General features: G+C 38.2%; 9 protein-coding genes across 11 annotated transcripts in view; 4 read left to right on the forward strand and 5 right to left on the reverse strand.

The window, feature by feature from the left end:
* Positions 1 to 2,367: 2,367 nt before the first annotated feature.
* LOC103412128 (calcium-dependent protein kinase 26) lies at positions 2,368 to 6,936 on the forward strand. The gene is made up of 9 exons (XM_029109838.2): positions 2,368 to 2,740; positions 3,186 to 4,030; positions 4,484 to 4,627; positions 4,717 to 4,869; positions 5,407 to 5,522; positions 5,682 to 5,849; positions 5,981 to 6,205; positions 6,408 to 6,575; positions 6,710 to 6,936. Exons 2-8 carry the CDS (start codon positions 3,259 to 3,261, stop codon positions 6,540 to 6,542), a joined length of 1,713 nt encoding a protein of 570 aa, XP_028965671.2. The 5' UTR covers positions 2,368 to 2,740; positions 3,186 to 3,258; the 3' UTR covers positions 6,543 to 6,575; positions 6,710 to 6,936.
* A 958-nt stretch (positions 6,937 to 7,894) lies between these two features.
* LOC103412129 (uncharacterized) lies at positions 7,895 to 10,781 on the reverse strand. Its single transcript, XM_008350726.4, has 4 exons — positions 10,373 to 10,781; positions 9,175 to 9,815; positions 8,597 to 8,797; positions 7,895 to 8,211 (listed from the first exon to the last, which is right to left on the reverse strand). The coding sequence occupies exons 1-4, from the start codon at positions 10,614 to 10,616 to the stop codon at positions 8,179 to 8,181; spliced, it is 1,119 nt and encodes a 372-aa protein (XP_008348948.3). The 5' UTR covers positions 10,617 to 10,781; the 3' UTR covers positions 7,895 to 8,178.
* Positions 10,782 to 20,249: 9,468 nt separating this feature from the next.
* LOC103445293 (uncharacterized) lies at positions 20,250 to 22,132 on the reverse strand. Of its 2 annotated transcripts, none has more exons than XM_070807288.1 (2): positions 21,565 to 22,132; positions 20,250 to 20,660 (listed from the first exon to the last, which is right to left on the reverse strand). In XM_070807288.1, exon 1 carries the CDS (start codon positions 22,001 to 22,003, stop codon positions 21,575 to 21,577), a length of 429 nt encoding a protein of 142 aa, XP_070663389.1. In that variant the 5' UTR covers positions 22,004 to 22,132; the 3' UTR covers positions 20,250 to 20,660; positions 21,565 to 21,574. The 2 variants fall into 2 exon arrangements, with proteins under 2 accessions (XP_070663389.1, XP_017190796.1); XM_017335307.3 differs by lacking the exon at positions 20,250 to 20,660 and adding an exon at positions 21,046 to 21,338.
* A 3,249-nt stretch (positions 22,133 to 25,381) lies between these two features.
* Positions 25,382 to 28,961, forward strand: LOC103445292 (CMP-sialic acid transporter 2-like). The gene is made up of 14 exons (XM_008384282.4): positions 25,382 to 25,609; positions 25,695 to 25,774; positions 25,866 to 25,977; positions 26,086 to 26,165; positions 26,336 to 26,411; positions 26,508 to 26,608; positions 26,716 to 26,787; positions 27,165 to 27,213; positions 27,307 to 27,348; positions 27,516 to 27,637; positions 27,753 to 27,812; positions 27,921 to 27,969; positions 28,296 to 28,390; positions 28,703 to 28,961. The coding sequence occupies exons 1-14, from the start codon at positions 25,397 to 25,399 to the stop codon at positions 28,749 to 28,751; spliced, it is 1,200 nt and encodes a 399-aa protein (XP_008382504.2). The 5' UTR covers positions 25,382 to 25,396; the 3' UTR covers positions 28,752 to 28,961.
* Positions 28,962 to 31,177: 2,216 nt separating this feature from the next.
* On the forward strand, positions 31,178 to 32,792 carry LOC103445291 (cysteine protease XCP1-like). The gene is made up of 4 exons (XM_008384281.4): positions 31,178 to 31,738; positions 31,908 to 32,143; positions 32,229 to 32,369; positions 32,456 to 32,792. Exons 1-4 carry the CDS (start codon positions 31,273 to 31,275, stop codon positions 32,669 to 32,671), a joined length of 1,059 nt encoding a protein of 352 aa, XP_008382503.3. The 5' UTR covers positions 31,178 to 31,272; the 3' UTR covers positions 32,672 to 32,792.
* A 221-nt stretch (positions 32,793 to 33,013) lies between these two features.
* On the reverse strand, positions 33,014 to 35,974 carry LOC103445290 (damage-control phosphatase At2g17340-like). Its single transcript, XM_008384280.4, has 12 exons — positions 35,702 to 35,974; positions 35,549 to 35,614; positions 35,398 to 35,464; positions 35,215 to 35,283; positions 34,976 to 35,116; positions 34,638 to 34,766; positions 34,444 to 34,530; positions 34,102 to 34,176; positions 33,909 to 33,986; positions 33,713 to 33,790; positions 33,458 to 33,520; positions 33,014 to 33,345 (listed from the first exon to the last, which is right to left on the reverse strand). Exons 1-12 carry the CDS (start codon positions 35,869 to 35,871, stop codon positions 33,262 to 33,264), a joined length of 1,107 nt encoding a protein of 368 aa, XP_008382502.1. The 5' UTR covers positions 35,872 to 35,974; the 3' UTR covers positions 33,014 to 33,261.
* A 3,731-nt stretch (positions 35,975 to 39,705) lies between these two features.
* On the reverse strand, positions 39,706 to 41,199 carry LOC103445289 (beta-mannosyltransferase 1). The gene is made up of 2 exons (XM_008384279.4): positions 40,751 to 41,199; positions 39,706 to 40,299 (listed from the first exon to the last, which is right to left on the reverse strand). Exons 1-2 carry the CDS (start codon positions 40,928 to 40,930, stop codon positions 40,126 to 40,128), a joined length of 354 nt encoding a protein of 117 aa, XP_008382501.1. The 5' UTR covers positions 40,931 to 41,199; the 3' UTR covers positions 39,706 to 40,125.
* Positions 41,200 to 42,123: 924 nt separating this feature from the next.
* Positions 42,124 to 46,027, reverse strand: LOC103445495 (uncharacterized). 2 transcript variants are annotated; one of them, XM_008384522.4, is made up of 5 exons: positions 45,243 to 46,027; positions 44,222 to 44,484; positions 43,327 to 43,464; positions 42,512 to 42,751; positions 42,124 to 42,374 (listed from the first exon to the last, which is right to left on the reverse strand). In XM_008384522.4, exons 1-5 carry the CDS (start codon positions 45,814 to 45,816, stop codon positions 42,261 to 42,263), a joined length of 1,329 nt encoding a protein of 442 aa, XP_008382744.4. In that variant the 5' UTR covers positions 45,817 to 46,027; the 3' UTR covers positions 42,124 to 42,260. The 2 variants fall into 2 exon arrangements, with proteins under 2 accessions (XP_008382744.4, XP_070663390.1); XM_070807289.1 differs by having other exon boundaries at positions 42,512 to 42,760; positions 45,243 to 45,943.
* Positions 46,028 to 67,770: 21,743 nt separating this feature from the next.
* LOC114827653 (uncharacterized) overlaps positions 67,771 to 69,440 on the forward strand; it is a 1,925-nt gene continuing 255 nt past the window's right edge. The window contains exons 1-2 of the mRNA XM_029109839.2: positions 67,771 to 68,252; positions 69,323 to 69,440. The exon at positions 69,323 to 69,440 is cut by the window's right edge and continues 255 nt beyond it. Of these exons, the coding sequence (XP_028965672.2) occupies positions 67,909 to 68,252; positions 69,323 to 69,440 (462 nt within the window). The 5' untranslated portion in view covers positions 67,771 to 67,908. The remainder of the gene's footprint in view (positions 68,253 to 69,322) is intronic.

Genomic DNA, 69,440 nt, shown 5'->3' on the forward strand with positions numbered 1-69,440 from the left:
AACTCTCAACAATAACAATTCGTGTCAATATATAACGCTTGTGTATTAAAAAAAAAATTCCTATATTGACACATAAATCACAACAGTATATATTCAAGCCATAAAGTCCATGCGTCTCAGAAGAATTTTATGTCATTGGATTTGGACCTTATCTATTAAGTCAAGTCAAGGGGTCATGTGGCTGCTAAGCTTTAATCGACACAGTGTCCCATTTGCCCTTTTCATATTTTTAGTTTTAGGATGTAGTGGGTTGACTGCAAACTTCTTCTAGAATTTTAGGTCAAGTATTTCAGCTTTGCACTGTTTTTTTCCTTCTCTTCATTGTTAAAGCTCACAATAAGCTTGTTATAATAATGTGGTTCAACTTTGCATTCAGTGAAAATTAAACCTAAAACCTTCCACTTACAAATGAAGAAGAATATCACTAAATCGGAATACTAGAAGTCCAACTTTGCACTATTTAACCATTTGGCTGGATTATTGTGGGCCTTACCCGCTGGTTTTAGATTTCCTCACTTACGACCTAGCCAACAGAAAATAAATAAAAATGATTAGAAAATAATAAAATTATTCCATTTATAAAATTGACTTGGTGATATGCATGTTTGCCCTTTTAGGGTTAGAAAATTGACCATTGATGAATGATCCATTTAAATTTTTATTGTTTCTTATCATATTTAGCTAACCACCCCTTCATATATAGAACTTCATCCTATTTTCAATGTGTGTGTGTGTATATATTCGTGACATTATTTTCTTAATTTTAAACACATATTTTTGTGGATTTACTCTGTAATGTATTTTAACGATTCGAACCGTCTATTTTTTAAGTCTTGCCTCAAAATTATGTCTACCAAAAAACATCTAAATCTGAAAATCATATGACCGTTAAATTAGATCATCTCTACTCATCACCCGATTGCAAGGGCAATTGGGTTGAGTTGCTCTTCACCCCAAAAAAAACTCCTCCACCGGTGTACAAAATGGGAGGCAATTGGGTTGGAGGCAGCCTCTTCAACAATCGCAAGGGCTTGTGCCCGAGTGAGTTTTCCATAAATCATGAAGAGAGTTTGTGGTTTAGCACAGTTTACAAATTTTGGCACGAAAATTAGTATTAATTAATGAGGTGACATAGAGTTCAAGAAGAGTTCCGTTTTGACAGATCTTGTTAGCATTTTTTTGGGGTTATATTCTTTTTTTTTTCTTTAAATAATGAAAATTTTGAAATGTCAATAATAATTTTCTAGTTTAAGCATTTTTGATCGCATGATGCATGATGAACAAACGTAATTGAAAGATCTCAGAATACCTAAAATAGGATCCGGAGATGATCCTCATTCAAATTTATCATCCCAGAAAAACCAGCTCGAACATTTTGACCAACACAAAAACCTCTCCTCACACCTACCGCGTGTTCCGCACGCACCAATCACACTCGCTTTCTCGGAACCAATCCCCACGCATCCCCTGGGAACTCACCGTTTCCACCGTGGATCCACCTGCAAGTCAACATGGCTACTTTTCCTTTTTTAACCCTCCCTCTCCCTGTTCGTGGAAACCGCCTACTTAGTATTCAGACAAAAATAAATGAATAAATATATTTTTGAAATCAAATGAATAAATAGTTAATGAAAAATAAAAGGATAATACTAAGAAGATTAAAAAATTTAAATTAAATTTATAAATTAAATGACGTGATTGTTAATAATTAGATTATTATTTAAGCGTTGATTAATTTGTTTATTTCTATTGCACTATGTTTGATGAGGGAAATAAACTTGAAATTTAGATAAAAGTCAGAATTTATGAATTGATATGCACCAATTTCCTTGTTTGAATTCATAAACATAGGAATTTAGAATTTTCATGTGGAAAAAAACTTGAAGTTTTTTACCACTAATTCCCAAGTTTAAATTCCATGTAAATAAGTGTCATTTTCCAATTTCTATGATTGAGATATTAAAAACAACAAATTTCGTATTCAATTACATTGTTCTTTTAGGCTAATCAAACAAGAAAATTGACAAATTCTAAAAAATAAAATCCCGTCAATTCAATTTTCGTCATTTTAAAATTCTTTAGTAATCTGAAATTTGTTCATCCAAACATAATGTTAGTAACATATAATTTGATTTAAAATTTTGATCTGCTTAACATTAGCCAATAAAGAGAAACTTATTAAAGAGATCTCAATAAATATTATGAGCATTAGATAATTTGAATTAATAAGAGATAGTTTATATATAAAAGTCAACATCCTAAAGACCAAAACGTCTCTCGAATTAGAATGGAATAATCTAACTCAATTCAGATTATTTAATGCTTGTAGCAATTTTATTTATTTATAAAAAAGCTATTTATTTTTTATTTAATTAATTAATTACAAAAATAAAAAAGAGAAGATAGAGAGGGAAGAGTGAGAGGGGAGGTTAGAAACTTAAATAGCTGGTCAGTACTGACCTCCGATCCGATGTTTCCCAGCAGCACCATCCTAAAATAACCGAAAATATATACAAATTTGGAAAACCACATATTTATTTTATCAAAATCATTAGCTGTAAAGATTATTATTCCCAAAAGCTTTTGGCTTTTTGATTGATTTTTTTAGATCATCAAATCCCAATCTTCCTAATCACCGTATTTCATCGTTTTGGAGAGTTGTTTACTTCATTTTCTTCCTCTTCTCCTCCCCTTGCGCTTTGATTCATTCAACCCTCCATTCCTTTCGTCTTTTCAACTGGTAAAGTCCCCATCTTTCTCTTTCTCTCTCTAAAAATGTATCTGCTTTCTTGCTTTAATCTGACTTTTTGTATCTGAATCTTGGTTTTTTTTTTCCTTTTCTGGTTAATGGGTTGTTTTGTTTGTGCATAAAGATTTGATCTGTGTGGTTAGTTTGTAATATCTTGTTGATTGATTTGGATAATCTTGTGTTATTGATTTGTATGATGGAAAAGGTGAAGAAAATGAAAAGGTTTTTTCTTGGGTGCAAGAAAATTTCAATTTCTATACTTTTGCTGGCTTTCTTGGTTAGTGATTATAGATTCATATGAACCTGTGGGGCCCATGTTTCTGATCTGCATATTATGAAGATGTGATTTTCTTGGATTTTGTTTTTTGGTTCAGCCATGATTGTTCATTGTTTTAGCTTTGGCTGAATGTTTTATGCACTTCTTGTATGGTGGCAGTGTGAATTGATGAGAAATCAATTCGGTAGGGGAAAGTCTGTGAAAAAGTCCTGTGGGGATTTGTAATTGTTTCATGGGCAACACATGCCGTGGATCTTTCAGGGGGAAATATTTTCAGGGCTACAACCAGCCCGAAGAGCAATCTGCTTCCAATTCCAAGCTCAACACCGCGTCTGACCATTCGAATTCTGACCACTCCCAGTCCAGCTTGAAATCGCAGCACCACGGTCACCAAGAATCCCAAGACAGCCCCAACACCAAAACCAACAATAGTCATCCACCCCTCATTAGTCCCAGGAAAGATAACACCATGAGGAGAAGTGCTGATAACCAAAGTTATTATGTTTTGGGTCACAAGACCGCCAACATTCGTGATCTCTACACGTTGGGTCATAAATTAGGACAGGGACAATTTGGGACTACGTATTTATGCACTGAGATTGCTACTGGGGGTCAGTATGCATGTAAGTCTATCTCCAAAAGGAAGTTGATCTCAAAGGAGGATGTGGACGATGTTAGGAGGGAGATTCAGATAATGCACCATTTGGCTGGTCACAAGAATATTGTGACAATCAAGGGTGCTTACGAGGATTCACTGTATGTTCACATTGTAATGGAGCTTTGTTCTGGGGGTGAGTTGTTTGACCGCATCATCCAGAGAGGACATTACAGTGAGAGAAAGGCAGCTGAGCTAACAAGGATTATTGTTGGGGTTGTTGAAGCTTGCCATTCACTTGGTGTCATGCATAGGGATCTAAAACCTGAAAACTTCTTGTTGGTTAACAAGGACGATGATTTCTCTCTCAAGGCCATTGATTTTGGACTCTCAGTTTTCTTCAAACCAGGTAAACAAACAAAAATAATTTCATTTTGTTTGTTAATATTAGCTACAATGTGAGTTTACTTCACTTAATATTGAACAAAAAGTAGTATGGCATATCTTATATCGTGTTCACGTGGATTTGAGTAGCTAGACTTGCGTTGCGCGTATAAAAGGTCGTACCCAGTGCACAAGGCTCCCGCTTTACGCAGGGTCTGGGAGAGGTGAATGTCGGCTAGCCTTACCCCCATTTATGGAGAGGCTACTCTCAAGTCTCGAACCCGAGACCTACCGCTCATGGGCGAAGGCACTTGCGCGTATATAGTAATAAATTTGAATAATTCCTGTTCTGAATTGATTGGCACTGCCTCTAGATAATTATTGAAGAACTGGAATGCATGCATTGTCCTTATTGTCATTTAGAAACAAATGTTATCTTTAATTGCAAGCCTGTTTAACTCTATTAAGTCCTTTCCAGGTCAAGTTTTCACTGATGTGGTCGGAAGCCCATATTATGTTGCTCCGGAGGTACTCCTCAAGCATTATGGACCTGAAGCAGATGTGTGGACTGCTGGAGTTATACTGTATATTCTGCTCAGTGGCGTGCCACCATTTTGGGCAGGTAATGGTGGCTTCATATTTTCAAGAAGCAGAGATTAGTCCATGTTTTCTTTTATTGAAAAGTTTACCTGTTTTGTGTTTGTTACACAGAAACCCAGCAGGGGATCTTTGATGCGGTCTTGAAGGGATATATTGACTTCGAATCAGAGCCATGGCCCGTAATATCTGACAGTGCAAAAGACCTAATCCGGAATATGCTATGTTCTAGGCCTTCAGACCGTTTGACTGCTCATGAAGTGCTATGTATGTTTAACCTTTTCTTAGCATTTTAAGTTATTTTTAGTGAATTAATGCAACAAAATATTAGGTAGTTTTTAGTTAATGGTTGTACTCCATTTCTTTTCTATGGATGGATCATGTCATTATTACTACATGCACAAACATGTTATGATAGGTCATGCGGAAATTTTTTTAGCGGCTAAGACTCCAAACCGTGGTTTTCTAAGCTCGGGGCCTTTTAAGTTTAGTTTTTAATTTGAACTCGGTCCATTCAATTTTTAAAGAGAAAGGGCTACTTTTTTTTGTTGCGGTTTTGACAAAAAGGAATAAACTTTCAAAGTCTGCTCTGAATTATCAATTTGAAGCATATGACGTGGGAAATTTTGCTTCCATTTCAACTCACACCAATTGCTTAGCCTTCCTTTTTAATGTGAGGGTTTTCAAATTTTAGGAAATGGACAACCAGAAAGATTCTGTTGAAGTGGAATTAATCATGATTGTCTGTTACATATTGCATACTTTTGCTAATCAAGGTTTTAACTGATGGATTTCCATTTTTAGGCCACCCTTGGATTTGCGAAAATGGGGTTGCTCCTGACAGAGCCCTAGATCCAGCCGTACTTTCTCGTCTCAAAACATTTTCTGCTATGAACAAGTTAAAGAAGATGGCTTTACGGGTAAGTGCATGAGAGACTGGAACACTTTGTTTAGAGTTTTCTGTCAATCTTAGTATTTCTTGTAAAGAGAATTTATACTTAATGTTGACTTTTGGCATGACACTTTACTAGAATCCTAGAACTTGTTCTGAAGGTATTTTTGGCTTTACGTTTTACCAGGTGATAGCTGAAAGCCTATCTGAGGAGGAGATTGCTGGGCTCAGAGAGATGTTCCAGGCAATGGATACTGATAATAGTGGTGCAATCACATTTGACGAACTTAAAGCTGGTTTGCGGAGATACGGCTCTACCATGAAGGATACAGAGATACGTGATCTTATGGATGCGGTAAGATGCTTGTTTCCAAACAGAATCATTTGTAGTTGGCTTGTTTACTTGTCTAATTCTCAATATTGTGGTTATTTATGTTCAACTTTGTTTATGTTTCACAAAGCTAAGCATTTTTCGTTCTTTCCCAGGCTGATGTGGACAACAGTGGAACAATTGATTATGGTGAATTTATAGCTGCTACAGTTCATCTTAACAAACTAGAACGTGAAGAACATCTGATTGCAGCCTTCCAATACTTTGATAAGGATGGAAGTGGTTATATTACAGTTGATGAGCTCCAGCAAGCTTGTACAGAACATAACATGACTGACGTCCTTCTTGATGATATTATAAAAGAAGTTGATCAGGATAATGTAAGTCAATAAAATTTCATGAGCAACCAAATATATTTACGACTCTTATGGCCATGCATTAGATGCAGAGGGTTTGATTTGCATCTGAATATCTTCCCGGAAACAGTTTGGTGGAGAATCATATATTGTACTATCTTTCGTCTTTGTAGATTTAGGCTTGTTATTAGTTTTACTCAAAAATTTAATTCTGCCCTGTGTGTAGGATGGAAGGATTGACTACGGTGAGTTTGTGGCCATGATGCAAAAGGGCAATGTGAAAGGAAACATGCCAGTTGGAAGACGGACTATGAGGAATAGTCTAAATGTGAGCATGAGAGATGCACCGGGAGCTCATTAGCTTCCAACTGAAGCACGCCAGCGTCATGTAAAGGTATCCTTCTCCGCATTTCAATATATCCAGATAACTCCATTTGTACGCGGAATATTAATCGAAACAGATGCTATGCCTCCCCCCATCACCCTTAATGCTAGCATCCGTGATTAATCGCGCGATCCTATTGGCAGGTTGTACAGCAAAGTCGGAAGAAGAGGAGCTTTGGTGGTGGAAGTTTGAGAAGCAAATCTTAATTCCGCAACTCTAAATTGAGGAGATCTGAATAGGGTGACAGCATATTTCGAGTTGTGGGAGATTTCTGTTGTTTTTGTTTTTGTCTAGTGATGCCTTTTGTACTGCTGTATCACCACACAATATTTTGAGGGTGGGAAGTATTATTTCAAGACTCTTAACCTTTTGTGCTTTTGTGTGTGGGTGTTTTCCTTTAAATATTAATTTCTTGCTCTCATATAATTATAGCGATGAAGGTAACCAGATTACCACATTGAAAAGAAAGATAAAGAAATTTGGAGCAAGGATAAAGTTCCTCTGATTGATTGATTTCGAGTGTTGTAGATTTTCCGTGTCTGCAGGTTCAAAGACGGTTTCAATTTGTTCACTATGATACGTCTTGAGTGTCGGTAGTTTAAATAGTGGGGCCTGTATAAAGAAAAAAATGAGTATTATCGTTATTGTGATAGTCTCTATTTATAGTATATCAGTTTGTTTAAAGTTGCTAATCTTTTTGATACAGTGAGTTTATTATCTAGAAGATTTTCTTTTGGTCAATGGATTTGGTATCTAGATAATGATGTTTAGAGAAAATTAACAGGCGGAGTGGGACGCTTGTTTTAGTCAATGGCACCTGTCTCTGGAATTTGTCTCTCCCTTCAATTAACAAATGATGCTAACTGGTTTTTCTCTACTACTCCAAAATAAGAGATAATTTCAGTCATTTAACCGTTAGATTTTTATTAAAAAATATATAAATTATTATTTAACTATTAAAAAGTCAAGTATATTCTACCCTGCAGAGTACCATAAATTTTTTATACTAAACTTGTTGAGAGGTAGCATGGTTCAAAAAGTCAAGTATATTCTACGCTGTGGAGTATCATAAAATTTTTATACTAAACTTGTTGAGAGTGTAGCATGGTTTAAATTCATCTTTTGCGAAAGTCGAACTTAAAACTTCTCGCTTACCAATGAAGAGGGAAAAAAATAAAAAATTTATAACATTTGTAAAAAGTGGGTCACATGTAAGGATACACGTTTTCGATTAGAATGATCCGGAAAATAACCCTGCATTTTGGTGAATCTTCTGTTTACCTTATATCTTGGAAAATGAAAGCTAAGTGAAGAAAGGAGATAAAAAGTTTGAATAAATAACCTTGGAAACCATTTGGATCCAAATTCCAGGGCATGTGGTATAATAATACTATGAATTTGAAGAAAATGACACAATTTTTCTACATACATTATTGGCTGCTTGATGCGGATGGCTTATTGCTATACATTTAATCAAATATATCACCAAAAAAAAAAAAAAAAAAAAGACAGGAAGAGAAAAACTTGAGATGCATTTCATGAGTCCTAGATTTGTGTTTGCGTCAGCTTGCGTATTGAGCGTCGGAGTTAATCCGAAATGTCTATGTACCCTTCAAACTGCAGTTTCATTTGCTACCGAGATTTCCTGTGAAAAGAAGATAAAAAATGATGTCAAATTAAGCGTATACACTGCTTTATTAATGTCCATGAGACACTGAGTGATCTGAATTGCAAATTGATTTACGTGACTAGACTAAAAACAAAAGGGATTATACAGACTGAAACTTATTTGGAGAATAATAATTCGATTGACACAGATGAATTTCAATTTTCACCACAGAAGCTATGAATATGGAAGCAGTATCCAAAGATGAATAGACGAAACCATCTTTCAAAACCTGTATACGATGATCAATTTATATGTCGGGACTGAATCCTTAGCTGGTTTGTCCTCGTCATTGGATGCTTGCTGACATGCTACACTAAAAATTCAAAACCAATGGTAAACTAGTCTATACATGCTAACTTGCCTTTGGCGTTGCTGTGCTTGAGAAGGTGCATCTTGATGTGATGGCACGTCCATGATCTAACAGCCATCCTACCTCGCTGTATGTATCACCTTCTTTAGTTTCTTTCACTGAACACCACAGCTGCTTGGGAAGCAATACGAGACCACTTTCATCTCTTACGGAGCTCTGCTCGCTGTTGTCTAAAAGTTCTTGAAGAACATTCTGTTTATCAAGTTCACATTATATACTAATTAGACCATGGAATTACAAGAAATCCAACAAATAAATACTTATTTACCAAATGGATGGATAGGAGGCCATAACTTCAGAAGATATCAAAGAAAGATATTAAAAAGTGACACAAAAAGATCAATCAAGATTGAATGAGAGAATATGTAGATGTTTTGTGATTCCCACGGTGACAAAAACAAAGAATGAAGTGAACCTCCCGAGCGACCAAATTGCCTAACTTTTAACCAAACAAAAGAATTATTTGAACATATGAAGCAGACTTAATGATATTCAAGGACTTGAGCTTCGGTTAAGCATATCACGCAAAATATACACACCAAACCGAAAAGAGGAGGACCATAACTCACAATCTGAGTACCACTGAAACTGGCAACAGCACTGGGACCTCGCCAAGTTCCAACAACTTCTGAAGCTTCCAATGCAGCCGTAGAAGCAAAGGCAGAATCACGGATAGCACATCCACCTAACTGATCCCCATCTCTGAATGGCCCATACCAATTCTCACAGTAAACTCTAATATTCTCCAGCAGCATTTTCTGATTCTCTATGCGGATGACCTGAATCATTCTCACACGAGACTCTTTATCTTGAGGATTGATCAAGCAATACTCTAACTCCAGTAACTTATACGTACCCTTATCCTGAATTGGCAAGACAGACACATAACATCCACTAGACTGATATGCAAAGGCAGAAACTTCGTTACTCTGACCACCAATATTCTTCTCAATGATTCTATATCGAGTGGCGGCATCAGCTTCACATCCAACTGTAGGAAGTAGCTCTATATTCTTGTATAAAAGAATGTGCTCATCTGGGTTAGCAAGAGTGGGGCATTGAGTCTGCCAATCAAAAACCTTAACCTCCCACTCCCTGTATGCTGCAGGTACAACATTCTCGGGAAGTTCTATTGGGAACCCTTCCCTTGTGAAGTCTGCTCCATGGCCATCCCATTCACCGGACACATTCCTGGCAAATTCGGACCACGCTCGAACACATAAAAGAGAAATTGAATTATAGCAGCACGTCAAATATATTAACTTATAGATTCTAGACTTCAAATAGTTAACATAACAAATACAAATTTAACCATCATCTCTCTTATCCATTGCCTTTTCTACCATAAATGAAACCGGATATTAAATAACTGACCCTTTTAGATTGGCAGATTGCAATTTCTTTGGAAATTAGTCATAAAAGTTATTACATTTCTTCACTCAATTTCAGACTTATACTCTTATCAACTGTGGTGCACCCTAATCCAAAGAATGGAAATTCACCCGCCAAATATCAAACTGGATATCTAATAACTGGAAATTTTCCATTGGAAGCCCGAAAATTCTTTGGAAATTGATCATAGAAATTATAAATTTCAATTACTCAATTTCTATACAACCCCAAATCCAAATACCGTCTGTTGCTCCAAATATCAATGCAAAGATGCAAACTTTTTGACGCTACAACAACGATCATACGATTTTAATAAAACCCACAAAACCAAGTAAATAACCAGATTTTTGGCAAAAGCGCTTAAAATACACTCACCAGAAGCAAAAGTGGAAATGGGATTGAAGCCATTGCTGGGGTCCTCCTCCTGGAGCTGCAGCTTAACATCTGACACAGCGGTGTTGGAGGAGGAAGAGGCAGCGCTCTGGACAATCTGACCTCTCTGACGGCGGTTGTGATGCAGTTGGAATTGAGGGCTCGAGGGCTTTCTGGGAGAGGGCAGAGAAGTGCTTAGGCTTAAAGCTGTGGTGAGGGGGATTATGCTGTTTAGAGCCAATGCCATGTGAGTTGTTTCTTTCGGATATATGGGGTGGGTTGTGGTGGCCGTCCGTTTCTCTGCTTTTATTACTCAGCCGCGGGAATGAGGTGGGAAAGGACACAGATGCAGTTGTTGCCTTGTTCTTGGTGCATAAACAAGATGACGGAATATTCTTTCGAATCGCTTGGCAGCAAGTGGGCCCATGGGAATAACTAGTTAATTACTTAGACTGGCCTTCAGAAAAACGATGTCGTAGTGGCTTAATGTGTTTCTCCAATTTTGGGTTATAATTTTCGATGTGCTGGAAATACGGTCTTGTACAACAAATTTCATCAAAAACCATGTCAACAATTGGTTTAGTTTACTAGAGAAGTGATTTAATTCCATAAAAATAAATAAATAAAAGAGATATGATTTAAGAGAATTTTCTTAAAAGAAATTTATTATTGGCATTCCAAAAATTATATATTTAAAAAAAATGTACTTGTAAGGAGTGTCCAATGAAATTTTTAAAGTGTTATAACTTATAACAGTTTCCTTTCTAAATGATAAACAAATTGCGCAAAAAATATTTTTGGTTTATTATTAACGTAGGAAATTTTTATTAACATTCTAAAAATTTAATTGTGTTCTTCAAATTTTTTCTATTTAGATGGAAAAATATTTTTATAAAAAGCGTACTAACTAAATTTATAGAGTGCTAATAATAATTATTTTACTTTACTACTTGTATTATGTAGTGCATACTGAAGTGCATGCATTTTTTGTTTTGTTCAGGTGGAGATGGATCAAATCTTTTGCACTTAAAATGGATGTGACCTCTTTGTAGTCTTAATCATTGATTGACACGTGTTTATAAACTTAAACTTAATTTTTTTTAACTTTATTATCATAAATTTAATATATGTCAAACAATAATTGAGGACAATGAGAGGCCGCACTAATTATTGGATAAGATCTGATCTCGATGGTGTACATGCCTAACGTGGAAAACCCCATCTCCTCGTGAGACACATCAAATGCCACTGTACACTACAAAATTTACACTATGTTTGGATGAAGAAATTTAAGATTACTAAGGAATTTTAAAATGACGAAAATTGAAATGACGGGATTTTATTTTATAGAATTTGTGAATTTTGTTGTTTGGTTAACCTAAAAGAACAATGGAATTGAAAACAGAATTTGTTAATTTTAAACTCCCAATAATAGAAATTGGTAAATGACACCTATTTACATAGAATTTAAACTTGGAAATTGGAGGCCCCAAATTCCAAGTTTTTTTTCTATGCGGAAATTCTAAATTTCTATGTTACAAATCCAAACAAGGGAATTTGTGCATGTCAATTTACAAATTCTGATTTTTATCCAAATTCCAAGTTTATTTTCCTCATCCAAACATAGTGTTAATGAACTGTTTGCCTATCAACTATCTTTTTGTCTCCGCTGATTTAGTAATTTTGTTTTTCTCAAGTTCTTCTTTCCCATTATTTGCACCTTCTAATAGAAGTGCTCACCTTATTCGGTCATTCACAATCGAGTTTGTGGAAGCAGAAATACTCTCTTGGGTCGGTTTGGAATTGCTTCAATAAAAAGCGCTTTTACTACATGTATCTTCACAATAATTAAGTAGAAACTTTTAGGTAAAATTTTAAGAGAGTTACAGTTGGAAGTGCTTTGCTTTCTACATAACAAGTGTTTTTAAAAAGGAAAACTAATGAAAAGGGTTTGAAAACTTTGAGTTTTAACGATAAGGACAAAATAAAGGGTAAAGTGAATAGTACCAAGATTCACTTTTAGTGTTAAAATGTGGTTTTTCGTTAAAGTGAACAGTACCGGGAGATTTTCGTTAAAGTTCCCTTTTTAAAACTCATTAGCAATTTTATGGTGTAAAAAGAAGTGTTTTATTGTCAAAAATTATTCATTCTAAAATTTGTTAAAAGCACACCCTTACCTACCTTTACTTATCTTGTGGCTCTATTACCCTGGTTTATTAGTATTTTTGGTATATATGACATAGCCCGACCTGGAAAGGTTGAAGCATGTTGGCCATCACCGTGAGGTGACGTAACCATAAGGGTAAGTGATGCAAAAAGTGAATAAAATTAAAACTAATTAGAACTAAACAGTGAAAGAGTGCGCAATCGTGAGTTGAACCTACTACAATTATTCAGAGTGTAATAGACAGTGAGACTACATAAGAGTAGTCAAAACAACCAAAGTACACTTATTACATAATAGTTATAAGTTCGTATGTCTAAACAGAAGGAAATGTCAGAACTGCCGCGATTCCTCGAGTGCCACAAAGAGTACAGCTATCTAGGTCCTAGAGGGGCGAAAAACAAAGTTGAGTGGGTCAGCAAAACAATGCTTATAAGAAAACCCTTAACTTTGAAAATACTAACTCCTTATCGTAAAACAAGTATAGTTTTCTTAAAACATACTACTCAGGTATATAAACAATAATTCGATAATATTATAGCAGTAATGTAACCAGGAATATGCCAAGTAATGTATCAAATGCCACAGTAATAATAGTGTGATAATCAAGTATAACCAAGTGCTCATCCATCTAAGCTGACATACAAGTTCGAACAGATAGTTTTTGACACGAACATGACTGGGTGTAATCAATATGCTCTAGTACTACAATCACGTGAAGACTGGTGCAGAAGCACATCACATACAAGTCGGATTGCCTAATGCAATCTACCCGACAAGACTGGCACCTAACTTGGATCCATTGTGAGCGAACAGTGCGATGTGAACATACACGTGAAGGACTGGCCCTGGCCCTGGGGCGAGTACTAATACTGGGGTGTAGCAAGATGAGCATGTACACAAGTATGTATGAATGTCATGACAATAATATCTTAGCCATATAGCAGCATTTATCACAATATATATCACAATAACGATACTTGACAAAATAAGCATAAAAGTGAAGTAAATACGCATTTATGGAAACTATAAATATGTATAGGTATAAAACAACTGCCCACTCACAAGTACGTTGATGGGTCGTAGCCCCCGAGCCTAGCTTGGCCTCGTAAATCCTCGGGATAAGTTTCCCCTATATGCGAAATAACTAAAATAACATTTATTAAAGCACATAACGGAAACCTAAATAAAACCCCCATAGTTTGCTCAAACCTAGGGTTTAAATATATGAAATCGATCTACTCGACGGCACGAACACACACTTGTTGAACACACGCTGGCCGAATGTGCCGTCACGCGCCACCCAAAGTGGCTGCACAAAATGGTCACGCGCGCCCACGCGCCCGCGATTACAGGTGTACTCGCCTTCCTCGTGATTTTCTACAATTTTTGCAGATTTTTGGCCAACTTCTAGAGCTCATAACGAGCTCAATTCTCAACCAAATTCACTTCTACAAAAATCAAATTAAAGCTAGGAATGTGATGTATCGATCCTAATTCATAGAAAGTTCGAATATGGTCCGTGTTATTCAGAAATTTGGCCTGAAAGTGGCCAAATGACCACGGTTGCAAATTTTCCAAAAACTGAAATTTTCTTCCCAACTTCTAGAGTTGATTTCTAACTCGTTACTTATCCAAACTCAGTGATTCAAAAGCCATTTTGAAGTTAGGAATGTAGAGAATAAGTTTGTACCTAGTAGGAGCCCATATGTGGTCGAGGTTGATTGGAAAAAATGGGTTGAAAGTGACCAAATGGTCATGGTCCTTGACTGAAAAACGTGCAAGTTCTTTTTCTTCTTGAGTTTTATGGGTAAAACCATACGTTCAAAACACAAACAAGAGATCAATATCAACCCATAGAAGTGAAATGAAGGTTCTAAGGGTTTCTCGAGGCTTACCTAAGCCATGAATGGCCTGAAAATCATTATGTCGAACTCGCCGAGTCGACCTTCCGAGTTGGTGAGTCAAAACTTGTCTACACCAGACTTCAAGGACATGGTTGTGATCGTGGGATTGAGATGAACACAATGGTGTAGTTGGTTTGTCACGTTTGTGAGTTTTGGTGTGTTTTTGTGAAGGTTGCAGAGAGGAAGAGGAAGCTCGGCGAGGGAGAGAGAGAGAGTGATGTGAGGTTGCTTTTCTGATTGGGGGACAGAAATGAGGGAGAGATGGGATAGGTGAGGGAGTAAATAATGGAGGAGGGTGCACAAGATGGACTAGGTAGAGGCTAGGGATAGTCTTTAGACTTTTGTATAGAAAAGAGTATCGAAAATCTATTCGGAATAGTATTTTCGTACTGATAATATTTACGTACACCTGCAACAACGTGTACATTTAAATGCGATAGTGGGAAATAAAAAGGAAAGCGATAACAATAAGTCCACATCACTTGCCAATAAGGGCATAATCGTCAAATTACATATTCGGGGAGAAATTACATATGAAAATTAGGGATAGGTTGTCACAATCTACCCCTTTATAAAAATTTTGACCTCGAAATTTCAATAATGACTACCATCAAAGCCATAAAACAGACGTGGATACATATCTCGCATACGCTCTTCTGTCTCTTAAGTGGCTTCTTCCACTGAGTGGTTCATCCACAAAACCTTCACCATCTGCACGGTCTTGTTCCTAAGAACCTTATCTTTCCAGTCAAGAATAGTCACTGGAACCTCATCATAGTGCATAATGTGTTTCATGTATCGATGTTACTGAGGTACGTTTCTGATCCGTCACACGTAATCCCTCCTCAGCCACTGGAGATCAATCCAGATTTGACCTATAATGAGGTTCCAGTGATTATCCTTGATTGCAAGGATAAGCTTCTTAGGAACAAGACCGTGCGGATGGTGAAGGTTTTATGGAGGAACCACTCAATGGAGGAAGCCACTTGGGAGACAGAAAAGCGTATGCGAGATATGTATCCACGTCTGTTTTATGGCTTTGATGATAGTCAGTATTGAAATTTCGGGGATGAAATTTTTATATCAGGGGTAGATTGCAACATCTCACATCGCCCATGGGAGTGATCCTTAAATGTATATTCCCATCCCTACCTAGCACGATACCTTTTGGGAGCTCACTGGATTCGGGTTCCGTCAGAACTCTGAAGTTAAGCGAGAAGGTGGCCAGAGCACTCCCATGATGGGTGACCCACTGGGAAGTTGCTCGTGAGTTCCCAGAAACAAAACCGCGAGGGTGTGGTCAAGGCCCAAATCGAACAATATCGTTCTACGGTGGTGAAGCGGGTCCGAGAAGTGGTTCGCCCCGGGCTGGGATGTGACAATATATTATATAAGGTCCAAGTCAAAATTATTCTGGCAATTAAGTTAATTTTAATTAAGATTAGTTGAATTTTTCTAATATTAATTGGAATTTTTCTACTTATACTCAACTACACATCTAAGTTTACCATGTAAATAAGAGTTTGTTACAGTCCTATTAGATTAGGAATGTGATTATGTAAATCCTAACATATCTAGGATATCCTTATGAGATTCTACCATATCTCTTAAGACTAGATATTATCCTATTAGGGTAAGAAATTAACCTTCCTTACTACTATAAATAAAGGCATAATGAAGTGAGATTACACACCTCACAATTACACATCTCTACCTTCTCTCTCTATGTGCAACACCCCCTTTCTCTATATGGCCTCCATAATTGTTCAGTAAATTATGCCTACAACACATTGTCAACACGCTTTTAACACTGCGTTAAGAGAGTTTGATCTTCAATCAGGGGAGTATAACGTTTTAATCATTCTTTATATGATTAATTTATTATTTTATTGAATTGCTACATGCTATTGATTCAATTTAATATTTCTTTTGTTGATACAACGCATTAGAGATGCAATTCCGGTTTTCCGAGAAGGATCTTCTACAAATTCAAAGGCTTTTGTCGTTTTCTGCCAATTAGGTACGCTTAAAATAAAGGAAGATACTTGAAACGACCATGAAGCATGAACCCCCTACATTTACATTTACCTTCCAATATATATATATATATATATATATATATATATATATATATATATATATATATATATATATATGTTTCATGCATTGTGCAATTTTTTTCTATGTGGAATTTGTGAGTCAAATAATCAAAATAAAATAGAAGCAATTTTGGTTTTTTTCCACCCTAATCGAGAAAACAAGGGAACCAAGCAGCCTTTTTGGGTTTGCTATGCGCGAGAACCAAGCCCACTAGATGGGCCTTCATTCTTTGCTAGGCTTCAAGCCCTGATTCCCTTTGGGTTCTGAAAACCCTAAAACTAAAACTTGAAAAAATAAAATAAAATAAAAAGAAAAATGCGCTGAAGCCACGATTTGAAGCTGCGCTCACGCCAAGCCAAGCCGAGCCGCTTAGTTTATGAGCCAAGTCTAAAACCCAAATATAGAACATATACGACGTCATTTTTGGCGTTGTCTCCTTCGTCGCACCTAACACCAGCTCACCTGCAGTCGAACTTTAGCATCTCCAAGAAAGTTCAGGTGACCTACAATGATTGGAAGTTGTCCCCGACCTCGAAACCTCGAGATTTACTTCGAAATCTCGATGCTGTTTTGGAGACTCTTCTCGAATCTCACTGGTTTTTGGAAACACCATCGATGTCGAGAAGGTTCTCCATTGAAGAATCCATGTGTTTCTGACAAATCCCAGCTTGTTTCCAGTTTGAAACCATCGAGATTAGGGCGCCGTCGTAGAGCTACTCCGGCGAAACCCACACCCAGCATCGCTGGGCTTTTTCTCAGGACACCCTATCCTTTATTTATTTATTTTCGGCTTGCTATTAACTCGGCCCAAAAGCCCAACTGGGTTATTTTTCTTTTTCTTTACTCAATCATCTTCATAGCAGCTGGGCTACTAGCCAGCATGCTAATGGGCTGTTTTGTAGCCATGTCCTCGAGGCCCAACAGGCATACAACTTTGCTGCAGGGCCTTGACTTGTGACTTTGCAACCGGCCAATACGTGTTGGGCTGCGTCCTTTTTCTCTTTTTGACCCGATGCCATATTTTGGCATCCCGTGCTTTTTAACCATACCAAATATTTTTGGGGCATTTTTTGGTTAACGCTTATTAAGCTATAATTCACTTGTCGCTTGACCCGCTGCCAATTAAAGTTAATAAGACCAACATGTCATCATTTTGCTTCCACGATCGACCCCGTTTGGTCTCGATTTATTAAATTAATTAAAAGTGACCAGTAGTCCATTAATCTGACAAGAAATCCAAAATTATTGACATGAAGATCACTTTTGGAGATTAACGATTCAATAATTTATTTTTCTTCTTTGAACAGTTGACATCCTTTCGTAGTCCCAAATCACTCACACTTGAGTTCCCGAATTAACTCAAATCCATTCACGTAAATTAGTACCTTGTATTTTGTGTTCTTACAAAACCTTTCTTTTATGAACTAACCGTTCATAAACTAAATTGAACTTGTAGTTTCGAATTTAATGCCTTTGAAACCCAAAGTTTTCATAAAACAAATACACCCATGAAAACCCGAAGTTTTTCATGAAAACCATGTCTTGAACTCGAATGTTCTAACTTTGATGCTTATGGATGATTCATTCCCATAGCACCAATCACAATCTTGTTCCCTCCAATTTAGTGGATTGTCGAACCGTCACAAGTTCGATTTCCCTTATTTGGACGTTTCCATCAGAAACCACTTTATGTGGGTATAAGACGTGAATCTCCACTTGACTATCAAGTAGCTGAGAAACCATTGAAGCCAACAAAGGCATGGAATAGCTGAATAAGCATCCGTCATGCTCTTAATTCGAAGACTTATGCCCAAAGCATTACAAACGGAAGCGCCTCCCGAACGAGGATTTCATGGTTCTTTGGCTCGATCCTACGGACCATCTGATCATGCGAGATATTGCCTGAAACACACCAAGATTACGTCCTTGAATGAGTACGATTCTGAAGTTTATAAATCCGATCGAATTTTGATTAGAGAATAATTTTCTCGTCCTTCCATGTTTCTAACTCGCTCTTGAAGTAGCAGTGTAGAAAGCGGAAGTTTACCAAATTCTTGGATCTGATTACTGCAAAAAATGTGAGAAAACAGTATAGACTCAGCTTTGACTGGAGTCTACCGAATGGTGATGCCCTGCTTTGGCAGGGATGCACCGAAGGGCATGTTTTGCTTTGGCAGAGATGAACATATGGTCATCCTAAGATAATGCCAGCCCAACCGAGTCTTTATGATTGAAGGACTTTAAAGGCATCCTTATGATTGAAACCCTCTTACACCGTTAGAAAACACTAACTGCTCACTAACCCTTCCTTGTTGACATATATTCAGTTTGGTTAGACGTCACTATACTCAACAATCAGTGACACCTTTAGTCTGGTTAAATAGCAAAGGAACCGTAGAACCTGCCTAGCTTATGAGACCTTCAGTTTGGTTAAACAACACTTTCTTATCTTCGTTCGTTATCTATCCAAGTCTCAGCCAGCAAAGAGTTTCTAATTTTTCTCACCAAAAGAGGTCACCTTATCAACTTCCTAGCGAAGTGAGGTATTCTATGATTGGTTACTCCGAGGTTTTTCAAGATTTAGCATTCATTATGCTGAATGACTTTCATCTTAAAGTCACTCATTCATTTTGAGTACCTTTTTCGTACAATCTAATTTGGGTTAACGCACTTATATTTTAATGAATATAGTTAAAGCCAACGAACCGGGTGCAAAGGATTTTGAACTTCATAGCGAGACTAGCAACCTTATTTTTAAGTTCTAAGAACCCTAGGCCAAGAGTGTTCCTTCTTCAGCCGTAGTCCCTTAATCCAGAAGTCAGCAGTGTGATTCGACATCAACACTATATACATCTTACTTGCCTATTTCAACTCGGTGGCGAGTTGGCACTTCCGCACCAACTGCAAAAATGACGTAATTAGCTCTTAGTTACTCAGTCTGGGCGCTACATATACTTGGTAATTTTTTGGATTAACACCATGACCACCCTTCCACTTGGGTAGCTTGGCGTCCTCCTTCCCAACTTCTCCCACCAGCTCTTTTTTTCAATTTGTATATGCTTTAAGGCCAGCCATGGATATATTTGAAGGAACTTGAGAGAGAGGAGCATGAAATTGCAGTTGCACAGAGAGAGGGACATAGCTAGAGAGAGAAAGAGAGGGCTGTCCAAAGGGGAGGGTGAAATTGTGGTTTGCTTCTATAATATTAACCTAATTGTCAGAAAAGGAAAGGGATTCTCTCCGGATCCCTTCCTCTTAATCCACCAAATCAGTGGATCCATGCTATTGAAATTTGATCCAACGACTACAAACAGGAGTCCACTTTAAAAGTTATAATAACTTTAACCGTTGGATCAAATTTCAAAGACACGAATCCACTGATTTGATGGATTAGGAGGAAGGGATCCGGAGAGGATCCCTTTCCGTCAGAATAATGTTGGTAGTAAAAGGGTTGAAATTTGATGATTAATTAGCATTTGGCAGCTCAGCCATTACCAATTGACCCTCCAATAATTGTCAACTATTTAGTCGGTGCAATCCAATCCTGGGATCCATGTGCCATACAGGATTTGGTCACAAACTCAAAATTCCAAAATTAAATAATTAATAAGTTTTATTTACACTAATAACTCATCAGTAGTTCCTTACTTTTTTTATGTGTTTGAAAAAATAATGAGCAACAGAACATACACCGACACTTCCTACTCGGTTGTGGGAACTGGCTTGTCTTCAATTATTGTTATTTTTCTCAAAAATCCAAAGGAATTTAATCCTTACAAAGCATGCAAACCCCACCATGCAAAATCAGATACGAATTCCAGGACAGGAGATGAGTCTTCATGGAGTAATCTTTGTCTGGAAAACTTGGTTTCCATCGTGCTCGCTTGCATTCATACCAAATAATGCACCGCGTCGGTTCAGCATTTTAAGAATGCATTGATAATTTGTCAGTACGTTCTGCTAGCAACAATTATATTAGCATATAACGACATTTGGTTCTTTTATAAAACGCGTACGTTTGTTCCATAACCTAATCGTCCATTGGCAGTGGTATTCAACGATTTCGACTACGCCACCGACGCCCCATCCTGGCCATATTGCTTTGTTTCTGGAATTTATTCTGACCATTTACCAAAGAAACAAAAGAGAATCTTAAAAACGTGGTCCATTGATAAAAAAACAGAAACGAAATGTAAACTTAGACGTTCTGAATTTCGATCATTACAAATGCATGTAATATGAGTGGTTACGCACCGGTGTTCGAATTTATTTTAAGATATTGTATCCTATGAAGGACTGGACTGTAGAGATTCTCTACTTTTTTTTTTTTCTTTTTTTTTTTTGAAAGGAGCAAACTTGAGTCCAAAGGCACGCATCCCACGTCTTAGATCTACCAATATTGGAATTGACTTTTCATCACTTAAAATCCTAACTTTCTTAATAGATAATGATTGAATTAAGCAAGATCTCAAGGAGGAAGAAGAGGAAGAAGAAAGAACAGCTAATTTATAAATAATTCATTTACTATATATTAACTAGCACATAAATTAACACTTACAAATAATAGGAGAGAATATGCAAAAATAATTGCTTCGTAATTAAAAAAAATAAAAATAATAACATGATATTTAGTATTTACTAATCAATAAAATGCTCCCTAATTTTATGATGATAAGCAGCAACCTCTGCAATCTCCATTGTTGGATCAAACCACGTCTGCATTTGCCAACCACTCCTTCAACTTTCCACAAATTGCAGAGAACCCTCAGACCACCATTAATTTTTCAACCCGACCCCTCTATAACAACAATCCCACATGGCACAAAGATAAGAACATCAAAAAACAACAACATAGTCTAATTACATTGGTACAAATGATCTTCATGTTTGGAACAACAACAAAGATTAACATTAACAAGTAGTACTTTTTGATGATCTGCTATCGAATTTTTGGACCGTCGAATCTCTTATTAATTCCAAAAAGGACCCAACTTTCTGGATTAATTTCAAAAACCAACACTTACCCATGAAATCTCAGCCGTAAACTTTCTTGGTTTTGGTCCTCCCATCGTCAAAATTGTACCTGTAAGTTTGTGGCAGGCTTCCGACATCAGAGCCCACGAGTTTCTTGAGCTCCGACCGGACTTTGTAGAACACATGCCTCCAGCTTCCTCTGTTGTCGGATCCAAGCACTTTGGTTTCTTCCTCGTTCATCTCCAGATCCTGGGCAAAAATGGGTTTCCTGGACATGATCCATGCCCAGCTCTGGACCCACCATTTTCTAATGGATCCTCCGGCGTACTCTCCCATGGCGGAAACCGATTTCGACCGGCTTAGTGCCCATGAGGTTGCAGGTGAAGAGATGGGCTGGAGCTTCAGGGACAGAGACGACAGCCGCCTGCGCAGCCCGGGCTGCTCTGTTAATTGTTCCTGAGAAACTGGAAGTGAATGATTTGCGGGCATTTTTCTGAGAAATCGAGCTCTGAGAAAATGGAGAAAACCAGAGGAGGATGAGGAGGAAATGTGGTTTGTGGGGGTTTTGTTTTTGTGTTATTTTGAAGGTGGTGTGTGTGGGGTGGTGAAATGTAGCGTTCACAGCTCCATCACAGGCTGTTCTTATTCGTGATGTGTGGGGCCACGGTGGGGTCCATGGAGTTTCTTTTCAATTTGTATTTCTTCTCTCTGCATTTTACAGCTTTTTGTTTCTCCTCCTGTGATGCGGGACAGGGTGTGTGGGGGAGTTTCTCAGCGTTGTTGGGAGATTTTATTAATATTTTTTTCTTGATAATTTAAGGGCTTAATTTAGGGTTTAACTCCACAATACTATAATTAAATAGGTGAAATCATGCCTTGCTCTTTTAATTTAGACTTGTTTTTGGCAAATATAGTGAGTATTTTGTTTACAGCTTGTCAAGAATTAGGGGCAACCAACTACTCTAATTAACGAGAAATTATTAGGAATCAAATATAAATACACGTATCTGTATCTTTTGATCACACTATTAAAGGTGAAAATCCACTACATAAGTCTACTTGAGTCACAATAAGTCCAACGTGCATTATAATTGAAGTGAATTCGTAATACCAAGTTTTACCATGTCACATGTTTTGTGTTCGAGAATGGATCACTTCATCTTTACAACAACTGTTACAAAATAATATGATTCTTATATTTTAATCTGACCGTATCTCATCAGTTGTCTTTATCAAACAACTCTACTTAAATTTCCATCCACACATTCTTACCATGCATGACTAAGCAACCATTTTTCATCTTTCAATTTCTTGATTTTCTTTTATAGGTCAAAATTCTTGTTGCTTTAGGGTTAAAAAGGATGGAATTGGATGGGTTGTTGCTTACCCAATCATTGTGATGAGGATGCAGTCATCATTGTAAATATCATAATATACATCGACATCTTAAGTTACTAGAACAAAGAATATCACCCAATATTTTGGCATGAAATGGTTGGTTGACATAAAAACAAACAGAAAAAGGATAAGATAATAAAACGATAACTTGGGAGTTAAGAGTAGCAAAAGGCACAGTTTTTAGCAATTTATCACTTTCGTCCCTAAAACGTGGGGAGGAGGAGGAGGGGGAGGAGGAGGAGGAGGAGGGGGAGGACGAGGAGCCAGAGTGTGAATGCGGGGACCACCTTTGAGTTGTCGGTTGTAAAGTCTGGATCTGCTGCTTGCAAATTACATGAGTCATTCTCTCATTAATCCCTCTCTATTTTAACATTGCTTGCAATGTTGTTTAATTACTGATTTAAACATGTTTATTTTAATTTTAATTTTAATTTTATTATTATTAAGTGGAGGGTACGTTTCAAAACTATTACAATAATTTAGGAGAGGAGAAAGTTTCAAACCCGGGACATATAAGCAAAAACTCAACACTCTATCCACTAAGATATTGGACCACATGCACTTAAACATGTTTATCTAATAAGTAATAACACGCGTCTTGCTAGCACGACACATGGTATAAAAACATGACAAAGGTTGACATTGTGATTTAAGAAAGATTGCGTGTATTCAAAGTTTATATCTAAATTACGGTTGACAGTTTGTGTTAATAGGTTGTGTGGATGAGTTGCCGACTCATTTATAATCGTGTTGTCTTCTAGTTAACCCTTTTGTAATCGTTTAATTTTCAAATTAATCACTGTGTGAAGTAAATGAAAACTTATAAATTTATAATGTTAAATTTCCTTCCTTTAGTTCTTAATTTGACCTTGTATTTATATAGTTAAATTTCACATAGTTACATGCACTTACCTACAATGAGAATTTCATTGTATCGGTGTCTCAAGTCAATCATATATTGTTAACATTATGTAATTGACTTGATATACCATTACAGTGACATCCTCGTAACATGAAAGTCGATTGAAATTCAAGACATATCTATGATACAAAGAAATGAAATTGAAGAATTTGTGTTGTTATTTGCTCGATGAGAGTGAAATGAAAATGAAGAAATTAAAAAGATGTAACATATAAGATTTTTGTTTTGTGATCACAAATTGTAGAAATTGAAAAGGATACAAAACTCGTGTTTTATGCACATTTTGGTTACTTGATAAGTGACAAGTAAATTTCCACAAACATTAACACATTTTAAAAGGTCCCCTTAAACTACTGAAAACTATGTGAGAATTAAACAATGAGCTATAAGTTTTCTTCTTCCTCCCTAATTTCTGCTATGTCTCTGAGTCTCTCTCGACTCTCACCTCTCTCTTTCGGGTCCCCAAAAGAAATCTTCATGTTCACACCGAATTGCTATTTTCTAATTAGCATGTAATTTGACATTTGTTTAGTAGAGTATACCTTAATAAATGGGACTTTCAAAGGGGATGCTACTTACCTTCTGCTCTACCTTTTCAGCTTTCATTTTCGTCATACAATTGCGCGATAATTGAAATTGTTTAATTTTTAGAAAATAGATGATTTAGATCATCATGCAACATTATAAGATGAAAATAAGAGCTGAGAAGATAACCTTTAAGGTTATTAACATTTCTCTTTTCTCTCTACGTAGGCCGGCCCCTAGGAGGAGATTCACTAACATCAATCTTTCTCCTAGGTCACTCATCTCCTCTTCACATCACATATTGGTGTGGAGAAATTAGAGGTTCCCTCTTTTAGGAACTTTGGAGATTTTATTTCATCATTCAAATCCAAGGAGCCAAGGAATGAAGGCCCTCCCTTAGGTAATTAACCTTTTCAAATTCAAAGAGGAATCAATAAAGGTGTAATGAAATCTCTTCCCTATTCATGTATATTGAGGTTGAGTTTTGGTTTACCACCTACTAGGATTTGAATTTTCATGATTAAAAGATTAGTTTTTGAGTTCATGTTAACTAATTTCCGCATTTAATCCTATTGTAAGATTCATGAGTACTCATAGTTCATCTAAACATAGTTATCCTTCATTTGGAAGATTATTCATTCTAGTCCAACCCTCTACCAGACGAGACTATATTAAGTTATCATATTCAAGTCAATTATAACATAAAAAGTGCTACTCTTACCACATATTAGTACCATCTCTCTAATAGAGATGAGACCTGCATATGTTGGTGGGCCCTATGCTTTATTAAAGAAATGATACAAATAATGATACAAATATATGGTAAGTGTACTCTATAAACATTAAACATGTTCTGAATGCATATAGAAACCTCCTTAGATAAAGGTAAGCGATTTCCGCACCCATATTTTCACTTCACGCACTCTTCTTTATTTATGAATTATCAAAATTCATAAATTAACAGGAGTGCGCGGAAACCAAATAACCGATTTCTGTTTCTTATTGGGCTTGGGTCATTTCATCTGCCCTTTCGGATTATGGATTTTAGCAAGAAAACGCGGTCCATTAGCGAGTTCAGACCAAAAAGGAAAGAACAGCCTCAAACGACGTCGTCTCCGTCGGTTTTATTCTTCCTTGTGGCTCACTCTGCAGTGTCCTCCAATGGCTGTGGGGATCTGAAAACCATCAAAATTTACACAAAGAAAACCAAACAGAGCGTAGCAATGGAGTACAGGAAGCTCAAAGATCAGGTAATTTCCATATAAGTTACCAGATTTCTTGCTATAATCCTCAAATTTTCAACCTTTTTTCATTACCAATTTGATCCAATTGCAGGATCAAGACGAATCTTCAGCCCCCCAAGACCTCGAAAGCTTGCGGGTCAAGCCAGTGGATCTCACCAAGTGGAAGCTCAAGTGTGCCCAACTTTTCTATTTCTTCCAATTAACTCAAATCTTTGGTATTTTTAATTTAATTTGATTAGTGGTATTGGGTTGATTGGAATAGGTCGGCTGTTACGATAGCTCTGACCGTTTTCACGAGTTCACAAGCAATATTGATTGTGTGGTCGAAGCGGGCTGGGAAGTATGAATACAGTGTCACCACTGCAAATTTCTCGGTGAGTACTGAGGCAGATGAAGCTACAGTGTACGTTAAAGTTTAGGAAGTTATGCTTTGTAATGTGGCTTTTCGCTTGACTTGAAATGGGTTGTGTTTTGGGAATTAGGTGGAGGCTTTGAAGTGTGCAATATCGCTTGCTGCTTTGGCACGAATCTGGAGCAATGAAGGTGTTACTGAAGATAACAGGTCTTTACTTTTTGTATAACTTGTGCATTGTTGCTGAGTTATAGTGATGTTACGGGAGAAATCGATTCTGTTCATTGTATAATGTTTTGGGTATTGATGAATGACTGTAATAAGCGGCGTAAAGGGATTTAAACCCGAAGTTACATGATTGTATTCTGTCTTTGAATTAGGTTGAGTGCAAAGCTGGATGAAGTTATTGTATACCCCATTCCGGCATTTCTTTACCTAATCAAGAATTTGCTTCAGGTTGGTTGCGGTAGTATGTTTTCTTTTGCATCAGTGTGTTTGGTCTTTTTACTTTCTGAAGTGTGATTGCATCTAGCGCTCATTTGTATGTGGCAGTATTATATCTTTGCGTACGTGGATGCTCCGGGTTATCAAATACTGAAGAACTTCAACATTATCAGTACTGGAATTTTATACAGAATCATACTCAAGAGAAAGTAAGTAAATACGACTAAGCTAAGCTGCCTAGTTTGTGTGCTGCTATATACTGTTGACTGAAGATACAGTTCTTATGAGCTTTTTTTTCCACCTGTATTTACTGCAGGTTAAGTGAGATTCAATGGGCCGCTTTCATTATACTATGTGCAGGGTGCACTACGGCACAACTGAACCCAAAGTAAGTGTCATAACTGCCATATTTTTCCACGCAGTAATCTGATTGAATTTATGATGAGTTTGTCTCTCAGCAGACTGCTGTTACTTGTTGGCTTTTCAACCTCAAGAAATCCTATCATGTGATTGATCCATGGTGCATCTCATGTGGATGATAGGGAGTTAATTTTATTGAATTCATGGAGGAACTCAAGTCATATATATCCTGCATATTTTCTCTAGGTTAAAAAGTTAAACTCGTCTGCCGATATTGCGATTCCTTAGTTATATATGAAAATCAGAGCGCAGAGAACACTGTTCACCGCTTTTTAATTGTTATTTTATAGAAGTTTCAGCTTGAGTTAGTTCAATAACTTTGTTAAAATGGCATTACGTTTGCAGATCTGACAGTGTTCTCCAAACTCCATTCCAAGGCTGGGTGATGGCCATTGTGAGTTCTCAACATTTTGAGAGTCTTAATCTGATTTGTTTATTTTTGTTATTTCCCCCCTTTTATAGCTTGCCATGTTTGTTTTTGTAACAGGTGATGGCACTTTTAAGTGGTTTTGCTGGAGTATACACCGAGGTGACTTTTTAAGTAACAGCTTGTTCTCCGCTTCTTGTTTAAAGCATCACAAAATGTGCAAATGGCTAACCCAGCATACTCAATTTTATCAAAATTTGGGTTTAGATTTGTCACTAATGGCTTTTAAAACACTATGGTTGACTAAATATTCTATATAATATTGGCAGGCCATAATGAAAAAGCGTCCTGCAAGGAATATAAATGTGCAGAACTTCTGGATGTACGTGTTTGGCATGGCCTTCAATGCTGTTGCTATACTGGTTCAAGATTTTGATGCAGTGATGAACAAGTAAGTTAATCTCTGTTTTCCATTTCTGATTATTCTCTTTTGTTGGGTCTATTGCTTTACCAGTTATTTTTGTGTTCATTGCTAAAATATCCTGCCTTTGAAAATGCGTTTTCAGGGGATTCTTCCACGGATACTCTTTTATTACAGTTCTCATGATTTTCAACCACGCACTCAGGTCGATTATGTATCCTCTTTTCTTATCAATTAACCAATGGCTGTTTGCTTGTTATGCATATTCCCTATCGTGTTTCTATTTGATTGCTTATATTTGTTCCCTTTGCAGTGGTATCGCTGTGTCTATGGTTATGAAGTATGCTGATAATATTGTGAAGGTAAGACTATGAATTACAACTTTGATTTTGGGGAAGCATTCACTGAAGTACTTTTACATGCTTCTTTATAATGGCCTATAATTATGCTTAGGCATCCTATTACAAAATTCTCACATTTAATTTGATTTACATACATGAAATTACGGAAAGTGGAGGGGTTTATGGGGCTGCTGTCTTTTAAATCTTTGTAGATGGCCTACTTATGCTAACAATATGCATTTCATATATTGTGGGTTTTAAAATTATGAGACATTTGTTGGAATCACACCTTGAATATTTCCTGGCCTTCTACGAAAATTCGATCTTAATTTAGCTACTTTCTGCAGGTGTATTCTACTTCAGTGGCAATGCTTCTTACAGCAGTTGTTTCTGTGTTTCTATTTGGCTTTCATCTATCCCTCGCCTTTTTCCTTGGCTCGACGTAAGTTTCCTCTGCTCACATGAAACATCTATGTTCTATACTTATATCGTCAATTAGTTGAGTCCTACAGATCCATTCAATTCTGTCATGTGCCATGCCATATGTATTGGGTTGGGAGTGGCTTGGCCATAATCAACTTGTCAAAATGTATTTTTGACAATTTGGTAGTAGGTGTCTGTATTTTGATTGATATTCTCAAAACCGTCACTGATCTCAAATAGTTACCATTTTTCACAATAAGAGTAAGGGAAACATCAGTTTAGCCATCATGAGAAATACAATAGCTGATCTATGCTTCTTTCTTGTTTCCAGCGTTGTCTCGGTTGCGGTTTATCTGCATTCAATTGGAAAGGTTAGGTAATGACGACCTCATTTCGCCATCTCCGCCTAGTTCTACAGTCAGTGTAAAGGATTATGTTACTCAGATATTTTTGTCTTGCTCCATTCAAATTATTCATATATGTCATGAATACTTATTCAAAATTCAGATTAGATTGACAAGTAACATACTCGTCTCCTGTAATTTGTGTTCAATTCATTCAATACTTGTGGGTTCAAGGTTAGTTTTCCATAGGTACTTCAAATTTCTTGTAGAATTTCATCGACCGACATTTGCCTTTAGTTGTGATTGTTGATGAGTTCCATTTGTAAAACATAATCAATTGACATTTCATCGATCGACATTTAAATTAATATTTCAACAAAAATAAGGTTGTAAGAGATCTTCAATCTACTCATGTTCTGGTGTAAATTTCTGTGAAATCACTTGTTCTAATTACTTTTGACAGCCACTGGATTGGAACTTACCATCAAAACAACCAAGTTGTATGGATTACAGTTCTGTCCCGTTTGCTCTCTCTCTCTCTCTCTCTCTCTCTCTCTCTCTCTCTCTCTCTCTCAGAGTTCTTCTTTCCGTTGTGTGTCTTTTCCGTTTCTTCAACCCTTGACGCCAACGACCCTACCTGAAGCCAGGGTCGGTGGCAGTCCCCTACTTTTCCTCTTTCGTTTTCCCTTAGCTGGCATTTCCCCCTGCTGTCCGTCCCGATCTTCCCTGTCCTCTACCCCTCCCCTTCTTGCCTTTGATTTCACAATCCTCAGCCCTCGATTCCGATCTCCCCTTCCTTTCACTCCCTGCTGTCCATCAACCCCCTGATCATGATTCTCATTACCCCAACCTCTACCCTTCCCACTTGGCTCCGTCCTTCCTTGAACCCACATCAATCGAGATATGCAACCACTTATCTTCAACACGATTTGTTGTGGTTTTCTCGGAAGGTGCGTAGAGTTCCGGTTTGGGTGTTCACACCACCTCTTTACCTATGTTTGCCTTTGTTGGCACTGTTGCTTGTGGTTTGTCTTCTCCTAGTCCTGCAAGAAATTATATTTTAATAAACAGTGTCAGACCATATTTTATATCATCTCCAACCGAGGGGGCCAAAGGGCTATAGGCCAAACATGAACCCCTCAATAATTTATTATTTTAATTGAATTAATATGGCTAATTAAAAAAAAACTACCATATTAAAATAAAGTTTTCAGACATATTTTGAGTACCACTTGTCGCTAAATGAATAAGCCTTCAGATTTCTTATCTTTATATATTCTCAATAATTTTTCAGATAGTATGGAATGATGAAAAGTATGTGAGAAATGGTATAAGAATGTCTTAGGTATTTATAGGAAAAAAAATTCGTCCGAAAAAAAAAATTTCAACGGTAACCTTACATCAGCTAGCCGTTGCTAACTGGCTGGATGGAAATGGCCAGCTCACTGGCCTGATTTGGGTGTTTTGGCCCGGTGGGGCCCACAAGCCCTTTGACCTAGCCCTTGGTTGGAGACGGTTTTCGTGTCGTTTTGAGCTATTTTCAGCCCTATGACCCTTTGATCGGGTAGGTTGGAGATGGCCTAACATCTTACCCAAGAAAAAGTAATCGTATTGTTCAAAAATAAAAGAATTACCAAGGTGACTTAACTTTAAGGATTGTAGATAAGTGTATAATTTAGAAATACACCTAACAATTAGGAAAATAATTGACCACAAAAAAAAAAAAAACAATTAGGAAAAGAATTTCTAAACATTTAAAAGCGTTAGACTCAACTCAACTGTTGTTGCACCTGACATTAACGGTTAGCAAGTGAGAAATTTTTTTTCTTCTGTAATTTGATTATTAAAGTGTTTCTCGCTAACATTAACCATTGTTCGGGTGCTATCTCGAACTAAGAAAAAACGGAGAAAGGAATGTAAATCATAGCTTTGTTTAGAGACTAAGGGCTGGTTTGGTATTGCTGTGCTTTGAAAAAAAGCTGCTGTGAGAATAAGCGGCTGTGAAATAAATCAGCAGAGTGTTTGGTAAACTTTTTTGTAAAAGTGCTTTTGAAAAAAAAAAGTCTGATAGTGGGTATTTTCATTAAAGGAGCACTGTAGCTCCGTGTGCTTTGAAAAAAAACCAGTTTTCCAAAGCTGCAAATAGCAACTTCAGCTTTTTCCTTTGATTTCAGTTTATTCTCACAACAGCTTCCAAAATAAGCCCTTTTTTTTCAGTTTACCAAACACCTAAAACCTCCATAGCTTTTTTTCATGGGTGCTTTTTTTTTAAGCACCTTACTCCCAAACCACCCCTAAGGATGGCAAGCAACTCTCACCCACTTAAATGAAATCATACTTGTTTGAAGGCTTATGCTTAAACAAATGAGCTTGCTTGGGACAAAAGCCTGCCCAAAAGAACCAACCTTAAAGACTCCGTATTGTAGAAAAAAATTCCTACCACTTCACTTGAAAGCAACCTCATCACAAATATCAAACACTATATAAATCCACTCCCTCCCCTCACATTCATCCATCTCTTCCTCTCTTTGCCTCTCTCATTCTCTCGTCGAAAATAATGGCATTTTCGAAGATTTCCCTTCTTTCCTTCCTTGTACCTCTCTTTCTCGGTTCTGCTCTGGCTCACGAGTTCTCGATCGTGGGATATTCTCCCGAGGACTTGACCTGCATGGACAAGTTCATCATGCTTTTCGAGAAGTGGATATCAAAGCATGGCAAGATTTATGAGAGCATGGAGGAGAAGCTGCATAGGTTTGAGATTTTCAGAGACAACGTGAAGCACATTGATGAGAGGAATAAGAACCTCGATGTCGATAGCTACTGGCTTGGTGTGAATGAGTTTGCTGACTTGAGCCATGAGGAGTTCAAGAGCAAGTACTTGGGTCTCAAGGCTGAGTTCCCCAGAAGGAGAGAGTCTACTGGAGATTTCAGTTACCGCAATTTTGATGTAGAGGCATTGCCCAAATCCGTGGACTGGCGAAAGAAAGGAGCTGTAACCTCCATCAAGAACCAAGGTTCATGTGGTATGTGAAAATCTCTCTCTCTCTCTCTCTCTCTCTTCTTTTTTTATATGAGCCTAAGAGGATTAGGCGAAATTAGCTCCTCAGTAACAGTCGATGTAGAGTGTCAATTACCCTCTCTCTCTCTCTCTCTTTCTCTCTAAAAATATGAGTTACGATGATAAAAATGCAGGTAGCTGTTGGGCATTTTCCACTGTTGCTGCAGTTGAGGGCATAAACCAGATAGTCACAGGAAACCTAACATCCCTGTCTGAGCAGCAGCTGATAGATTGCGACAAAGCATTCAACAATGGCTGCAACGGAGGCTTGATGGATTATGCATTTGAGTTCATAATCTCCAACGGTGGGCTCCACAAGGAGGATGATTACCCCTACATTATGGAGGAAGGAACTTGTGAGGGAAAGAAGGTAAAACATATATTTTCAGATCAAAATTTAGCTATCAGCGGATCATCGCTGTTCTTAATCTTACGTTTGATTTTGTTATCTTCAGGCGGAGTCAAACGTAGTGACTATCACCGGGTACCAAGATGTGCCGGAAAACAACGAGCAAGCTCTCCTCAAGGCACTGGCAAACCAGCCTCTCAGCGTGGCTATTGAGGCTTCTGGCAGAGATTTCCAGTTCTATAGCGGGGTGAGCTAGTGTCCATACAGAGTTTTATTAATGCCTAAGATACATTAATTATTTACTAATCGAAGGACGGACTGTTGGTTTTTCAGGGGGTTTTCAACGGGCGTTGTGGAACCGAGCTAGATCACGGTGTAGCAGCGGTCGGGTATGGAACTCAGAAGGGGTTAGATTACATCATTGTGAAGAACTCATGGGGGCCAAAGTGGGGAGAAAAGGGATACATAAGGATGAAGAGGAACACGGGGAAACCAGAAGGAATCTGTGGTATTAACAAGATGGCTTCATATCCTACCAAAAAGAAATGATGTGTTGAATTGGATGTCCCCTGATGACCGAAAACCATTGTTTTTCCTTTTCTTTTCTTCTGTGTTCTACTTCCAAAAGTGATGAATTTTCAATAAAATGGCAAAGAAATTCATGATAAAATACAACATTTTCCATTGGCCAGTAGAAAGTAGAAAAACCGGATGCATTTGGCAGAAAAAAAGTTAAAGAGTGCTAGTGCGTTGTTTGGCAAAAAAAAAAAATTAAAGCGCTTCTGAGTAACAGAAGAATTTCCACATATTCATAGTAAAAGCACTTCTATCATGTATTTTGCACTCCTTCATGTATCAAATTAAACACAAAATGTTATCAGGTCGACTGAATAAGAAAAGAAATTTCTTATTTCATATCGAAACTACAGTACAGAGGTTGATTTTGTGTCACCTGGAAACAATACCATGTATGGGAGAATAATCGTAACCACGCCTAATAGTCGCTATGGTTATTCATCAGGAGAGCTGACTTTTAAAGTTCAAACGTACAAGCTCTTGCAGTAGCTAAGACCTATTACTTCATGTACTGAATGACTTGGAGTAAATTTGGTTACGAGTACAGACAACAATCAACATAATCAACTCAACAAAACTTCGTTGTATTTGAATACGCAATCGTAAAGCCTTCCTCCTAGAAACTGCGCGACCTCTGAATGTTTCACCTGGAACAAAGAAGAGAAGCAAACAGATGTTGCATAGTATTAGTATACTGCAGAAAGAAATGCTTATTAAGTAGTCATTAGAAGAAAACAACGTTTGGAGTCGAAGCATTACCATCCCAATCTTTAGGGAATCACACTTAAATTGCGCATAAAGATTTGTCTCTATCCCACGGCCCTGTCAAAAACAATTAAGTTATATTAAAACAATGAAGAGTCAAGACTGCTTCATCTCAAAATATTCACAAATCTACTAGAACTTCCAATTATACATCATTCATGACTTCATCTTCGACGATAAATAATCAGTTCAACATTTCATTTACGAGCCAATGACAGTAATAATCCAAGAAAGTTTTGAGATTTTTACCATTCCTTCCAAAATAACTAGGTCTGCATCACTTGCCAAGTAGGCTAGCTCTTGTGGCACTCTTGAAAGATCAATAACCTACAAGGAATTGAGAAGCCAATGAGGCTAATGTTACACAACTATAACAATATTCATTGTCCAGCGACGGACTCATAAATTCAAACTTATGACAAACTAAGAATTTCCACCCCCTTACTGGCAAATCATTGCCTGAATTAGCAATCAGAAGCTTTGAAGTATCAACACCCTTGAGCGTTCCGTTCTTGTCCTTCAACTGGTAAATGCCACTTACAATATCAATTTCAAGTGTCAACCAAGATTTTTTATTTTTAAAAAATGACATGTCAACCAAGAATTTAACTAAACATTACTCTAAATTTTTCTGTTACCTTTGATATAATCTCAATCAGTTCAATGTAAGTTACATCATTGATAGAAGGCAAGTCATTAGCTGCCAGCACGACCTGCATAATAAGAGGCAATCATGTAAAAATGCTCAGCAAGGCAACTCATTCAGAGAGTGGTAATGAAAGCAATTTCAAAATTTTGGAAAAGCACTCATAATATATTTCATGCCTTTTGTTATTTGGCACGAAGAAACAAGTAGAAAAATGCATGCTAAAGAATGCAAATATTTTTCCATGAGAGAGAAGGGATAATAGAAAAACTTCTGGGGTTTCTACCATAAGAAGCAGATGCATTGAACATAAGAACAAGATATGACAGAAAACCTGTGTCCCACGCCGGAGTAATTCTCTTGCAAACGGCAAAATACCCAAAATAATATCAGCACCAGAATTGTCGACAAATATAACAGCCTATGAAGTCAAAGAGATAAATGGTTAATACATAAGAAGCATCTACAGTGGCATCAATTCTTACAGATTTACAGAAATATTTACTATATCTTAGAATTATAACTTGCCTTCTTCCAAGATTTCTTGGGCCATTTTAATTTGAAGGCGTCCAAGTCATCGATAACCCAAGGTCGAGGGACGAGGTTTTGACAACTAGCTAAAAAGGACATCCCATCCTTTGAGAAAACTTCTGCAAGCTTCAAGAACATAAAAAAAAGGTAAATGTCAAGTAGTTTCCAATGAAATACTATGAAATATCGCTTTAACAACAGAAAGGAGTGTTATAAAAACAATGTATCATGCATATCCTTAAGAATTAGTATGATGCATGTTAAGTTTACTGTCACCAAAACCGAAGTAGTCGCTTTTCCAATATTTATAGTACTACAACAAGAAAATCACATACCTGTGCAGAACCAAGATCAAATATGTTTCCCGCAAATATTCCTCTGACCAGATTCTCTACCCGCTTGACTTCATCTTCAATAGCATCATTAAGATCCACTACATTCTCAAACAGGGATATGGCCTTGGCATTCTCTTCATCCTGAAGCGTTTAATCGCCATCGCAATTCCAAATTCCAAGTCAATCAAATAACTACACAAATCGAAATAAAGCGTCCAATAACAGTTAAAAGCACCCACCTTGACTTTCTTGAATATGTCTTGGAATCCCAACTCCCTAAGAACTTGCTCACGAAGTCTGCAAAGAAGCTAGATTTCCCAAACAAAGCACAAAAAGTTCAATGCTAAGAATACGATGACGTTATCCCATCACTACTACAACACAACAGAAAGTGAAAAATAAAATCAAAACTTGGAGCTTACAATACAATCCGGCGGGCCGCCGTGACTTTCAGGATCCTTCTTCAAGTCCTCAAGTATTTCAGTGTACCTTGCAGGCAAAAACACAAACAGATTGCAGGCGCTTCCAAAAACCCAATTCACTCCATCGCAAAACAATCAGTAAAGTGTGTACCTTTGAGCAAATTTCTCAGCTCTGGCCGGAGCATCGGGGACCGAACCGTCGGATTCAGCTCGTTTCCTGCCAAAAACCAATCAAACCGATTAACGAAAAACCAAATAAATTAGGGTTTATGATGGAGGTTGGGGAGAGGATGAGGATGATTACTTGAAGGAGGGGGTGGAGTTGTAGAAGAGGTCGATCCAGGAGAGCTCAGTCGGCGTGGGCTTGCGGGGGTTGTCGGAGGGGAATCTGTAGGGCATGGTGCAGGCTCTGTAGTTGGATTCGATCGGCGTCATCAGCAGTGGAAATGGTACCATTTCTGATGCGCTCTCCATCTTCTTCTTCTCTCCGAATTTCAACTTCTCGTGATGATTAAGAGGGCCCCTATTTATGCAACTGGGCAAGCGGACAAAAAGCCACAATTCGTGTGTGGGTGGGGATACGAAGCCAAAGGAAAATAACACACGAGGATATTATAAGGAATCTTCTCTTCTTTCTCTTTATTTTTTTGCGTAAATTGTAACAATGATTTCTTAATTTTAATTGAATTAGAGTAATCGTTTATCAACTAAAAATTTATGATCGTTCATTTCTTAATTTATTAAAACGTGCAGCTATGATTCTTTTAGTCAACTCCATCAAAATTCTGTCAAAATGAGTCATGTTGAAAGGATTATTGCTCCAATTGGTTTAAAGTTATTGCTCCAATTGGTTTAAAGTTGATGGACTATTGCTCCGATTGAGTTAAAATTGAGAGATTATTTTTCTAATTTGGTTAAAGTTGAGGAAATATTTTTCCAATTGGGTTAAAGTTGAGAGACCATACAATTTTTCTCATCTGGCTATCCATATTTGCCCTTTGATTCAACCACACATGCATGACACGTGACTCATTTTGACAAAAATTCTAATGGAATTGACAAAAATAATCATAACTGCGCATTTTGATAAGTTAAGGGACCAATAATCACAATCTTTTACTTGATGGACTATTACTGCAATTTCTTTAAACTTTTCTTTTAAAATATGATTTTCGCTATCATTTTTCTTTTACTACACACCTTTATTTATTTTTATACGTTTTTATTTTTGATCTATCACGTTCAAATGTTAAAAATAATTGAATACGTATGGAAAGAAAAAGGTACGTAAATAATTTATCTGTTTATTTGTCACTTTACATAATTATTTGTTCATTCAAACTAGCCAAATCAAATTAATTCGAGCCATCTTGTTCGATTTTTACATTGATAAAGTATAATTCCGAATGAAATCGGACACAAGTTGCAACTAGTACGGCATGATTTGATTTGACTTATTTGAACTCTGTTTGAATCCAACTAAATCATCTATATCTATTTTTTGTAGTGCATGTTTTAAGAAAATAAAAATAACAACATTAAGAAAGAAAAAAATTACAAATAATATTTAACGATCATATGTGACTTTTTTAGACGGAAAATAGAAGTAAAAGTAGTAAATACAACATTAGGTGTCAAATCGACAATGGAGTGAAAATCAAGCAAAAAATGGGCAAAATACTCGTTTGTTGTTGTCATATTTTTTTGTATAACTTGCTGGTTCTTGTGCCATTGGTAAAACAAAAGTTTTTTTTTTAATAGGATTTTGCTCTACTAAATGATCCCAAATTTGTTAATATTGCCTACTTGAAGGATTAGCTTCAAGTAAATATGGTTTCGTCCATAAAGTGGAATATGATTATGCACTTGCATTTGCAGTACAATTGGTTTTAAATGCATAACTGGACAATCATTCTTTGAGAAGTTTAATATTGAATTGTCGTGCTCTTATGCACTAAAGTTGGTATTGAGAAATTCAATATATTTTACCGTGAAAAGAATTTTGTTATTAATGAATTGACTCGTTTGAATTTGTCATGCAGTTTATGTTTAGTCTTCTTTTAGCAACTTCCTCCTTCTTGTCATCAATTGCTAATTGCAGATAGCTTAAGTCTCGTAGCATCGTGATATTCTTATGTAATATTTCTTCTTCTTTCAGGCTTATGGCTCATCGTCAACAAAAATAAAATGTAATGTTACCTAACTTAATCTGAGCTCACATAATTAAATATGCAATTTGAAGCCTAAGTTTGAACCAAAATGAAACGTACAAATGAACTAATACAAGTCACGCGTTTAATCATGTTGATTTCCTCATGTGAACAACGCAATTAGTGATGTTAAGACATCTGTAATTCACGATTAATATTGTATTTGATTATCTAAGATTTTGTAGATTTTGCTGGTATGCCGTTGACGTGATCACCGATTCCCAGACGTTTTGGAATTTCATAAGAACGTCGATACTTGATGATATAAAATGTTTGTTTTTTCAACTTGCCAGTCTGTTTCCAATTGAAAAGCTTTCTGTTTCTACTTTCTTATGCACTATTCTTTTATGGCAATATTGGAATTTTATTCGGACAAGGATCCTCCCTGGATCCTATCCGTGAAGATCCGGACATCAATTAATTGTGTTCGTTTATCATACACAAGATCTAAAATATCAATATTATCCCGATATTTCCATCGAAATTTCTGTATTTTTGAACTACCGATATTTTAGACATTGATAGGAACTTTATGTGGTACTAAGGGGTTGTTTGGAAATGAGGTGCTTAAAAAAAAAAAACACCCATGAAAAAAAGCTGTGGGGGTTTTAGGTGTTTGGTAAACTGAAAAAAATGGCTTATTTTGGAAGCTGCTGTGAGAATAAGCTGAAATCAAAAGAAAAAGCTGAAGCTGCTATTTGCAGCTTTGGAAAACTGGCTTTTTTTCAAAACACACGGAGTTACAGTGCTCATTTAATGAAAAGACACACTATCAGACTGTTTTTTTCTTTCCAAAAGCACTTTTACAAAAAAGTTTACCAAACACTCTGCTGATTTATTTCACAGCCGCTTATTCTCACAGCACAGCCGCTTATTTTCACAGCAGCTTTTTTTCAAAGCACAACAATACCAAACCAGCCCTAAGTCACTCATGTATCTTACCATGCAATGTATGAAGTATAAAATATTGTACTAATTCATTATATATAAATGATTATGGTGTGTTTAAACTTCTTTCATTAATTACTATATATTTTTTACACTCACAATGTTTGCCAGCTCGCTATATAATCAACTTAAATAAGTTAAATCCATCATGCAATGCATTTTCTTCCAATTTTTTTTGTGATAAACTAATAGATAATTGACTAAATAAACATCCTACAAAGTTTCAATAAAAATTTCCAAGTTTTTCTTACAATTTCCGTGGTTTTTATTCATTTTTTATGGATATTGATAATATCCCGATATTTCCATCGAAATTTCCGTGTTTTTGGACAACCGATATTTCCGATATCATCTATATTTTATACCTTGATCGTACATTGCACGGCCAATTTTCGTTATGTACTATTTATATTTAATTTTAAATTAAAAATTAAAAATTAAAAATAATTTCTAACAGCCCGATGTACAATGAACGAACATGATTGATTGATCCTCCAGATCCCACAAAGAGGATCGGGAGAAGATCCTATTCCATTTTATTCAACCAATTCATTGAATTCAAGGAAGGCAATGGACCAGGATCCTCTCCTAAACTAAGGATGAGGATCCTCCTCATCAATGAGTGTGGACTGTTGGATGAAAATCCAACGGCTACAAACAGAGGATCCTTTTAAAATTATAATAATTGTAACCATTAGATTTTCATCCAACGGCCCACATCACTTGATGAGGAGGATCGTCATCCTTAGCTCAGGAAAGGATCATGGTCCGAAGGCAATTACATCATCTCATCAAGAATTGCTTCCAAAATTCGTGGATGCTTTCATAACCTCATGCACCTTGAGTGCACCCAAACATTTCCTTTTATCCACAAGTATACTCAACCGAACAAAGTTAGCTTCAAGATGATGTCGTTAGGTTACTTGACCGGAACAATTGCACTACTCAAGTCCCTGCGTTTAAACGTTCACCAAACGCGAGACAGGACATAACATCGCATACGCAACACAAGTCTTGTCTCGTGCTTCATGTTCTCATTCTGTCATTCATTATCCACGAACGAACTTTTAAACAGAATTATAAATTCTCTTCTCCAAACCGAGACATTTACTAAACATAAACAAAATCACCACGAACGATGAGACCAAAATAGATCCAAACGATGTTTACTAACAAAAACTTGAGCGACACAATTTGTCTTAAACTATCTTAATCCGAAACAATGTAGGTTGCAACATGTTACAATAAATTACAGAAGAAGTAATTAAACAATCATGCAGCTCAGAACTTTCCAAGTTTACTAAATCATCAGATATGGAGATAGTTTTGAGGTTAAGAAGCAATCATATCAACACTAGCTTGTTTTCAAGAACTGGAACCCTGCTTACTTGGTTAAATCGCAGCAAACGACAAGTCTTGGGGAGTTCATTGCAATGAGATGCCAGGATATACAGAATTGGAGCATTCGTACAAAGAATGAAGTTTGCAAAATGAAGCAAGTAGAAGATCAGATCTAATCGAGGCAATACCGAGCTTCTTCTTCTTCTTTTTTCTGCACCCTTCAAATGCCTCATTTCTTTGCCTTTGCAAACCTGAGACACCGATACTTTTCACCACTGACAGTGATTTCAAGTGCTCCATCTTGGTTATCTTGATTCGACGCGGTTCCCATAAGAACGCTCTTCTCTTTCTCAAGGTTTTCTTTCTCTATTTTCAGCCGTGCTTCTTGTCTGGCAATCTCTGCCTGAAACCGAACAACGTTCATGAGCCTAAAACACAAAGCACTGGTAAATCACCTCCATTGAGACTTAAAAGTAAATGTTTGACAGATTAGCAACTACAAAGCACACAATTTGGCATAAACTAGTGATTAAATAGCTCTTCTTAGCTACTCACAGATAGGCTTATGGTCATATGAAAACTGCATAATAAATCAGATATTAACAAGACAAATTGCTGCCCTGCTGCCCCCTGCATTTCTGCTGCTAAAAGGGGAAAAATTGAACATTGCATCCAATTGGGCTCTCAAATCAAACCAAAAATATGGGAAATTGATAATATAAACAGAAAAAAGAAACCCATGATGTCAAAATTGAATTCAAACCAGAAAATGGGATTGCACTCGAGGTGTTCGACAAAAAGACTGAATGAAAAAATTGGATTGAAGAGAACAAGAATATACTAGGAATAAGAACCTCGCGGCGAGAGAGCTCGGCCTTCCAAGCAGCTTCGCGCTCGGCGACCTCGCGTTCCCGCTCTTCGATGTAGCTCTGCATCTCCCGCTCCTTCATGATTCTGTCTTGGATATCGGCATCCAGAGCTTCCTTGAGCTCCTGGACGAACTTGTCCACCACCACTTTGATTCTCAGAGACATCTCCGATCTCGAATACGCACGAATCCCTGATTTCTAAAACCCTAACACGCTCACTGAATCATCGACGCGGTCTCTTCCTCGGTTTAGGGACGGAGGACGACTGTCCGGCTGGGCGGCGATTGCCGAGGAAGGAGACAAACAAGGATTTGGAATTTCTTTGGCTATGCTGCCATGTCTCGCTTTTGGTTGTGAGTTACTGAGTTACGAAGCACTCTCCAAGTCTCCTTCTCTTCGCAACTTAAACGGTGCGTTTTTTCGCAAGACAAAAAAAAAAAAAAAAAAAAAAAAAAAGCTGTTATTGGCATTTTAAAATTTTCATTTTGCACTCGAAACTTTATATAATTAGAAAGAAAAATACGCTTGTGAGAAGTGTATAATGAAAATCTTGAAGTGCTAATAAAATTTCTAAAAAAATCTAAATAAATAAATATTAAACCTGTTTACTTATCCTGGACATGTTTGAATGCTTGTCCAGGACTATTGGATAGTTCAAGAAATGAATGGTAAAGGTTGATTTTAAGAATTTTTTTTCTTCCAATTTTTACCGTTTATTTTTTGGACTGCTCAATAGGAAGAAGTCAAGACGGTATCCTTTTATAGCATGTTTACTTATGCGAGGAGAACTTATAATTCTTGAATTTTTAGGCATTAATATGGGTTGTAATATGAATGTCGCATGCATGTATTTATTGCTATACACAAGAAAAGTCATAAATTAGAGTTAAATGCTCATTTCAACATATTCCAAGTAAATAAGCATGTCGTAACTTTTGAGTTTGTTCTCAAGTGCTATTGTGTGAGTTTTTTGTCCGTAGCATTTTATTATAAACATGTAGAAAGCTATGCTGACTCTAGCGCTTTTATCAAGGTCACATAGAATGATAGAGCTTCTCTGACAATAGAATGATAGAGCTTTAGACAATTTGAGATGGAATGCCAAAAGTTTGTATTTTTCAATAACATGTACGTTAAACGGCTTACTTGAATGCCAAGCTCAAACACACATTGAATTGAAGTGGAAGCGTGAAAATACCCTTCAACGGACAAAAATAACATATATTGGTGGGGCCCGCATGTGCCACATCATGACCTAACAAGGTCGTTGACGGTCAAACCAACGACAACACCTGAATGAGCAAATTTTGTAAAGTGGTCGTACTAAATTGGTGAAATTAAAAATACGGATAAACGCATGTTCAAAGGATAATACATCAATACATCGTCACATCCAGTATCAAGGCATTTCTCATCTCTCATTGTATATTACAACAACGCAAAAACACTAGGCATCCTCTCTTGAGAAAAGGAATGATACAAACGTGTTGTGGTATTACAGCTCGTCTCTAGAAACCGCGCTTATCCCACCATCAACGTAAGACGCATAGGCCTTGATAACAGATTCGTAAATATCAATTCCTTTCAAGTATTCGTCTTTGTTTAGAAACTACGATAAGGTGAAAAATTGTGAGGGTCAGATTGCGTAGTTGCAGAATAGCTTATAAATAAAAACCACAGAAAGATGAGATTCATAAACACTTAAGGATGCATATGTAACAGAAACATATCAGCCTGTCCATTTACCTCATTATGGTCATGAAGAAGAATAGGAGTGTTAGCCATCGGAGAGAATCCAATCGCTGGCAAGCCCAGATTCCGGAAATAGCGAGCATCTGTTGAAGCAGGAAAAATCTCTGGCTTACCAAGTTTCCCATTAGCTTTTTTGACAGCATCTTCAAGAAGAGCCCACCAGGGGTTTGAACTATCAGTTGCTGTAAGGATTGGCCTCCCCGCCTTATCAAGCACAGAAACCTTATGCTTGAACTGCCCACGCTAGGAAGATGAGTAGAGAAACTGGCATGTATTTAAGCAATTCATATTTCGCTAAAATACATGTGTGCATGAAAATACGCGCACAAGCTTTCAAAATTTAATACATTAGGACTTGCGTAGAGATCATAGTAGTCCATAGTAGGTAAAGGCAGAAGCTTGAACATCTTAAGAGCTTGAAGACAAGCTTGGCAGGACAACATATCATAAGCAGTTCAAAATTCAACTAGGTAAACCGTAAAGACCACTGACGATTTTTCCTGGCAATGCAAGGAATGATAACACTGGTAGGTTTTGTAGCTTTGTACCACATACGTGCTTGGAAAGGAGGAAAGCTACGTCAATTATTTGATCAACCAAGGAGGCTATGAATCACTTATTAGTGAACTGTAACCATTGTATACACTACATCTGTTTCTCAGTACTGCCTATCTATTATCGTATTTAATCGTTAATAGAGGTAGTACTTGTTTGATGTGTTTATCATACTGATTTATCACATATTACTTGATGTTCTTCAGTATTCAATAACTGTGTATTTCATAAGATAAGATCAACGTGCTAATTACCCTGAATGTCATGTTTCGTGAAGCAGGGGCCCATTCTTCAGCTATCCGTTTCTCCAAAGACTCCTGATCAGCAGTTGGTGGGACCCTAATATCAAGGCCTGCTTCTGCTTCAGATGGCTGCAAATTCATGACAAAACCCTGGACGAGAAAGGGGGAAAGCAATTATCATCAGAAATTTATTATTATTATGACTGGATGACAAAGGAAAAGAATAGTCCCAACATGATCCCAAGTTATAACGTAGAAGATAATTTCCACTGCCAACTTTTGGAAATGTATGTCAGTGCTTGCCAAATCAAGCTTAACACTTTACATCCTAAATCTTTAAGGTCAAGCGAGACATGTGCTCATTTCATCACACGCTTATGTCTTAAGTGGTAACTTAACACCTCCTACTACTAAAATGTGTCCCGAATGGAACGTCTACAACCATTTATGTTCCGTTCATGTGCATGGTGAATCCACACTGCAGTATTACAATCGTAACAAAAATTCCTTTGGTCCCTCCAAATTCTAAGAATCCAATCTTTAAATGAATATTCACTACTCATGTCTAAGATCAAGTTCCCAAACTTAATTTGATTTGTAGTAACCAAACATTAAGGGTGTTGTGCTCAACTAACCCAAGTAGCACAGAGCGTGCTCAATACGACTTCAAAAGCAAAAGAGATTGCAACACCTTTACCCACCCGATTTAATTCCATCAAGAACTCAACCGCTTTAATGCCCCACTTGGTTACAAGCCCATGCTACTAGACTCTGCAAACTTAATTTGATTCATTGTAAAAAAAAAAAAAAAAAAAAATCAATAAATAAACTCGATTGCACTTAGTAAGAGCTCCATGTAATTCAACATCAAATAATGAAGAAGCAAGCACAGAGTGCATCAACATACTGTTGGAGTCGGAGTGCCAGCTTTCAAAAACACCATATTAACAGAGACGACCTCGCCTTCAGCCTTCAAACCTGCCTTCACCAAATCAAACTGTGAAGCCCGGAACCGCCTCACACTCTCAATGCTTTTCAAGAGATTCTCCATGGCAGTGTTGTCATAGAGCTTAGCCCCATGACCAGGAGCCCCAGTAGCCTTGATCACCAGCCACATGGGACACCTCTCTGCATAGAACGCCCTGTAATTCTCAGTCGGCGAGGCCAACCCTGTTTTTTTTTTTTCCAAGAACAGGCATTTACCAAATAGAAAAATCATTAGAAAACAGCAAACCAACACAAATACTTGAAAATCACTAGTACGCCCAATTAACCAAATAAAAAACCAGTAACAAATACTTAAAAATCACAGGTAAAATCAGTTGCCCAAATGACACAAACACTAGCAATTAGCAACTCAATAACAGATACTGAACAGCACTAGCATGCCCAATTACCCAACCTATACAATCACTAGAAAATAGCAATCCAGTAACAAAGACTTAAAAAGCAATTGTATTTTCCATTACCCATATGATAAAATAACTAGCAAATAGCAATCCAGTAACGAAGACTTAAAAAGCAATTGTATTTTCAATTACCCATATGATAAAATCACTAGCAAATAGCACTCCAGTTACAAAACCTTTGAAAGAACTAATATTTTCAATTACCCAGATAACAAAACCACTAGCAAATAGCAACCCAATGACAAAAACCTAAAAAGCACTAGTGTGTTCAATTACCCAGATGATAAAATCCCTTGTAAATACTAAATAGCAATCTAACAACAATAAGTAGAAAAATACCATTACCCAGACGTTAAAATCTCTAGAAAATAGCAATCCAATAACAAAAACCTTAAAAAGCACTAGTATTTTCAATTACCCGGATGATAATATCACTAGCAAATAGCAAGCAAACGACAAATATTTAACAAGAACTAGTAACAGTGAGCAGAGCAGAATCATACGGTCTGATTAGCGCACCTTCATCAAGCACAATTCCTACGTTCAATCCCTTGAAAACATCAGATTCAGCCAGCTTCTCAGCGCCGTCGTGGCCCCCAATCTCCTCATCAGGCACAAACGACAAGTAAACAGACCTTTTGGGCTTAAACCCAGAAGCCTTGAGCCGCCGAATGGCCTCCAGGTACTGAATCCCAACGCACTTCATGTCCTGGGATCCCCTGGCGTAAACGTTGCCGTTCGGATCCAAGTTGGCCGAGAAAGGTGGGTGGGCCCACTTGTCGTGCTCGGCCGGGACGACGTCGGTGTGGGAGTTGAGGAGAACGGAGGGGAGAGAAGGGTCGGAGCCTGGCCATTTGAGGAGGACGAGCGGTTTGCCGGGGACGAACTCGAGAGTCTGGGACTGGAGGGAGAGGGACTCGGCCTCGGAGAGAATGAAATCGGCTGCTTCGCGGTACCGGGGATTCGGGTGGGCTGTGTTGATTTGGAGGTATCGTTGAAACCGTGAGATTATCGGGTCGTCGGATTGTATGGCCGTTGATTTTGATGAGAGCAGTAGCAGAGAGATTATGCAGAGACGAAGACGAAGCTCCATTTTTTTTTCTTTTGTTTTTGTTCGAGTGATTCTTTCAGTGACTCGGAGTGGATGATGAGTGAGAGAGATTAGAATTTGTGGATTAAACAATTTGGGGAGGAATCGAACGTTTTGCGGAAAGATTCGGTTTTTGGTTGACAATTTTGTTTAATTGATGTTACGTGGGAAACTACTCGCTTCGCGGCCGCCAAACTGCATGAAGGTGTAGGTGGAATTAGCACTACTTTATATTCCTCGTTAGTTGTAATTAAAGGACAAAGATCCTCGCCGGACCAGTTTTCTGCGGATCCTGCGCATCAATTAATCGTGGCCGTTGAAATTATATCTTGTGGTCATGAGCAAAACAAGACACCGACCATTTTACTCACTGTTTTACATCCCTAAATTCTCTCTCCCCCTTCTCGCCTGCGGTGCTTTCCAGCAACAGGACTAGGATTAATTACAAGATTGCCTAAAATAATCTCAAAAATTCTAGAGGTGATACGTGAATTTTTATTCAAGAAATACAAGATTGCCTCAATAAATGGGCAAACTTCTCAGATCTCTCATGCACAGCTCACAGCAGCTGAATACGACTGCCAACTGCTAACCTGTTCTTGACAAGCAATTCAAGATGATGATTAATTACCTAAATCCTATCTTTAATACATTCTCATTTGAAGATTGACTCCAATCAAGTAAGTAATCTTAATTTAAATAAATAAGGGATAATTATATCATTATCTCAATATATTGTTTCCTATTTAATATCTTGGGAATATTTAGAGAATATATCTCCATTAAACATTATGGTCGGCCCTATTCCTATAAATACCACATATTCTACCAAATTTTCAGAGTTTTTGCAACCCTAAAAAAGGCTTAAACACTTTACTCTCTTAGAGAAACTAACTTAGGCATCGAAGATACGTTGACCTAACTCCCCCACCTCATGGGCGCATGAGGCTTAGGTCTTTGATCAAATGTGTTGATTGTTTTGCAGGTGCATTTTCGTCAAGATTGAAGACGTCGGAAATTTGCATTGACAAATTAGTGTTTTCATTGAGAGCTTAATCAAAATACTCGAAGAAGCCATTCGCATTTGTTTCTTGAATTTTCTATTACGTTGAATTTCTCACACATCGTATCAATTAAATTTCTCACACATCGTATCAATTAAATTTTTCGAGGAAACTTTCTTGATCAATCCCTAGAGAAGCGATACAATGGTAGAAAATTTAGAAACTACGACGAACGGAACCCCATAAGTGCAAGGATTTGGACCGGAGAGTTGAGACGAGGACATAGCCCCACGGCGGAGATCCTCAAGGGTCAACGCGACAACAGGAGGAGCACTACGGCTGCGGAGCCGCGCCTCTACCACCACCACCACTGTGACCTAGTAGCCACTACAAGGCCACCAGGCCATGACACCATTTCCACCGCCATTGCCCTTGCAACGTTGCACCCAACCAAACCCTATGCAGAAGGCCCATGTCTATTTCTAAGCCCATGGGTAGGAGGCCCAAAACTTGGCATCTACAACAGCAGGCCTAGGGCAGGAGGCTCAGCCCACTGCGACAGCAGGCCTTGATGCACAACATGCCTAAACCCGAGCCCAGAACCCGACAGCTGCCGCCAACCAGGCAGCTCAACAGGCCCAAGCTCAAGCCACCTAGCCAGCAAGGCATGATGTGGCAGCCCAACGGCTATACAGGCCTAAGGTAAGCAAGCATCGGTCCAACGCGCCCTGCCACCAGTTTCAACGACCCGGTCCGTAGCTCAATCCATTCCAAGGCCATCTCCAACAATCCAGATTCCGACCACGGGTCCCGCAATCGATTTAGGGTTTCACCCCACTCTTCTGCAAGAATGCCTACTTTGGGCTTAAGCTTTATACCTGCAGTCCACTATACTTCCACCACACATAGAGACGTTCATTTTCCAGGCTTTTCTAACCTAAATGGCAAGCACCACTTGCCCCAACAAGTCACCAATTTGACGAACGCCCTTATGTAGCAGACCATTTTGGTGAACCAACTCCTTCAGCATATCGAGTTGCAGCGCGCCCCAGACGAGGTGTCTCGAAGTAGGACAAAGGCAGAAGAATGTGACTCATTTCAGCGACGTCCTGGGAAAGAGCTACTTAGCCCCGTCATGAACTGAGCGTTCGGGTAGTGTGCACTTTTGTTTGGGCCCTCGGGGAAACGTCTTCTCCCTCTTAGATGCCCAGAAAAATGTTCATTCCCTACTCGGCTCAAGAGGTTAGGCCCACAAGGAGATCCTTCTATAAGGTAATGAAGTGGGCAGTTGAGTGACGCTTAGAGGAGAGCACGAGAATAGTCAAGCTTAAGTTCCACTGTAGCCCTCGCCAAGAGCGACGGAGAGTAGCACAAGGCAAACCACGTGCACCACAAACAAAGCACAGACGAGTAGGACATGTCGAAGAGCAACATGGACCAGTAGGTCAACACTAGGGATAGCTGAAGGCTCTGCTGCTCCACTAGGCACAAGTCCAAGAGGAAGTACAAAGACTCGTAATAGAGTAGCTGCGCGGATTCCAGTGCATTAACATTACCGATGATGCCCTTCGGAGAGACGTGACTAACCTAAGCAGGTCACCTTTTACAGACGGGATCGAGCAGACGAAGCCATCGTGGAAGTTCAGCTCGCCACATTTTTCTTTATTCAAAGGAAATGAAGATCCGGATAGGCATCTGATGTACTGCCGAAGTACCATGACCCTCTACACTAATAATATCGCTCTCATGTGCAAGATCTTTGCCATGAAGCTCCAAGGCGAGGTGCAAGACGGGTTCTACACCCTGCAACCACATTCAATTAAGAACTTTAGCTAACTTTCCTTGGTTTTTACTAAGGAATATTCGTCATACCGCTCGATAAAAAAGAAGTCTGACCACCTCTTCAACATGAAGAAGAACCCAAATGAGTCACTCTACACTTACGTCAAAAGATTCAAGGCAGAGAAGGTGAAGATCGTTGGATGCAATGATAGCGTCGCATACTCAGCTTTCCAAAAATGGCTTCCAACATATCACCCACTTTTTGGTGAATTGATCATGGGCGAGAACTTGACCCTGGAAAACTGTTATGCTTTGGTAGAAAAGCATTCCCTCTGGGATGAGGAAAATCGCTCTCATAAGCCGCCTGAGTAGAAGCACAAAGATGTAGAGCCGACTCAGAAGAAGGTGAGCGATAAACCGCTCAATAACAAAAACAAGCCAGGAGACAAACGAAGGAACTGATCCCCAGCAAAAGGAAGCACAACACCCAAGACATACACCAAGTTCGCAGTCTTGATTAACCAGATTTTTCACAACCTCAAGGATAAACCGTGGTTTAACCTGCCGTAACCCATGAAGGGAGACACCTCCAAGAAGGACCAGACAAAGTACTGCACATTCCATAGAGGTCATGGGCACACAACCAACGACTGCACCATGTGGAAAAGGTATATTGAGCAGCTCGTAAAGGAAGGCAAGTGTGATCAGTACATCGATAGACTAGCTGCTCAGCCAAGGCGAGAAGCAGATGCCGAGCCCCTAGCCAAGATAATCTGAATCAATAGAATCTTTACTGAATCTAAGCATTTGGAGGCCACCAATAACTCCAAAAAGAGGAAGATCCAGCAGGTGAGATCGGTCTATCGGGTTCAAGCCATAGATGTTGTATCTGGACCAATTGTCGGCTTCATAGAGCATGATGCTGATGGAGTAAACTTTCGCCACGACGACGCCTTGGTGATTTCTGTACAACTGGCCCACGCCATTGTTGAAAGAATTATGGTGGACAACGGCAGCTCAGTCAACATCCTACAATTGTCAGTCATCCAAAAGATAGGCCTGGAAAGCACGATCCAACGCAAAGCAGAGGTCTTGACCGGTTTCAATGGACTTATCTCAACTACCATTAGCACTATCACACTTGACGTAACCAGCCCACTGATTTTCTCATTGTAGACCTTCATGATCGTTAGGGACCCATCTTTCCATAATGGGATATTGGGCCGACCTTGGCTAATGAAAATTGGAGTTGTGACCTCGATCGATTACCAGAAAATCCAATTTCGCATCCCAAGAAGAGCAATCAGAGAGATCAAAGGCGACCAAACCATGTCTTGAAAATGCACTATACAAGTTCTTAAAGAGTCGAAGAAGAAGTCATTCGCCACAACATTAGCAGCTGAAGTGCAGAAGGACGACTCTACCTTTGCCAAATAGTAATTACAGTAGGCAGGTCAAGAAGATGGCATCAAGGTCGACAATGCCTTAGAAGATGAATCAGGATGGAAACCCGAGGAAAACGTCGAAAACGTCATTCTTGACCCCCACCAGCTGGAAAAGACAACTAGAATTGGCTCATGTATGAGCTCGACAGAGAAGGAAGAACTCATGGCTTTCCTTAAGGATAACCTCTGACGTTTTCGCATGGCCACCCTCCGTCATGCTGGGTATTGATCCAATGATAACCTGCCATAAGTTGCACGTTGATCCCGCTGCCAAACCAGTGATCCAAAAAATGCGACATTTCACACCAGAGCGAGTAGCAATTATTAAGGCGAAGATCAACAAGTTGCTGACCAACGTCGTGCTAGTGATGAAAAAAAGAAGGGCAAATGGAGAGTATGCGTGGATTACACCAACCTCAACTAAGCGTGCCCTAAAAACAACTACCATGTTCCTCGAATCAACTTGCTCGTTGACTCAACATCTGGGAACCAGCTGCTCAACTTTTTGGACTCATACTCAGGCTACAATCAGATTGCCATGCATAAGCCTGACAAAGAGAAGACTGCATTCATGATTGAGCAAGGCACATACTGCTACAAGTCATGCCTTTTGGCCTCAACACGTAGGAGCAACCTACCAATGACTCATAAATACGATGTTCAAGAAACAGATCGGAGTCACCATGGAAGTCTACGTTGACAACATCATAGTGAAGGGCAAGCAATGGTCAGACCACATTTGCAACTTGGTAAAGACTTTTGACATTCTCTAAGAGTACAATATGAAGCTCAACCCAACCAAATGCAGTTTTGGTGTCTCCTCAGGCTGATTCTTAGGGTGCTTTGTAACCCAACGAGGAATCAAGGCTCATCCAAGGCAGATCAGAGCGATCCTGGACATGAAATTGTCCACGACTCTGAAGAAGATCCAAAGTCTGACTGGACGAGCGGCCATACTCAATTATTTCCTCTTGCGGTCCACCGACCAATGTAAGCCATTCTTCAAGGCAATGAAAAATGTGTTGAAGGACAAGTGGGACGATGAGTGCAAGAAAGTATTTTAGGACCTGAAGCAAAACCTAACATGACCTCTGCTACTATCTAAGCTCAAAGCAGTGGAGAACCTGTACATTTATCTGGTGATATCAGAAGTAGCAGTAAGCTCTGCCCTCATACGAGAAGAGTTAGGGGCCTAATTGCTTGTATTCTATAAATCCAAAGCTCTCATCGATGCAGAAGCCAGATACCCGAAGATTGAAAACTAATTTTGGCGCTAGTTGTTGCAACTCGGAAGCTTAGACTTTACTTTCAAGGACATTCGATCATCGTCATGACCCAATACCCATTGCGATCAGCTTTGCATAGTCCAGACGCTTCTTAATGAGTGATGAAGTGGGTGTTGAAACTTGGCCAATATGACCCAACATACTAACCCTGCATGACAATAAAAGCCCAGACATTGGTAGACTTCATAGCAGAATTCACCCCAAGCCTGAATGATGCAACAACACAACCCAAAAATGCCTCGGAGGTAGCTAAACACTCCATAGCCGTACCAGCCCCACATGATGGAGATTTTTGGCGTTTGCAAGTCGATGGATTGTCCAACCACCAAGGATCAGGGGCATGCCTAGTTTTTACTACTCTGGACGGTTCGATGCTTGAGTAGGCAATCACTCTAAGCTTCAAGGCGTCAAACAATGAAGCAAAGTATGAAGCCCTACTAGCAGGTCTCCGATTAGCAAAAGACCTAACAATGAAGAAACTCGCGATCTATTCTGATTCCCAGCTGATCACCAACGAAACCTCTAGGAAGTACACAACAAAACATACAAGGATGGCCCGATACCTCGAGAAAGTACGAGATTAGCTTCCAAGCGTACACACTCACTAAGGTTTCATGAACAGAAAATACCTACATAGATGGACTAGCAAGCGTAGGCTCTGCGCTAGACCATCAACTTAGGCACTCCATCCAGTCAAGCACTTGGAAAAAGACAAGCATAGATAAGGAACCAGCAGTCAAGGTGGCATAGATCAGCACAACCCCAAGTTAGCAAGATTCTATCATCAACTACATAGTCAATGGAACACTCCCGGCAGACAAACATGAGTCTAGGAAGCTCCAGATTAAGGTAGCACACTACTATATGTGGAACGACATCCTCGTTTATAGAATCTTCGATGTCTATCGTCTCCTGATGACCTGAAGATTCTTAGCTCAATCCACAAAGATGTCTGTGAAAACCACTCTGGAAATCGCTTCCTGGCGCAAAAAGCTCTCAACGTTGGCTATTACTGGCTAACCATACATCAAGATGCCAATAAGTATGTACAAAGGTGCAACAGCTGCCAACATTTCAAGCCCGTGCCCGCATTACCTACCAGCGAACTCCACCCATAAACGAGCCATTGGTCATTCATGTAGTGGGCGATCGACTTGGTAGAACTAATGCCACTTGCCACTAAGGGCAGATGCATTATAATCGTAGCGAACGATTACTTCACAAAATGGGTTGAAGTCGAACCTATTACTACAACTACCCAGACGGACATAGAACACTTCATATGGAAGAACATTATCTACCGCTTCGACATCCCACATTCCATCGTCACCAATAATGGTCCACAGTTTATGGGCAAATATTTGGCAAAGTTCTTCGAAAAATATGGCATCAAGCAGCACATGTCCATGCCCTGGTATCCGCAGGGCAACGGGCAGGCCGAGGCGTCCAACAAGACAATTCTCGACTGCCTTAAGAAGACCCTATCAGACAAGAAGGGCAAGTGGCCAGACGAGCTTCTCGGTGTTCTATGGACATACTGCACCACCAAAAAACGAGTAACCCATGAAACTCCATTCTCCCTGGCGTATGGTTCTAAGGCGATCATTCCTCCTAACGTCGTGATGCCAAGCATTAACACTGTATTGCCAAATTTAGAGTAAAACGAGAAGGAGATGGTCACCAACTTAGACTTGGCAGAGGAAGAGCGTGAAAAGGTTATCACCCACATTGCGACTTATCAGCAACAGCTCCTCTCTAGCTACAACAAGAGGACAAAAATATGGCAGTTCCAGCCAAAAGACTTAGTCCTCAGAAAAAACCTTTATCACTACATGACAAGAAGACTTTAAAAAGATGGTTCCCATCTGGGAAGGTCCATACAAAATCAACCGAGTAGGTGGAAAGGACAGCTACACCTTTACCACTATGAGCGACAAAGAAATCGACAATTAGTGGAATGCCTACAACCTTAGAAAGTACTATGTGTAACCTCCTACCATTCCTTGAACCCTGTTCAAGACGAAAAAAGTTCGAAGACTCAAGCAGCTCGACGAACAAGACCTCGCATGCCGAGAATTATCAGTTGTTATGCCATTACTACCTATAAGCAAAGTTAATAAAAGCCTCTGTTTTCAATGAAGATTGAATGAATTATTCACAAGCCTAGACCAAATGCATAAACAAGCTAACAAACCCTGTGACAAGTAGAAAACGCCCTCAGCCCTACATACATGGCGTAAACTTTCCAGTGCAAGAAGGTAAACTAATTCCCCGACATCCATCCGGGTAAGCTGTCCAGCGCGAGAAGGTAAACTAATTCCCTGACACCCATTCGAGGTAAGCTTTCCAACGCGATAGGGTAAACTAATTCCCCCGACACCCATCTAGGTAAGCTCTCCAATACTGGAAGGGTAAACTGATCCGGAATATCCAGATGTGGATGGGTAGTACAACTGCTCAGTTCTCCCTAAATACAACCACTACCTGGGCTGGATGATTCCTAAAATTGGCCATGATAGTCCTTCCCCTGGAATGGACTTAGCCAATTGAAGGATTTAATTTCGTGGGGTCCCGAGTCTCTAACTGGAAGAGACATAAGTGCAGGACCTCTGCTCATGAAAGAGTTCGCATGACAAGATGGTTCGTCATCGATGTGCAAGTCTTCATGAACATGGCTTGGTTTTAAAGTGTTGCAATACTAGTTAAGCGACTTGTGGAATCAAGTTACAGCTCAGAAGGATGTGGCTTCTGAGGCTCGATTCCGCCTACACCTCACACTTAAAACGCATTCGAGAGCCAAGGACGACGCTTGATGGGGTTACGCAGGTCATTTGCTTTTGTAAGTAAGACGCCTGGCTAACAACCTAAAGGCTAATAACCCAAGGTAATCCGTAAGTCAATACTTACACCTGCTATGACTACACGGATTCGCCTACTTACTTAAAAGCAGTGCTTCCGGCCGACGGCCTACGATTTAAGTTTTGCTGGGACAAAGCTAAAGTACAACTATAGCAACTACGCGAACCTCCCCTGCTTTCTATGAGAACCATGAGTCCAGCCAACGACTATATAAGTTAAAAACATTGCAACACGCCTCGGGAGGGCCTAGGCTAAAAAATGCCACTTGAAAGTCGAAATACAACCATAGTGGTCACGCAGACTTCTCTGCTTTCTATGAGAAGCATGTGTTCTGTTGTTGGCCCTATAAGTTAAACATTTGGTAATACGCCTTGGGAGGGCTAAAGCTCATAAAGCCATCTAAAACCAATATTCATAACTATAGTAGCTACATGAACACGCCTACTTCCTATGGAGGCAATAAGTTCGGTTGCCGGCTCTATAAGTTAGAAATCTCGCACTTTTTCCTTTTGCAGGTGAAGCTCTAAAAGCCCCGAAGATAAAGCTAAAACCTAAGTGACGACGTGGGATCGGCTGCTTCATTGAGGCAGCTCACCTAGCTGACCGTCTTAAGAAAAGTTTTGCAAAAAACATGGCGAAACAGAAGGATGAATCAAAACAAGGAAAGATGTTTATTAAATCTCTAGCAAATTGATAAACCGGCTCGAAGGTTAGAAAAGTTCAAATAAAGCAAAACAAAAAGGAAAAGAAGAAAATTCCTAAGTCTAAGCAAAAAGACTACCCCTTGGCAACCTGTGCAACCACTAGTTCCTTGACTGCCATGCATTCACTAGCCGCACCGCTCATAGCAACCAAAGCTTCCATCAGCTCATCCTCAACCGTCCCTACCTGGATTGCCTGACCCTCAGCTGCTCCACCAAAGGCAGCTTCAAACGAGAAATCAAGCATGTCAACTGGAGAAATGGAAAAATTCTCGAAGTCCTTCTTGGAAAATTCATAATCTGACGCCCTGCCCTAAAATGGTCTACATAGCCAAGCTTGTAAAAATCGACTTAACAAGAAGCAAGCGCCACTTTGTGACTAGCTTTCTCATTCTTCAGCTGCACATTCTCTTCAACAAGCTCAGTGTAAGCACCCTGCAACTCATCCAGTTCATTTTTCAGGTTCTCGGTAGCAGACAGCGCACCTTGCAGATCCGCTTCCTTGGACTCAAGCTTACTGGCAACCTCTTTGAGATGAGACACTTCATCGTGCATGAAGATAAGCTCATCGTCCTTGGAAAAACAAGCAAATTGTAGCTCCGAATTGACATGTTCAGGGTCCTCGACCACCAAAAAAACATGACTGACTTTTTTCTCTGCAGCTTCCAACATCACTTGAGTTGCACTAAGCCTAGTTTTTAAGTCAATGACCTCTTGATGAGCGATCTCTAGTTGCACAATTAGGGGCAAAGACATCAAACCCCTTCAAAACGATAAATTCAGATTCGAGCTTTTCGATTTTTTCAACACCCAAGCGAAGCTGAGCCACCAACGCCACTTCGGCCTCCTTATCACACTTGACAGCATCTTGATCAATGCACATAGACTTAGTTGCGAGGATCAAAGTTTTATGCATTATGGCAATCAGGGAGGACATCCTCAAGTAGACAGTACGCTTCACAAATGAGTTTGAGCGAATGACAATTTTCCTAACATTATCAACAAACATGGTGTATGCATCGACGTCCTCAAGCAAGTCAGCCTTCAGCAATGCACAAACCTCAGGAAATTCTCCAGCCTGAGACTCAATGGATTTCTCATAACTGTCTGTGCGAGCAAATTTCCCCTTTTCAGCAAACGAGTCAGTCACGGCAGAATGAGGAACATGCCCAAGAACCACCTTAGCAGCATAATCCATCTTCTCGCTCTTCATAGTGGTGAGCCTCTCATAAACCGGACACCGGGGGCACCACCGAACCCTTCCGCTGGGTAAGTTTCTCAGTAATGGATGCGATCACCTTCGGAGCATCAAGTTTTACAGGCTCAGGCTCAATGGTTTTCTTCACCCCCTTAGGGGAAGTTAGATCAATGACAAGCTTCTTGGCAGCAGGCGAGCTCCTACGAGCAGCAGAAGAAGTTATTGGCTTCTTCTCGGCTAAAGGCTCACAAACAAGTGATAAATATCTCTTCTTTCCACCCTTATTGGCAGTAGGCTCTACATTAGCTATCAAACAAGCCAACACATCATCTTTTATCTGCTTTATCTCTTCGTTTGGAAGCAGCTCGCCTTTCTCTCGATGAAGAGGACTGAGCAACCAGTGCCACTCACGGTACTCAGTGGGAATGCCCAAGGTAATGTGCACTTTCTTCATATTTGCCGAAGTCCTTAGAGTCGAGCCAAACTCTGAATCTACACAAAGTGAAAAGGACGATCAATAAATTGAAGTCATTGAGTAGCTCAACAAAACTTCAAGTATGACAAGAATGAAGCAATTCACTTACCACTGATAAAGGTAGTCAAGACAAGTAGCTCAGGAGAAAAGTCAGACTCCCACTCTCCATTCACATCCAAGGTATCTCTCGCTCATTCATGAAAACCTTTGCTAGAAGCATCGAGCAAACTATGGCGAAACCTCAGTTTCCCTAGACCTTCCTTGTGTCCGATCTCAAAGAAGTACCAGAACTCATTTATGGTTAAACCAAGATCAAAGAACTTACTCAAGTTCAAGAATCCTACCATTGTAAGAACTACATTTGAGGAGCACTGAGAAGGCACTCATTTCATGGAGCAAATCACCTCCTAAAAAAAGACGCGACATGGGAAAATTAAATCCCAACACAAAGTAGTACGGATGGAATTTGATGGCCCTCTTCCTAGCAGTGGCGCCCTCACCGCAGGGCTCATGGCCATTGTCATCTTTCACCCGCTTGACGTGAACCTCTGTTGGAATCGCATGCTTGTACACCTCAAGAAAATCCCGAAACAGCTCGTCGAAATTGATCTTGACATGCGCAAACTTGAAATAGTCCACTCTACCAGAAGAAGCACCTTAACGGTGCAAGGGTGGAGGATATTCGTCACTCTTGCGATCGGAAGAATACATCTCAAAATCTCTGCAAAAAGTATGAGGAAAAATATTTAGAAGGCAGCTAGCGAGGAGTAAAAACAATAATAAAAAAATAGAAGGACCACAAGCCCAGCACCAGGCGCTCTAAACGGGCCCGTATAGCCCTTTGACCCAAACCAACAGAGATGGGGCAAGTGCCCTACGCCTATCTCCCTTTCCTCTACACCACAGCGCGGCTCGAAGGCCTCATGCCTCTATGCACGTGGCCTTTGCTGCTCAGCCCAGCGAGAGAGGAGGCCTGCACCTCTTTCATTTTTCCTTTTTCAGTGCCCAACGTGCCCCAAAGCAAGCCCAACCCTTTCGCCCTAGTGCCACCAACACCTCGGCCAAGCTGAGCTAACCCTCTTGCCACATTACCTGCAGCCTTGTGGCATCCCTGCCACGCCACTCATACCTCCTCGGCCCCCACTGAGCCAATTTTTCAAGTCCCAAGACTCTAAAAAAATTCAAGAAGAAAATTCAAAATTTTCTTACCTTGGTGCGGCATGGAGAAGAAGAACAATAATGAGAGACGACTCTTTGCAAGGGCAAGAAAAGAAGAACGCTAGGGAAGGGGGAATAAAAATTTCCTCTGACTTCTCTTCCTTGTTGGAATAAAGATTGTTCTCCAAATTGATTTAATCCCCTACTTAAAGTAGAATTAAATAGGTATTTGGGGCAATTGTTTTCCTTTTCCAGGAAGAAGTCTATCTCCAAATCAAGAAAAAATATCAAGTTCAAATTGGGAAACAATTCTACAAGCCCAAGCAGCTTGGGATTTCTACACCTATTGCCTTTTCCATGCGTGCAGCACAGTAGGTGTAGGGGGCATTTGTGAAGCCTAAAATAATCCCAAAATTCTACAGGCGACACGTGGACTTTTATTCAAGAAAGCAAAGATTTCCCTTAATAAATGGGCAGGCCTTTCAGATGCTCCCATGCGTAGTTCACATCCCTGGAGGTCCCAACAGCTAAATATGAATGCCCACTGCTCACCTACCCTTGGAAATGAATTAAAGATAAGGATTAATTACCCAAATCCTATCTTTAATACATTCTCATTTGAAGATTGACTCTAATCCAATAAGTAATCCTAATTTAAATAAATAAGGGATAATTACACCATTATCTCAAGATATTGTTTCCTATTTAATATCTTGAGAATATTTAGAGAATATCTCTCCATTAAACACTATGGGTGGTCCTATTCCTATAAATACCCCATATTCTACCAAATTTTCAGAGCTTTTGCAACCCTAAAAAAGCCTTAAACACTTTATTCTCTCAGAGAAACTAACTTAGGCATCGGAGATCCATTGACCTAACCCTCCCCCCCCCCACTTCGTGGGCGTGTGAGGCTTAGATCTTTGATCAAAGGTATTGATTGTTTTGCAGGTGCATTTTCATCAAGACTAAAGACGGCGGCAATTTGCATCAACAATGGTGTTCGTCTATCTACTCTCATCGCTACCTTGGTCTCGTCTGAGTCCTCTTCCTCTCCAACTAATAGTTTCATTAATTTCATAATTTTATGTTTTCATGGGAAAATATCAAAACCCAATTTCTTGGCAACGCCCTTCCCTTCTCCCTTACAATCCCCAACCTCCTCCTTTGTGCTTCAATTTGATCATAATCCTGGGGACAGAGACAACACATTATATATTGAAATAAGAAAAGAAGAGTTTTCCTCCATTGCCACCCAAATTGAACCTGCGGTGACCTGATTCCCATCCGACGATAGACACTTAATTCCCGTCCGACGATGGCAACATGTCAATAGTCGTGTCGGTCGACCTCTTGAACTTATCTCTCTTCTCGTCCTCCTATAGCTCTGCTTCTCTCGCACCCTCCAAGAGCAAAAGCCATATCATGAGCGACTATAATCGTCGGAGTTCGGCTTCGACATGGCTCGAAGAAAAAGTTTGGTGATTGTAGATGAGAAGGGAAGGGGATAGTTTATTTTTAACCGCACGATCTAGTACGGATGGTCAGGAATGAAGATCCGGATGTAATTGCTGCGGAAATGATCCTAATCCGTAATTAAAAGGTCATATTTTTCGATTCTCGTAAAAAACAAATTTGAACCATATTATTACTCGTCCATAATGAAATTTGTGCAAATGTGTAATTATGATAAAACTAAAGTGAAAGATCTTTTAACTTAAAACATTAATTTTAAAACAATATTTTTGTTATAAAAAACATTAATTTAAATAGAACTTTTAGATAAGAGAAAAACTAATGAAAATGATTTCAAAACTTTGAATTTTAACCAAAAATCATTCACTAACTTTATTTAATGATAAAAACAAGAAAAGGAAAAAAAATACGTAACAAAAGCGTGCAAGCCACTGCGCCTTTGTCAGATACATAATCCTCCACTTACAAAGAAGAACAGTATAAGGAAGCAGATGATTTTTTTTTACTGTCAGTTGGTAGTCTTTTTCCAATCAAAGGTCAATCTCTCATCAAATCTCTTGGAAATTCAACTTCATTTCAATCTTCAATTTTCGAACATCCAAATGTACCTCAATAATTATTGGGAGCTTTAACAAAAAGTTCATGGTACTGTTTATTTTAATGAAAAATCACATTTTTACATTTAAAAGTCAATCATGATACTGTTCACTTTACGCTTTATTTTGTCCTTATCGTTAAAACAAAAAATTTACAAACCCTTTTCATTAATTTTTCTATAATTTTATATTTAAAAAACTGTTTTCAATTACTAAATTAAAATTCCGAACATCAAACTTCCCACTGCCTATCGATTGGATGACATATGTCGCCATCCAATCTCCAATAAAGTTATTAGAATAATACGCTAACTCAATAATTATTGAGGTTCGGTAGTCTTTTTCCGAACATCCAATCTCCAATTTCATGACTTTATTTTTTTCATTGTTTCATCTTTATTTTTTAATTAGACACTATTTATAAAACTTGATCAATAAATAAACAATATCTATAAAACTGGACTAATAACTAGACATTATTTATGAAACTGGATCAATAATAGACACTATTTATGAAACTGGACCAAGAATTATACACTATTTCTAAAACTAAACCAATAAGTAGAAACATTTATGAAACTAGACTATACATTATTTAAGAAACTAGACCAAGAATTAGACACTTTTTGTCACATCCCGGCCCGGGGTGGATCATGAAACATGACCTAGAACTAGACACTATTTATGAAACATGACCTAGAACTAGTGTTGTACTTTTCAGTTTCATAAACAATGTATGTGATGGACGCATGGGTTCTGAGCGTCTGGTTTTTTTTATATAATTTTTTTCATTAAAATTTAAGTTCTTTTGTCATTTTTATTAAAATTTAAGGATTTTCATTAAATAAAGTAATAGCATGATTTTTTTTAAAAATAAACTTATGTCCAAACCCTTTTCATGAAAGCTCCCTTAGATAAACCACCATATGTTTTTTTAGATATTAATGGATGGTCAACTATGTAACATCCCACATCGCCCAGGGGAGTGATCCTTAAATGTGTATTCCCATCCCTACCTAGCACGAGGCCTTTTGGGAGCTCACTGGCTTCGGGTTCCGTCGGAACTCTGAAGTTAAGCGAGAAGAGGGCTTGAGCACTCCCATGATGGGTGACCCACTGGGAAGTTGCTCATGAGTTCCCATAAACAAAACCGTGAGGGCGTAGTCGGGGCCCAAAGCGGACAATATCGTGCTACGGTGGTGGAGCGGGCCCGGGAAGTGGTCCGCCCCGGGCCGGGATGTGACAAACTAAATATCTTTTTATAAATATATTAAATCAATATTAATTAAATGTTGCCACTCAATTTTATCATGATTGTTTTTTTTACTGATAAACTTTTTTTCGGTGATGGATCAACTTTTGTGGAAGACCGATGGATCAAAGGAAATCTCGTGATTGTGACCGTTCATCGTATAATTAACCGCACGATATACGATGAACGGTCACTATCATGGAATCTCCCAGATCCCTAGGAAAAAGATCCGGCAAGGATACTTTTCCAAATTTTTTGGTCTTAAGGTCTATCCAACAATGACTTTTCAAAAAAAAATGTAGCAAGAAGAATTTTATCATAAATGCTCTCATTTTTTTCTTAGTTTTATTGTGTATATATGGCATCCCATTTGGAACTTTATTGTATTTTATTTTCAGAAGCAATGAAATTATCAAAATGCACTTGACAAGCCACTAGATTTCCTATGTGTACATCTGAATTCTTTTCACTTTTCGTCTTTTTTCTTGCCATATTTAAAATAGTACTCTTCAATAAAATGTGTGTGTGTAAAAGGGACGTATTTTGACTATAAACACAAATTTCTTGCAACAAATGAGACAAGAACACGCGTACAAAACAATATTTGTATAAATGTAAATGTAGGGTTAATCTATGTTTACAAAGTTTCCTTTGATTCGATCTTCGAAGATGTGTACATGTATATCATTGATCCGAGGGTCACGATGACTTGATCCCAAATGAACGATTGCCGCAAGGATTTGGCTTGCGGCGATGGAAAAACCGGCACGGGTTGTAGTGCTTGATGATTCTTCAAAGGTTTGACGAAGAATGCATAGAGCTTTCTGAATTCTTTTAAGTGTTTGAGAATTTGGATGTTTGAGAGCTTCAAAGTTTCAGAGCTTCAACGTCTGGGCATGAATGATTTTCTGGACCCTTTCTTTGTCTTGGAGTCTCATATTTATAGACTCTCCAAGCATTGCACATGGATGAATTTGGCCTTGATTGTGAGCTTGACTAATTGACGAAAGAAACATGACTCGATTTGTGGGAAGATTCGTTATTTAACTCCATCAATTAACATTTGATTTAATTAAATTAAAATCAAATAATTCCTTTTCGCCAAGTATTGACACATATCATTCTTGATGACCCATCTAATTTTGATGAGTCACAACATGTGTACAATTTGTGAGACACATGGTGTATGTCAAGTATGCCCTGACATGTCGAAACTTTAATGTGTTGGTGAACATTTATTTCATTGAAATTTCGATATTTACACTGACATGTAACAAACAAGTTGTGCATGTCTCAAGACAGAGGCAAAATTGTAATTTGCGCCTCGGAAATTTACAATCTATTTCAGAATAACTGTTGGGTTGTGAGCCTCATTTTAGAATATAGATTGTCCTACTTGCATTTTTTAAGGTGCAAACCGAATATGGTCCAGTGGATCAAATCTGAATAGTTGAAAATAGATCCATCAAAACGAGCTTAGGGTTCCGGGTCACAAATGACCCGTCATTAAATAAAAAATGGTACCTTGACAACAATTTAAAAAAAATTTCAACTTAAACTCTCCCTGTTCCCGACAATAGTTACACTTCTTAAATTTATCGTCTCCTTCGCACAAAACTCCTGTTCTCCCTCAAGCGTTTTCAAACTTCCTTCCCGTTCGAAAACTCAATGCATGTTCGAAATCTAGTCAAAGTTGTACAATGCTTGTTGTCTCTGGCCCACCATTCTCAACTCACTGCACTTCCACACAATGGTTTTGAAAATCAAACGAATTTAGTTCAAATTTTTTCCAATTGGTTCCACAATCTTCTCAAAAAAAAAAAAAAAAAAAAAACACGAACGTAACAGTATATGAAGGCGTGACAATCTCCTCCAAACAATTTCCTAAATCAAGGGTCTTTTAAAACGTGTACCATATATTAGACCCAACAGTTTCTGACACGACACGACACGATACGAAAATAATGGGTTTGGGGTCAACATGATAACTAATCGGGTCATTATTGGGTGACCCATTAAGAACCCATTAATGTTATTAACGGGTATACATGCGGGTAACACATGAGTAACCTGTTAAGAAAAAAATTATTTTGATAATTTTAAAGTTTAATTACTAAAAGAATTATTATAAAATACAATAGCCATATTAATATATACAATATATTCTATATTAAATATATAGTTTTGTATTATTATTCTATATAAGTTATAAAAAAAAGTTGTATTCATTATTTATTTTTATTATAAGAGTTCCTTATTATCATTACTAAGATAAATTTTACTTAACATGTTGTTGTCCACAAATAAAATAAACTAGTATAGTATTTGTATAGGCAAGACTTAATTACTTAAGAAGACATACATACAAGTATGAAAAATGTGAAAGAATATATAAACATTCGTGATTCATCATTATGCTTCCACGAGTAAATAATGGATACACTTACATTATTGTTTAGATTTTTAAAATCCTCAAAACCCTCATGAATAATGTTTTTTATTTGAGGGAAAAATTAATAATAATTATTGTAGAAGTGTAAAAAATGTAAAAAAAAAAAATATACAATCATTCATAGTGATACACCCTGACCGAGGTCAAGGCATGCTGGTCGTCGCGTGAGAGTGACGTAGTCATGTGCACAGTGCGGAAGCGATAAAGATAGAAAATATACAAATAATTAAAAACCATAGCACTACTAAACAAAAGTGATAGGAGTTAGTTACAACAGTGAACACTCCTAATCAGAGCATAAGGTCTAGGTGCAGTCCAGTAGGACAAGTACTAGTTATATAGTACCAGGAATGTCCTACTATTATTCAAATAGGTCGGAATTGCCGACAATCCTGAGCCACCGACAACAAGCTTACTTAAAACCTGGAGGGGCGCAAAACAGAAAATGTGAGTGGGCAAAAACAAATGTTTTACAAAATCATTTCATTTATCAATATACTAACCCCTCGCTGTAAAAACATGTATAATCTTCCCAGAATCAAGATATAAGTATATACATATATATATATATATATATATATACACACATATAAATTAATTCATATCAATTCAATTCATACTTCGCATAATTATATTCATATGTATGCCATGCCAAAATATAACCAAGTAAACAATCCAGATAAGAATGATTTCGTAGAAATATGATATGTTAGTCAGAACCCCTGAGGTGGTCTGTACAACTGAATTCATGGCTCAAAATCAATCTAGCCGGAGTCATTACAATGACCTATACGACAATATACTGCACATAAGTTGGAACCACTAAAGAGGGTTTGTACGACAAGATTGGGTGAAATATAATTATGCTCAACTCTATTCTTTCATAATAGCCGGGCGATGAATCGCTAGTCACCCACGAGTTGGAATCATGAATAAGGTCTGTACGACAAGACTGTGCACTTAAGTTGGATCCAATATGAGCATATAGTGCGGGAGGTGACGTAAATAAACAGGCCTGTAACTTATATCTCTGGCTAATTCACAATCACCTAGCTGCAACTTTATGAGCTCAATATTACTTAATCACATATCACATATCATATCATCGATGATTCACACAACCAAACATAACTTACCTGAACTCACCTATGCCTCTGCAACACCACATTTATATATATATATATATGCAACCATGTAATGCATATTCAAATATAGAAGCATTTGGCATATTATTTCAAAGCATACTTTCCTTAAAAAAAATGCATTTCTGGGAAATATATCAAGTATATAAATATATATTGAAAACAAAAGCCCACTCACTGATATGTCGAAGGGTCGTAACCCTCGAGTCGCCCTTGGATACGCTCGTCCTTGGGATAAGTCTCACCTATATGCGAATTAACTATAAAAACGTTATTTTTAAAGCATATAGGCAAACTAGCTAATAACTTCTCATACATTGCTCAATTTGGGTATATAAATATACCACATTGATCTACACAACTCCACGGACCTACCCAAAATTTCAAAATAATTTTCTAACCCCGCACGCGCCGTCCAAGGCACGGCAATACGCGCGACCACGCGCAGGGGATCCTGACGGATCCTTCAACGACGTCAGGAATATTCCTCGGAATATTCTGTTAAATCCTAACGATAACCGTCAATCATAAATGACGGCATGAGAATATTTCATCATACTTGACGGAATATTCCTTCACCTCCTACCTCTAGCTCCGGCGACCATCGCCGGAGCCGGAAACTGGGCAAAACTTTAAACTCACTATTCTCCTTCGTTTCTTCACCATTTTTCATGAAATTTGAACCAAATGAAAGCTTAGAGTGAGAAGAATGGCGTTATACCTATTTGGAGCTTCAAATCTCATGAAATCACGTCGGGGAAGCTTCGAAATTCTGATTAAACTTGCAACTCTTCATTTCCCGCGATCTCGACGTCCAAATTCTTCAAATGAACTACCCCGAGACTCGTGAGGACCTCATTAAGCCTTCTATGTGCTTAGAATTCCCTGAAATGCAAGGTTTTACGTGTGCATGAACATTGGACAAAATTGGGGTTAGTGTTTCTCGGGTTTCCGACGCATTCCCATCCAAACAAGGGTATCAATAGACTCAAGAGGTTACAATGAACAAAGACCTTACCTTTAAAGCTTCGATCCATGCTCGAAGGCGAGCTTTGTGTCTTGTCCGTACGTAAGGGAAAGAGAAAGAGAGTGTCTGAGAGAGATGAAAGGATACGGGAGAGGAGAGAGTGAGTATTGTGTGTGTGAGTTCCACGTGATCACTAGCCAACCAAGGAAAAATATCAAGTCTCTAAAACAAGTCACACACACACACACACTACAGCTTTAACGTTCAAAGGTTAGAACCGTCATTTCGCACTGTCGGAAATCAATTATTCGGGACGTGCTGTGACACATAGTGACAAGCTTTACAACTTTCATGAATGGGTCAGATTCGAAATCCAATACTATAATCCATAAAACTTAAATTTATATTTAACCGTCAATTATCATTTACGCATTATTCTTCTTACTGAATTTCATTTTTAAAATTTTCTTTTTTGAAAACATGATCATCTGGTGGATGTAATAAGATGAACGGTTCAGATCTTTGATATCACGTTTCGATATTTACGGTTACCTGAAATATGAGTCGATGTCATATAGTTTGTAAAAACTTTATAAACATCAAGCAATATTTTCACTAACCGTAAAACTCTGAATATAATATCAACTATCTAGACCGTTCATCTTCCTGCATGCTTTAATAGATCATGTTTTCAAAAAATAAAATTTGAAAAAACAAAATTTGATGAGAACAATGAAGCGTAAATGTAAACAACAATCAAAGGTTAAATTTTGATCTATGATTTATATGATTATAGCGGCAAATTTCAAAGTTAAGCTCTTCATGAAAGTTGTAAAACTTGTCATTACGAGCGTTTATATATTGTTTTCTATATTTTTTACACTTCTACATTAATTAAAAAACTATTAAAGATTTTACTTAAATAACATTCGTAAGATAAATGAGAGTAAATATCTACCGTTGGATTCTATTTCACTTATATTATTAGAACTTTTTTGGATGAAAAAATCCCTTCTCTATTCCAATATTTTCTAATTTTACCATTTGATCAATTTAGGCAAGCTAAAATATACTTAAAAGAAAATTGTGTTTTTATGTTTTGGATGTGACAATATGATATATATATATATATATACTTATTTAGTATTGTATTTTTCATTTGATTATTTATTGGTTTAAAATATATTTTCCTTAACGGGTAATGGATCGGGTCATATTACATGTTAATATTATTGGGTCGATTTTAGGTTAGGTCATTTTACCTGTTTATTTATACATGTATTACACGATACGACCCGTTAAAATATCAAATATGACACGAAAACGATATGAACACTAAAAATACGACACGAATATCAGGTCTACCATAAATACACATTCATCCATTATGGCACAAAATCTCCATAAAGTTTCAAAAAAGTAACAAACTTAAACACTCCCCATCAATTACCATATTCACAAAATCACATCCCACATTTCTCACAACACAAAAATCCTATCTTTAGCCACCTTTTTCTGAGCACCGCTTCGAAATCCCATATACACCCTCATACTCTCCTCCTTTCCCCATTCAGTTATTCCGTAATTTCCTCAAACTTGAGTGGCAAGTCACTACCCTTCTTTCAAATATAATGTGATAAATTTTTTTTAATCAAATCACTAAAAGACATGAATGTTTGATCCACAAAATTCAAAACTGAAGTGCCTTACAATTTCCTATATCAAGGGTTTTTTAAAAGGAAAATTAATGAAAAGAGTTTGAAAATTTTGAATTTTAATGATAAGGATAAAATGAATAGTACTAGAATTAATTTTTTTAGTGTAAAAATATGATTTTTCGTTAAAATAAACAGTACTGAAGAATTTTCGTTAAAATTCTCTTTTTAAAAACGTGTACCATAAAGACACATCCATCCATTGTGGCACAAAATCTCCATAAAGTTCCAAACAATTACCATATTCACAAAATCACATCCCACATTTGTCACAACACAAAAATCCAATCTTTAGCCACCTTTTTCTGAGCACCGTTTCGAAATCCCAGATACACCCTCACACTCTCCTCCTTTCCTCAGTCAGTTACTCCGTAATTTCCTCCAACTTGAGTGGCAAGTCACTACCCCTCTTTCAAATACTCTCCCACCACACCACAGGCCCTCACCACAAACCCCTCCAGAACTCTTACCATTTTCCGAATTCCCCAATCGCCAATCCCTACTTTCAAGCTCTCCTCCTTTCTTACCCCGATTTTTGATCCCAAAAAAGAAAAAATTACCCAGAAAAAGCTCCAAGTTTTGCAAAAATGGAGGACTACATGCGCGGCTGCACGCGGAAGCTGGCGCTCTGGTACACCCGGACCTTCAAGCCCATCATGACCCACGACGAGCTCGAGCCGATCATGGCGACCCTCGGGTTCGTGGGGCTTCCCCCGTCTTCGTCGTCGTCGGCTGCGACGAAGGAGTACGTGTTCTCTGCAGCCGGAGGGTGGCGGAGCAAGTGGGCTCCCCCGACGGAGGTGCCGCTGCCGAGGCCGAGGCTGCCGTACCCGAGAATCGATGGGCTTCACATCTATACGTACCGGGCGTTTATTGACGCCGTTAACTGTTCCCTCGAGATGAGCGACATCTCCGATCTCTTCCATGTAAGGTGAGTGCGGTACCGTTTCTTTTGTTTACTCTTCCCCATTTTTCTATTTTAATTAATTAATTAATTGTATTTTATTTTATTTTCTCTTCATTTTTCGCTGGTTTTATTTTTGGTGAGTTTGTTTGTGTAGTGCATGAGTGTGTTACTTTTTGTTTGTGAGAGTTTGTGGATGAGTGACGTTGATAGATAGGATTTGGGGTGGTTTGTAATTTTTGAATTGACCAAGTCTCTTAATATAAATAGCTGAAAAATATATACAGTTATTCGAGTTATAGTGTGATAAAATTACGGATTCGACGTGAAGAATAAAATACGGCTTTATGTGGACTTGACCGGTAGCATAAGATAAATTTACACATGCGGGGATAAGAATAACAAAAAAATTGACCTAGTTAATCGTAATGTTATGCAACTAGCTTAATCTGGTTGTGTTTAGCTACTTGTTTAATCTTATCAAGTAATGCTGTTTTAGAATCTTAAATGACTGTTTGTGTTGTATCGCTGCTTTGATACGTATGTGAGTCTCTCTTGTTTCACTCCGATCGGTTGAGATGGTACAAAATGGTTTCTTTGATTGCTAATAAAAATTATAAAATGTGTGATTTTGGAATGTCTTTAATAAAGAGGAGTGCTAAAATTGCGCGTATTTGATTAATAATCATATTGATCAAATTAATACATGAGTAATAGGATGTGTTGCTTGCACACGTCTTGTTTTTTTTTTTTTTTATACAAACGATGTTCTGGAAGGGTTTACAAGTCTTTTCTATATGTATGTACGTAACCTAAAAAAAAAAAAAAGTAAATTAAGAATTACTGTGATTTCTAGGTAGGTAGGGACCGAGCTGTTTTCTTTTCTAATTGAATAATTTAATTATAATGTCTGAAATAAACTGCAGATTATGGACTTAATTAATCTTCGCGAAGTCTATATTTGATGCATCCATCAGCTTTATATTGCTGCATCTTTGCAGAGTTGTTTCATAAAATGCAAGATAATGTATTTATTATGTTATCTGAAAAGTATAAACTTATTGAGCTTTTGATTCTACTTGTCTTGTACATTGCAGAGGCATGCCTCTCCATGATCTCCATCGAATTAGCGACAGAAACCGCAAGTGGCGCAAAATGGAAGAAGACGACAGTGTGTTTGTTTACAGAGAAGGGACACTGGATCAAGCAACATTC

This window comes from Malus domestica, chromosome 10, assembly GCF_042453785.1.
Source record: "Malus domestica chromosome 10, GDT2T_hap1".
NCBI lineage: Eukaryota > Viridiplantae > Streptophyta > Magnoliopsida > Rosales > Rosaceae > Malus > Malus domestica.

Bases quoted from the DNA above. Each gene is read 5' to 3' on its own strand.
- LOC103412128 (XM_029109838.2), top strand. From the start codon at position 3,259: ATGGGCAACACATGCCGTGGATCTTTCAGGGGGAAATATTTTCAGGGC. The intron at 5,850-5,980 runs GTAAGATGCTTG...GTTCTTTCCCAG, and splicing joins TACGTGATCTTATGGATGCG to GCTGATGTGGACAACAGTGG. The intron at 6,206-6,407 runs GTAAGTCAATAA...CCCTGTGTGTAG, and splicing joins AAGAAGTTGATCAGGATAAT to GATGGAAGGATTGACTACGG.
- LOC103445292 (XM_008384282.4), top strand. From the start codon at position 25,397: ATGGATTTTAGCAAGAAAACGCGGTCCATTAGCGAGTTCAGACCAAAA. The intron at 26,412-26,507 runs GTTGGTTGCGGT...TGTATGTGGCAG, and splicing joins TAATCAAGAATTTGCTTCAG to TATTATATCTTTGCGTACGT. The intron at 27,214-27,306 runs GTGAGTTCTCAA...TTTTTGTAACAG, and splicing joins AAGGCTGGGTGATGGCCATT to GTGATGGCACTTTTAAGTGG.
- LOC103445289 (XM_008384279.4), bottom strand. From the start codon at position 40,930: ATGTCTCTGAGAATCAAAGTGGTGGTGGACAAGTTCGTCCAGGAGCTC. The intron at 40,300-40,750 runs GTTCTTATTCCT...GTTCGGTTTCAG, and splicing joins CCGAGCTCTCTCGCCGCGAG to GCAGAGATTGCCAGACAAGA.
- LOC103445495 (XM_070807289.1), bottom strand. From the start codon at position 45,816: ATGGAGCTTCGTCTTCGTCTCTGCATAATCTCTCTGCTACTGCTCTCA. The intron at 43,465-44,221 runs GTATGTTGATGC...TTTCTCGTCCAG, and splicing joins CTGGCACTCCGACTCCAACA to GGTTTTGTCATGAATTTGCA. The intron at 42,375-42,511 runs GTAAATGGACAG...ACCTTATCGTAG, and splicing joins TTCTTCATGACCATAATGAG to TTTCTAAACAAAGACGAATA.
- LOC103412129 (XM_008350726.4), bottom strand. From the start codon at position 10,616: ATGGCATTGGCTCTAAACAGCATAATCCCCCTCACCACAGCTTTAAGC. The intron at 9,816-10,372 runs GTGAGTGTATTT...TATGTGTTCGAG, and splicing joins CATTTCCACTTTTGCTTCTG to CGTGGTCCGAATTTGCCAGG. The intron at 8,798-9,174 runs GTGAGTTATGGT...CTTGATAAACAG, and splicing joins GTTTCAGTGGTACTCAGATT to AATGTTCTTCAAGAACTTTT.
- LOC103445290 (XM_008384280.4), bottom strand. From the start codon at position 35,871: ATGGAGAGCGCATCAGAAATGGTACCATTTCCACTGCTGATGACGCCG. The intron at 35,615-35,701 runs GTAATCATCCTC...GGTTTTTGGCAG, and splicing joins AACTCCACCCCCTCCTTCAA to GAAACGAGCTGAATCCGACG. The intron at 34,767-34,975 runs GTATGTGATTTT...ATGTTCTTGAAG, and splicing joins TTGATCTTGGTTCTGCACAG to CTTGCAGAAGTTTTCTCAAA.
- LOC103445291 (XM_008384281.4), top strand. From the start codon at position 31,273: ATGGCATTTTCGAAGATTTCCCTTCTTTCCTTCCTTGTACCTCTCTTT. The intron at 32,144-32,228 runs GTAAAACATATA...TGTTATCTTCAG, and splicing joins GAACTTGTGAGGGAAAGAAG to GCGGAGTCAAACGTAGTGAC. The intron at 32,370-32,455 runs GTGAGCTAGTGT...TTGGTTTTTCAG, and splicing joins ATTTCCAGTTCTATAGCGGG to GGGGTTTTCAACGGGCGTTG.
- LOC103445293 (XM_070807288.1), bottom strand. From the start codon at position 22,003: ATGCCCGCAAATCATTCACTTCCAGTTTCTCAGGAACAATTAACAGAG.